The 68,829-nt window shown below is 56.3% G+C and overlaps 2 protein-coding genes and 1 pseudogene across 10 annotated transcripts in view; all 3 read right to left on the bottom strand.

Moving 5' to 3' along the window:
- LIMK1 (LIM domain kinase 1) overlaps positions 1-2,964 on the bottom strand; it is a 24,686-nt gene extending 21,722 nt beyond the window's left edge. The window contains exons 1-2 of the mRNA XM_067705921.1: positions 2,709-2,964; positions 909-1,005 (exon numbers count right to left, since the gene is read on the bottom strand). Of these exons, the coding sequence (XP_067562022.1) occupies positions 909-1,005; positions 2,709-2,763 (152 nt within the window). The 5' untranslated portion in view covers positions 2,764-2,964. The remainder of the gene's footprint in view (positions 1-908; positions 1,006-2,708) is intronic.
- Positions 2,965-14,989: 12,025 nt separating this feature from the next.
- On the bottom strand, positions 14,990-15,909 carry LOC137206529 (uncharacterized; annotated as a pseudogene).
- Positions 14,990-47,471, bottom strand: ELN (elastin). 9 transcript variants are annotated; one of them, XM_067705912.1, is made up of 35 exons: positions 47,285-47,470; positions 41,069-41,119; positions 40,073-40,099; positions 39,190-39,222; positions 35,136-35,231; positions 34,846-34,890; positions 34,700-34,756; positions 33,960-34,007; positions 32,894-32,965; positions 32,587-32,616; positions 32,042-32,113; positions 31,339-31,380; positions 30,870-30,929; positions 30,224-30,277; positions 28,764-28,844; positions 28,625-28,678; positions 27,826-28,056; positions 26,634-26,687; positions 25,937-26,047; positions 25,681-25,719; positions 25,197-25,280; positions 24,309-24,365; positions 23,239-23,334; positions 23,096-23,155; positions 22,441-22,545; positions 21,721-21,759; positions 20,249-20,317; positions 20,098-20,163; positions 19,718-19,801; positions 19,146-19,184; positions 18,660-18,713; positions 18,235-18,279; positions 17,820-17,849; positions 17,149-17,199; positions 14,990-16,016 (listed from the first exon to the last, which is right to left on the bottom strand). In XM_067705912.1, exons 1-35 carry the CDS (start codon positions 47,364-47,366, stop codon positions 15,973-15,975), a joined length of 2,262 nt encoding a protein of 753 aa, XP_067562013.1. In that variant the 5' UTR covers positions 47,367-47,470; the 3' UTR covers positions 14,990-15,972. The 9 variants fall into 9 exon arrangements, with proteins under 9 accessions (XP_067562013.1, XP_067562015.1, XP_067562016.1 ...); XM_067705914.1 differs by having other exon boundaries at positions 27,859-28,056; positions 47,285-47,469; XM_067705915.1 differs by lacking the exon at positions 31,339-31,380 and having other exon boundaries at positions 47,285-47,471.
- Between the last annotated feature and the right edge of the window lie 21,358 nt (positions 47,472-68,829).

Here is a 68,829-nt window from a genome sequence, read left to right as displayed (position 1 = left end):
CAAGAGAATTAACCTCTCCGTGTTCCGATTCACGGAGACAACACGTATCCAACTATAAAAAGTCCTTAAAACAGTGCCTGGCCCTTCCTAAATTGTAGAAAATGTTAAGACATTTTTATAAAAGAAAAATAAAATCCTTGTCAGAGCCTCCCACTGCCTAAATTAAACTCCTTCGGCCAGTGGTTGATGCCCTGACCCCAGCTGGGCCTCGCCACTTTACCTTCCCTCCTTTTGGGTGCTTTCCTGCCTGAACTCTGCCGTTTACTGACTGGGCCAGGCCCCGTCACCATTCTACCCTTTGCACCTGCTGGGCCCTCTGTCTGGAGCTGCTTCCTACCACACTTCTCCATGTGGGAAATCTCACATCCCCAGCTCTGGCCCTACAGAGCTATCTAAGGCTACCCCCTGCCCCTGCTTCTCAGGACGGTGCTCCTGAATTGCTGGGCCACCTCTGGGTCCCCATGTGCTCCACCACAGCTCTGGTCCTACTCTCCTACACTTGGGAGTTGGTGTCCGGAGGGAAGGGACTGGTCTTACTGGATATGCATCTTCCAAACTAGCCTGGGGCCCATGAAGGAGGCCCAGCTCCTCCCAAGGCCTCTCTCTGGAGCACCAGCACCCGGAAGGCAGGGGCACACTACCCTCCACTCCTCCCCCACCAAGGAGCCAACAGGCCTTGGTATTACGAGCATAAACGCAAGTCTCGCCTTTTCTCTCCTTTTCTGTCTAGAATGACAAAAAAGAAAGGCCTCCAGGGATCTTCTAGTCCAAATGCTTCATTTCACAGATGGGGAAAACTGAAGCCAAGGACTTGCTGGAAGTCACAACCAGAGATGGCACCAGGAGGGATGGCCACGTCTCTGGCAGGCCTTGCTTAGGGCACCCAAGCTCAGGTCAGCCTGCCCTACCTGAAGCAGTCTGCGTGCCAGTCAGCATTCAGGGCCTGGAGGTACTGGCCATCGTAGATCCTCTGGCCGCAGCTTGCACACACGGGCAACTCGCTTCCTGCAGGGGTGGAAAGGGCATTAGGAACCATTCTCAGGAGGCGCAGTTTGCTGCAGGCCTGCCCTGGCCTGCGCCAGCTCCACATGCACCTCCACGAATCCTCCTGTACACACGCAGCGCCCAGGCTGAGCAGTCGCTGTACAGAGCAGGAGAGAGAATGCAGGTCTGAGCGTCTTGCTGAGACCACAGCTGAACTACCAAGCTCCTCTGGGCCTCAGTTTCTCTCTCTGTAAACTGAAGAGGAGGAGCAGGTGTCCGCCAACCCCCAGCAATGGCATCCTTCAACTCAGGGTCTGGCACGGTAAATGCGGAGAAAGAAAGCAGCATGATTTGGAAATAAGGCAGTGGGTGACACTCTTGTCACAGCCCCCCTTCCTCTCCTGCCTGCCCAGTCCCTTCAAAGGGCAGGGACTGGACAGGGCTAGGTTGGTGCGTCCTGTACTGAAGCCCCCTGGAAGGCTTGGCTATGCCGTGGCCTAACATGGGGCCAGGGCCGTAGGACTGGGCTCCCAGACACCTGCTCCAGGGAGGCCCGACACCTCTTCAAGACGGCCACTAGGCATGCTTAGTCATCCCTGGGGCCTGACACCCTTGGAGCTGGGTGGGCCCTGGAAGATCTCCCAGCCTGCCCCTTCCCATTGTACAGTTGGGGAGACTGAGCCCTGGAGAAGGTAAGGCTTGCGGGGTCACCAGCCAAGCTCCAAGGCCACAGTCTGCCCCTCCATGAGGACCCAGGGACCTAGGAGCTACCATAAGGTGGGCCCCTGCTCCAAGTGGGCCTTCAGGGACCTGGGGGAGGGTTGGCAGTAGCCCCAGGGGAGGGCAGGGCTGGAGGAGCTGGCATAATAGGACTTTTGTTGAACCTGGTGGACCTATGAGATTGCTTGGATGAGGAAACCCAGGAAAGGAGACCCCAGGGAGAGAATCTGGGGGTCTTCATAACCCTAACTGTCCTGCAAACCCAAGCCTTGGGCCCCAGTAGGGGGAAGGGGCAGAAGAGGCGGCTAGGATGAGAGTCATCTTCCCAGCCAAGACTGATGGCAGGCACTGGGTTTGGTGCAGGGAGAGGGGGTGGGGGCCCCAGCATACATCCAAAAGTTCCCCAGAGGCGCATCTCTGCTCTGTCCATTCTGCCCCCAGGCTCCCAACACCAGCACCACGGGCCAACTATGTGGCCCTCAACTGTACAAACGAGGAAACTGAGGCCCAGCAGGCAGCACCTGGCTCAAGGTCACGGAGCCGGCCAAACGCTGGGCTGCGAGTCAGGGCTGAGGCTTTCCCAGCGACTCTTTCTTCCAAGGCCTGTTCCAAGGGATAAGGGCGAGCCCCGGGTGGACACAGCTCGCGGATGGAGGCCAAGACTGGGCGAGCTGTGCCTGGGATTCCTCCCGGGTGGTCGTCGGTCGGGGGATGGGAGAAGGCGGGGATGAAAGGGAGGAGGGGCCCTCCGACTGCGGGAGGGCAGCCCACCGGGGCCGAGGAGGGGGAAACAGGGTGGGAGCTTTTCAGGGAGGGGCCTGCGGGCTTCGGAAGGACGAGCTCATCCCGGAGGACACAGGGGCGCGGCCTCGCGGCAGACCCAGCCTCCGCGGCGGCCAGGCCCGGCCCCCACCCGTGCTCCCCGCTTCCCCTTCTCCCCCAGCGCGGTGCGCCCGCCCGCCCGGCCCCTTGGTCGGCGCCCCGCCGGCCCGCACCCCGCGCACCTTCCTCTCCCATACGTTCTTCCCTCCAGGTGCAACAAAGTAGCGTCAACCTCATGCACTCGGCGGGGGGCGGGGCCCGGCGGGGCTGGGGCTGGGGGCGGCCCGGGCCCCGCAAGCTCGCCCGCAGTCGCCGCCGCCGCCGCCGGCCCGGGAGGCGGGGGCGGAGAGCGCGGGCCGCGCAGGGATGGGCTCGGGGCTCGCGGTGCCGCCGCCGCCGCCGCCGCCTCTCAGACACCGGTTCCGGCACCGGCTCCGCGCCGCGGCGGCCTGGGGAGCAAGCGGAGGGGCGGGCCGGGGCGGGGCCTCGGAGCTGCGGCACGGGGGCGGGGCGGGGCGCGGGCGAGCGGCCGAACTGCCCTGCGCGGCCCCGCCCCGCGCGCTCGGCGGCGCCCCGCCCCGCTCAGCTCCTCCTTTCATTCATTCTTCCTGGAGTGACAACACTCTGCTCCGCGCCACTTGGCCAAGACGCCTAAGCCCAAAGCTGCGGCTTAGGTGGAATGCGTGCTCTGATGCGGCAACCTAGGGGGTGTAGAAGGGACAATTAGGGGCCTCGGTTTCCTTGCGGGGAGCCCCTAGACCCAAGCCTGCTGGATGGGGGCCAAGAACCGAGACCCGACCCGGAGGAGACTTTGTGGATGGACCCTGAGGACAATAGTGGTTGCCTTGGGCAGGGGCGCCGGCCAGGTCCTCTCCTTCTCTGAGGCCTGCAGAGAGGGCAGGCCCCAGCAGGGTTTGCGGGGGAAGGCGATGGCCCACGTCTCAGGCTCTCACCAGCTAGGCAGGGCGCTAAAGGAGCAGCCTCTGGGGGAGACTGTAGCAACCTTGCTCAGGGATTTGCTCCTCCCAGTGCTGGAGACCTGGAGCTGGCGCCGCCCTGCCCGGCGTTCCGGAGGAGGCAAGGCTGAATGGGGTTTTGGCTGAGGGAAGTGGCCAGAGGAATTGGGTGGTCCCCAACGCACAGGTGCTCAGTCCAGCACTGGAAGCGTGGAGCACCCTGCCAACAAGTGGAGAATCCTATCTCCGCGAGGCCCACCGCCCACTTCGTCGTCCTACTGCCTGGGAGCCTATTCGGGGAGAGGTTGAGCCACATGCTTAAGTTCACCCAGTGAACAAGGGACAGAACTGCCCACACTCCAGCTCCAGCCATCAAGTTTGTATAGATTTTTCTCTAGTCAGGGCTTGGGTCCAGTGGCCTACAAGGTGGGCATTCATCCCTGGGTGCAAAACAATTACCTGGGGGAGGGAACAAAATATAATTTTTCTTCCTCCCTCCCTCCCTCCCTCCCTCCCTCCCTCCCTCCCTCCCTCCTTCTTTCTTCCCTCCCTCCCTCCCTCCTTCTTTCTTCCCTCCCTCCCTCCCTCCTTCTTTCTTCCCTCCCTCCCTCCCTCCCTCCTTCTTTCTTCCCTCCCTCCCTCCCTCCCTCCTTCTTTCTTCCCTCCCTCCCTCCCTCCCTCCCTCCCTCCCTCCCTCCTTCCCTCCCTCCCTCCCTCCTTCTTTCTTCCCTCCCTCCCTCCCTTCCTTTTTTTTTTTTTTTTTTTTGCGGTACGCGGGCCTCTCACTGTTGTGGCCTCTCCCGTTGCGGAGCACAGGCTCCGGATGCGCAGGCTCAGCGGCCATGGCTCACGGGCCCAGCCGCTCCGTGGCATGTGGGATCTTCCCGGACCGGGGCACGAACCCGTGTCCCCTGCATCGGCAGGCGGACTCTCAACCACTGCGCCACCAGGGAAGCCCACTCCCTCCTTTCTTAATATTCAGATTGATGCTGGTGCCCTCATTCTGTCTGCTGGTCAGATGGCCCTAAAGCACTTATAGTAAAGTGTCCCAAGGAGGTGTGGAGGTCCTCGGAGGCTGGACAGCAACGTTTTTTGCTTGTTTGTTGCTTTCCTATAGGGTATATATCAGGCAGGGTCCTGGCAGGAAACAGAGAAGCACTCAGCAGGGATTACTGAGCAGAGTTTAATAAAGGGGATTTTACAACGGACTGGGCAGCATTAAGGGAAACCCATGAGGACACTCACGGCCTCAGGAGGTGGCAGCAGGTAGCACCCCTGGGTGAAGGGGCTTGGGAGAGGGCCCCAGTGCAGGGTGCGGGGGGATACTGAGTGGACCTAGAGGGGCAGTGGGCCTGTGCCTGTTAGGTAGAGGAAATCACCCAGGTTTTTTTTTGTTTTAAAATTTATTTATTTAAAAAAATTTATTCATTTATATATATATTTGCTTCATGTGGGCCCTCTCCAGTTGCAGTGAGCAGGGGCCACTCCTCGCCGTGGCGTGCGGGCCCCTCACCGCGGCAGCCTCTCCCACTGCGGAGCACGGGCTCCAGGTGCGCGGGCCTCAGCAGCCGTGGCACGCGGGCTCAGCAGTTGTGGCTCGCAGGCTCCAGAGCGCAGGCTCAGCAGCGGTGGTGCACGGGCTCCGTTGCTCCGCGGCACGCGGGATCCTCCCGGACCAGGGCTCGAACCTGTGTCCCCTGCATTGGCAGATGGAGTCCCAACCACTGCGCCACCAGGGAAGCCCCTCTCACCCACTTTTATAACACAACTAACCCTTACAGAGTAGACTTGTGGCTGCAAAAGAGTCTTGAAAAGAAAGCAGGTTGAAGATGATGCTGATACTGCAAGACGAGCGAAAAGACAGAGCTGGTACTTCCCTCTCTTGTCGGAGCTCCTTGTCAGACACGTTTCCCGTTTCCTGGTGAAACCAAAGACCAACTCATCAGATCTGACATATTCGGTCACATTGCTCATCCAAGTTATTAAGTCTTTTTTTAACTGAAAGCAAAAAAGCAATTTTGTACTTTTAATAAATAAAAGCATTCAACTGTTGTTCATTTCATCTTTCGAACATTCTTCTTAAACTCTGCTTTTGCATTGTTATGTGATGAACATTTTTTATTATTTGTATAGTCAATTATGTATGTAATTTATAAGTGAATGTGTCTATGTGTGTGTTGGGGAACAAATAATAATTTGGGTGTGGGCTTCCCTGGTGGCGCAGTGGTTGAGAGTCCGCCTGCCGATGCAGGGGACATGGGTTCGTGCCCTGGTCCGGGAAGATCCCACATGCCGCGGAGCGGCTGGGCCCGTGAGCCATGGCCGCTAAGCCTGCTCTTCCGGAGCCTGTACTCCACAACGGGAGAGGCCACAGCAGTGAGAGGCCCGCGCAACGCAAAAAAATAATAATAATAATTTGGGTGCAAATTAAGAGCTCTGGCTTGGATGCGTTGTTTTAGGTGCCTGTCTGCCATCCAAGTGGCAAATATATGTGATATTTGCTCAAAAATATTTTACTGATGGGGTTCGTGATACAGGTTTTCTAGATGAGGGGTCCAGAGCCCTTTGGGAAAGACTCAGTCCAGGTCAATGGTTAGGATTTGTCCAAATTGCCAAATTGATACCTGGCTGAACACAGGCTGGTGACAAGAGGCTCCGTGGGGATACTCACTGGATTAGCCCAAGACTGTGACCCAGGGCAGGGGCCAGAGCCTGAACTGTCCTAGCCTAGGGAGGAAAAGAGAGCTGGCATCACGGGATCCCTGCTGTCAGATGCAGCCTGCCCCCTCCTTGCCCACTCTGCGTGACATCACCCAGACACGTGGCTCGTTGACTCCCCTGCCCTCTCCTTGAGCTGCGGATGCAAGAACCCAAATATCTACTCGGCATCTCCACTTGGATGGCAAACGGGCACCCCAAACTTAATGCATCCGGATCAGAGCTCTTAATTTGTGCCTGGATCTGCTCCTCTCCCAGTGTTTCTCATCTCAGTAAATGACATCCCCGTCCTTTAGTGGCTCAGCCAAAATTTGAAGGCATCCTCGACTTTTCTCCTCTCTCCCTATTCCTTTTCCTTGCACTTGATCGATCAATCAGCAAATCCTACCGGCAGATCCTATTGGCTCCCTGTACAAAGCAGATCTAGAATTCTACCACTTCTCCCTCCACTCTTCTCTCCTCCCTGGTCTAGCTGGGTGTACAGTATGACAGCCCCTGAGTCATGCACCCCTGTGACCCTCCAGAGCCTCTGAAGGGTCAAAGTGTGACATTTCCTTGCTTTCAAACCCGAAGCCCTTACTGCAAACTTTATGGGACCTAGTCCCTCGCTACTTCTTTGCTTATATTTCTTCTCTCTTTTGCTCTTTCTAGTTAACTACGGTGCACCTCTCTGCTCTTCTAACTTCCCAAGCATGTGTTCATCACAGGGCCTTTGACCTGACATTAGATGTCCCCAACCATCCCAGCTAACTTAACATCCTGTCTCACTCTCCGTCTCCTTCCCTGGCTTTTAATCCTCATAGCACTGATTCACCTGACGTTAGAATTAATCATTTATTCACTGTATTCGTTTCCTGTGGCTGTGGTCACAAATTATTTTGCTCACAGTTTTGGAGGCCAGAAGTCCTAACCCAGTGGCTTTGGGCTAAAAACAACGGCTGCATTCATTCCGGAGTCTCTAGAGGAGAAATCAGTTCCTTCTCCCTTCCGGCTTCTTTTTTTTTTAAAACTGTGTCATCAAAACACATAATATAAATTTATCATCTTAACCATTTTTAAGTGTACGTTTCAATAGTGTTAAGTACAGTTGACCTTTGAATGATTCAGGGGTTAGGGGAACCAACACACGCTCCCCTCCCACCGCTGCCCTCAACACATACACACACACACACACACACACACACAGTGGAAAATCTGAACGCTGCTGTCTCTGCCTCAAAAACAAAGGAATTGATAAATGACTCACCCAAGACCAGGAAGCAGAAACCGTTTGGAGAGAATCAGGACTCAACCCCCCGTTCTTTTGATTCTACGTATTGTGATCTCTAATCACACACAAACTTTTCCCCACACTTAAAGACCTGTAAAATGAAAATACAAGTGTTATATTTATTGAAAAACAATCTGCATATAAGTGAACTCTCCCGGTTCAAACCAGAGTTGTTCAAGGGTAAACTGTATATTCACACTGTTGTGAAACAGATCTCCAAAACTTGTTTTTTAACCTTTTCTTTAGTTCTTTCTTTATATGGAATATAGTTGCCTTACAGTGTTGTGTTAGTTTCAGGCGTACAGCACAGTGAATCAGTTATACATATACATTATCCCCTTTTTTTTTTTGTGTGTGTGGTACGCGGGCCTCTCACTGTTGTGGCCTCTCGCGTTGTGGAGCACAGGCTCCGGACGCGCAGACTCAGTGGCCATGGCTCACGGGCCCAGCCGCTCCGTGGCATGTGGGATCTTCCTGGACCGGGGCACGAACCCGTGTCCCCTGCATCGGCAGGCGGACTCCCAACCACTGCGCCACCAGGGAAGCCCCATTATCCACTTTTTTAAAAGATTGTTTTCCCATACGGGTCATTACAGAGTCCCCAAATTTTTCATCTTGCAAATCTGAATCTCTGTACCCATTAAACAAACTCCCTTCTTCCCCTCCCCCAGGCCCTGGTGACCACCATTCTACTTTCTGTTTCCATGAATTCGACTACCTTAGATGCTTCATATAAGTGGGATCACACAGTATTTGTCTGTGACTTCCTTATTTCACTTAGCGTAACGTCCCCTGGGTTCATCCATGTTGTAGCATGTGGCAGGATTTCCTTCCTTCCTTCCTTCCTGTATTTATTTATTTATTTAGGATTTCCTTCCTTTATAAGGTTGAATAATATTCCACTGTAGATATACAACACATTTTCTTTATTCATTCATCTGTTGTTGGATATGTAGGTTGTTTCCACAGCTTGGCTATTGTGGATAATGCTGCAATAAACACGAGAGTACAAATATCTCTTCAAGAGAGTGATTTCATTTCCTTCGGTTATATACCAGAAGTGGAATTGCTGGATCATATGATAGCTCTATTTTAATATTTTTGAGGAACCTCCACACTGTTTTCCATGATGGTTGCTCCAACTTACATTCCCACTAGCAGTATACAAGGGTGCCCTTTTCTCCACATCCTCTCCAATGCTTATCTTTTTTTTTTTTTTTTTTTTTGATAATAGCCATTTAAACAGGTAGGGGGTGATATCTCATTGTGGTTTTTTTTTTTTTTTTTTTTTTTGCGGTACGCGGGCCTCTCACTGCTGTGGCCTCTCCCGTTGCGGAGCACAGGCTCCGGACGCACAGGCTCAGCGGCCATGGCTCACGGGTCCAGCCGCTCTGCGGCATGTGGGATCTTCCCGGACCGGGGCACGAACCCGTGTCCCCTGCATCGGCAGGCGGACTCTCAACCACTGCGCCACCAGGGAAGCCCTCATTGTGGTTTTGATTTGTATTTGCATGACCTGGTGACTGGTGATACTGAGCACCTTTTCATATACCTATTGGCCCTTCATATGTGTTCTCCTGAGAAATGTCTGCCTAAGTTCTTTGCTTATTTTAAAATTAGTTCTTTTTCTTTTTAAATGTTGAGTTTCTTGAGTTCCAGATATGTTTTGGATATTAACCTGTATCAAATGTATGGTCTGAAAAGATTTTCTCCCATTTCATAGGTGGTCTCTTCACTCTGTTGATGGTTTCCTTTGCTCTGTGGAAACTTTTTAGTTTTATGCTGTCCCACTTGTCCATTTTCACTTTTGTCATCTGTGCTCCTAGAGTCATATGCAAAAAATCATTGCCCAGACCAATGTCAAGAAGCTTTTTCCCTGTGCTTTCTTCTAGTAGTTTTATAGTTTCAGGTCTTATGTTTGTCTTTAATCCATTTTGAGTCGATTTTTGTGTTATGGTGTGAGACAAGGGTTTAGGTTCCTTCTTCTGCATCTGGATATTCAGTTTTTCCAGCACCATTTATTGAAGAGACTATCCTTACCCCATTGTGTGTTTTTGGTGCACTTGTTGAAAATCAGTTGATTGTAAATGCATGGATTTACTTCTGAGCTCTCTATTCTGTTCATTGGTCTCTCTCTCTCTTTATTACTGTAGCTTTGTAATATATTTTGAAATCAGGAAGTGTGATGCCTCCAGCTTTATTCTTCCTGTTCAAGATTGTTTTTGTTATTTTAGGTCTTTTGTGGTTCTACATGAAATTTAGGATTGTTTGTGGGAGGATATGGACTGAAGACCTCCTATTCTGCCATCTTACTAATGTCATTTCTTAGTTTTCTCTTTTTGTAGTGTCTTGATTTTTTTTCTTTAATTAATTTATTTTATTTTTGGCTGTGTTGGGTCTTCGCTGCTGCACACGGACTTTCTCTAGTTGCGGCGAGCAGGGGCTACATTCGTTGCAGTGCACAGGCTTCTCATTGCAGTGGCTTCTCTTGTTATGGAGCACAGGCTCTAGGTGTGCGGGCTTCAGTAGTTGTGGCTCGTGGGCTCTAGAGCGCAGGCTCAGTAGTTGCGGCGCACGGGCTTTGTTGCTCCGTGGCATGTGGGATCTTCCCGGACCAGGTCTCGAACCCGTGTCCCCTGCATTGGCAGGCGGATTCTTAACCACTCTACCACCAGGGAAGCCCTATTCTTGTAGTGTCTTTGTCTGGCTTTGGTATCAGGGTAATGCTGGCCTCTTGGAATGAACTTGGAACTGTTTCTCCTCCTCAATCTTTTGGAAGAGTTTCAGGAGAATTGGTATAAATTCTTCTTTAAATATTTGGTAGAATTCACCAGTGGAAACCATCTGGTCCTGACTTTTCTTTGTTGGGAGGATTGACTACTGATTCATTCTCTTTTCTTGTCATTGGTCTCTTCAGATTTTTCCATTTTTTCACAATTCAGTCTTGGCAGGTTGTGTATTTTTAGGAATTTATTCATTTCTTTAGGTTATTCAATTTGTTGGCATACAATTCTTCCAGCTTCTTTTAAGGATACTTGTGATAGCATTTAGGGCCCAGCAGGATAATCTCCCATCTCAAGATCCTTAACTTAACTACATCTGCAAAGACTCTTTCTCCATATAAGGTAACCATCAGGGGCTAAACTGCATCCCCCCTAAAATTGTACATCGAAGTCCCAGCCCCCAACACTTCAGAATGTCACTGTATTTGGAGATAGAATCTTTAAAGAGGCAATCAGGTTAAAACAAGTTCATCAGAATGGGCCCTAATCCACTATGACTGGCGTCCTTATAAGAAGAGGAGAGTAAGAGACTTATATGCACAGAGGAAAGACCATGTGAGGACACAGGGAGAAGACAGCCACCTACATGCCAAGGAGAGAGCCCTCAGGAGAAACCAACCCTGTGGACACCTTGATCTTGGACTTCCAGCCTCCAGAACTGAGAAAACAAATTTCTGCCACCCAGCCTGTGGCAATTTGCTATGACAGCCTGAGCAACTAATAACAGTAATATTTACAAGGTTTCAGGGATTAGGACCTGGATATCTTTGAAGCTATTATCAGCCTAGCACATTTGCTTGCCATTACCATCTTTCTACCAGGGTGTATAACTAATGAAAGCAGGGAGTTTAAACTTTTTATTTTTTTGCGGTACGCGGGCCTCTCACTGCTGCGGCCTCTCCCATTGCGGAGCACAGGCTCCGGACGCGCAGGCTCAGTGGCCATGGCTCACGGGCCCAGCCACTCCGTGGCATGTGGGATCCTCCCTGACCGGGGCACGAACCCGTGTCCCCTGCATCGGCAGGTGGACTCTCAACCACTGCGCCACCAGGGAAGCCCTCAACTATTTTGATCTCAAAACTATGTCCATCCTTAGGGAGTTGCATTCTGGTGGGGAAAGTCAGACAATAAACAAAGACGCAAAGTATACTGCGCTATGTGGTGACATGATGGGTACTGGTGATGCGTGCTCTGGAGAAAGAGAAGGCAGGGCCAAGTCATTGGTCTCCCAAGTTGGGGAGGAAGGTATAGTTTGTAATTTTATTTAATTATTATTTTTATTTTTGGCCGCACCGCATGGCTTGCAAGATCCTAATTCCCTGACCAGGGATTGAACCTGAGTCCTTTGCAGTGAAAGCTCGGAATCCTAAACACTGGACCTCCAGGGAACCCCAACCACTGGACCTCCAGGGAACCCCCTATAGTTTGCAGTTTTAGAAAAGGGGTCAGGGAAGGACTTTCTGAGAAGGTGACATTTGAATCAAGACCTGAAAGAGGTGAGGATGCCAAGCACGTTGATAACGGAGGGAAGAGCTCTCTGGGCAGGAGAGACAGCAGGTGTGGAGGCTGCGGAGGGGTGGCCTGCTGCCTGCAAGGAAGGGAAGAGGGCAGTGTAACCACACGGCCTGGCAGGGGGCCGAGTAGCAGGGTGCTGGTCAAACAGCTGGTCAGAAGAGCTGGGCCAACTCAGGTAGGGGCTCCTCGGCCATTGAAAGGCCTCTGGCTTGGGTCCCGAATGAGACGGGAGCCACAGCAGGATTTTGAGCAGATGTGTGACCTGAGCTGACTTATGTTTTAAAAGGATTGTTTCGGCTGCTGTGTGGAGAGAAGGCTGAAGGGGAGCCAGGGCAGAATCAGGGAGCCGAGCCTGGAAGCTGTGCCAGTCCCCCGGGCAAGAGCTGCTGGTGGACCAGGGCCTGGGGGTGGGAGGAGTGGGTGAACTCTGGTTATCTTCTGAAGGCAGTGTCCCAGGATTTGCTGGTGAATCTGGTGTGGGCAGTGGGGAGAGAAGAGGGCTCCAAATTTGCTGGCCTGAACCACTGGAGCTGCTGTTTACTGAGACGGGGAAGGTGGGGAGGAGAGCAGATTTTGGTAGGGGTGGGCGGACCCATGCTACGCAGGAGTATGAGACTTCCAGGTGGAGGTGTTAAGAACTGGCCTTGAACGTGCAAGTCCAGAGTTCAGGGGAGAGGTCTGCGCTGGACGTGTCAGTTTGGGAACTGCCAACGCATACGTGGTATTTAAAGCCATGAATTATGAGAAATAGAAGCAGGGAGGCGCCAGGGCTGAATCCTGGGGCTGGCCAACTTTCGGAGGCTGGAGAGCTGCAGAGGGATGAGCAAGGGATCTTTTGTTTTGTTTTGTTTTTTGATTTATCTTTTCTATTTTCAGGACTTTCTCCCATAGACCTGCATCATCCAATACTGTGGCTATTTACATTTAAAAATTTAAATTAAAAAACAAAATTAAAAATTCAATTCCTGGGCTTCCCTGGTGGCGCAGTGGTTGAGAGTCCGCCTGTCCATGCAGGGGACATGGATTCGTGCCCCGGTCCGGGAAGATCCCACATGCCGCGGAGCGGCTGGGCCCGTGAGCCATGGCCGCTGAGCCTGCGCATCCGGAGCCTGTGCTCCGCAGCGGGAGAGGCCACAACAGTGAGAAGCCCACGTACCGCAAAAAAAAAAAAAAAGAAATTCAATTCCTCAGTCTCACTAGTCATATTTTTAGAGCTCAAGAGCCCACGTAGCTAGTGGTTACACAACGGACACAGCAGATAGAGAACATTTCCGTCATCACAGAAAGTTCTGTGGACGGTGCTGCTATAGACCAACTCACACTGACATGTAGGAAAGATATGTACACACGAATGTCCAGGACAGCATTGGTCATAATAGCAAAGTGATTAAATACAACAGATATAGTTACTTGTATGTTAACTCCATGAGGAAAGGGATTTTTGCCCATTTCGTTTACTACTGTATATTCAGCTTCTAAAACAGTACCTAGTGCATGGTACATAACTCCATAAGTATTTGTTAAATGAATATACAGCTGATAAGGAATGATCTTTGAAACATAGTTTTGATTAAAATAACACCAAGATGCAACAATTAAAATAACACCAAGATGCAACTAATATGTGTATATGTTTGTGTATGATGAATAGATGTCTCTGGAAGGCAGGGCGACCAACTATCCCAATATGCCTGGGGCTGAGGGGTTTCCCAGGATGAGCAAGGGATCTTTTTGCTGAACAAGTGAATGAATGAATGAATCTGGTTTGCCACTACTCTTGGGCAGGCTGTCACTTCTCACTGACTGTCACAGCAGCCCCCCACCCCGTGGTCTCCTTTAACCTACCCCCGACCCGCTTCTGATCCATCCTTCGCCTTTCCTCGGCTCTGCTCCCTCCCACCAGGCACAAGGAACCTTCACAAGGCTGCCCTTCCTGCTGGAAAGGTCTGACCCTCCCTACTCTCTGCTCTATTCTCTGCCTGGTAGATTGCCTCCTGTGCTCTACTGTCCTCTGGGAAGCTGTCCCTGAGCATCGCCCCACCCCCTTGCCCTTTCCACAGGGTCCTTGTGCACAGGTGCACAGATATCCATACTGCCATCTGCTGCCGTCTGCGCGACAGACTCCACCCGCACTCCCAACAAACAGCTCCCTTGCCATCCTTCTGGCCTCCACGAGTGCCCACTGGCCATGGGGTTCGCTCTGATGCACACATGAGGCCATGTGGGCCCTGGAAGTGGACTTGGCGGTCTGGGGAGGAAATTCCAGAATCTGGTACCCAAGAGTGTGCTCTAGAAGGGAGCTGTGGGCTCTAGAAGGGACTTGTGGGCTCCGGGGGGGCATGTCCCCATACTCTGCGGATTTGTAGTCCTGAGGGGAGGGGGACAACCCTGGGGAATTGGGGCATCCAAGGGTAGTCCAGAGTCTCCTGTTGCCACCTGCAGAGTGTCATTTGCTTTGTTTTGTAAAGAAGTAAAGTGGTGCCCTGGTGGCCATGTGTGACAGTGAGTCTTCCTTAAAGGGGACGTTTAGAAGGAAACATCCATCTGTGTTTCTTAGGTCGGGCCATTTCTTTTCTCTCTGCAAGGCTGTTCACCAAGGCCAAGCGTTTGGTCTGGACAGAAGGGTCATTTTTGTTTCCTCCATCTGTCCAGCTGTACTCTCAGCATCTAGAGGCCAAGGATTTGGGCCTAAGGGGTGAGGGCTGGGGAAGGAGTGTCTGGGTGGGTGAACCCACATCCTCAGAGGAATGAGACCCACTATAGGTGGACGTGTGTAGGGCTGGCCGCTCTGCTTCCCCTACAAAGGGATTATCATTATGAAAGGACAGGCTGAACTAGGAGAAGGATTAATTCACCAGAAGCCAATGGCAGGTAATTGGCAGCCCCCTAAATACATCTTGAACAGGTTCCCAAGGCTGAGCCCTGTTCCCTACCCTGACCAGGAGCTGAAGGCAGATGAGGGATTACAAAGGAGGCCAAGACAGTTCCTTAAAAGGTTTTCATTTATTAGTCTTTTCTGAAGCAGTTAATTGTCTTTTCTTATTAAAAAAAAAAAAAATGTGTGTTTCACTCAGAGTTACACCAAAGCGATTAAAATGAATCTTCTACTGGGGGTGTAGCTCCCCAGATCAGAAAAAAAAAAAGAAAAGGTTTTTTTTCCCCATAAACCACAAAAATAAAACCAAAGGAGAACATCAACAGCCAAAAATAATCCCCAAACATCCAGGACAAAAAATAAAATATTTATTGATCTATCACAGCGAGACACAAAGAGATGGGCGGGGCAGGGGGGATATGCTCTGAAGTACAGGGGCTCCAGGGGGGGGGGACCGGGGATACAGTACTGCGTGGGGGGAGACCCAGTATGCGAGGGAGATTCCTGCTGCCCCAGTCGGGACAGCCCCTCACAACCTGGGCTCGGGGCCCCTACGTAGGGGTGTATGTGGTAGGGCAGAGGCAGGGCACAGGCTGCCATGACAGGTTAATCGAGCTGATGGTAGGGGCGCCCAGCCAGCTAGCGGTGCCGGGCAGCCAAATGGGGACCAGGACAGATGGACGGATGGGCATATGGGCGGATGAATTCCACAAGAGCAAGAGGGCTATTCCCAATGGGGGGAATCTTCCGACCTGAAGGTGCCCCAGACATGGGGAATAGCCATTGGCAGGGGAGAGGGGGCCAAGGGGGACAAGAGATGGTGTGACCGAATCCAGCTTGAGGGTTTCGATGCTTGGGTACCAACTGGACTGCAGCCAGAGGTGGGTCCTGGTGGGCAGGGGGAGGCGAGACTGCCCAGGAAGTGTCTGCACCATCTTCAGAGGAGCCCCAGGGAAGGGGTTCCCTGAGGGGCTGTCCTTCCCTCCTCCCTCCCCGCAGGGAGAATGAGAGCACCAGTACGTAGCACCAAGTTCCCCTGGAGATGGAGTGTGTGGAGGGAGAGCTCCTGGGTGGGAAGGGGGTGGGGGCAGGGGCCAAGGCCACCCACCCCTTGCCTCTGAAGGAGGGGGCTTCCAGGAGCTCACTTGGCCACCACTCTCTTGTTTGCTTGCCCTGTGGATTTCCAAGGCCACCCTGCCTGCCCTGTTCCCTCCTGGGGTGGGAACTTAGGAGGGGGCATGGGATGGGGGGGGTCACGAAGGGTTTACATTCTCCACCAAGCAGTAGCACCAACGTTGATGAGGTCGTGAGTCAGGGGTCCCGGGAAGCTCATTTTCTCTTCCGGCCACAGGGTTTCCCCAGGCAGGCCCCAGCTGGGTGCGGGGAGGCACACGCAAGGGTCAGTCTTGGTTGCTTCTCAAGCCCTTGCCCACTCCCCCCAACTCCAAGCTGTTCTTAACACCCACATCATCACAGCGGGGAACAGAGGCTCCAAGAAGCCACGGGAAGCCTGGACACGACCCCAGGCCACTCTCTGAGCTCTTCGGCTGTACAAACTCCCACTGAGCAGGTGGGTGGTAGCAGGACTCCTGCCCTCTCGGGCGGAGGGTCTGATTGGTTAACCTTATTTCAAATCATCAAGGCACAGAAGTCTGGTAGTAGGGCCTGGGGTAGCGCCTACCCCTGGGGGAGCTAGATGTGGCTCATTACTGCCACCTGGTGGCAGTGAGCACCATCTTTCTCTCTCTCTGTGAAGCTCATCCAGGGTGTTTGCTGGGAAAGAAAGCCAACAAAAAGAGCTTGTGTGACAGGGCCACAGGCACCAGCTGGTGCCTGACTGAGAGCTGGGCGCCGTGGACGAGGTCAGGCTGCTCTTGTCTCTGCCTCTCCCTGCCCTGGCCTGGGCTGTCTCATCTGCTCAGTGGGAAGCAGGTTGGGGGCGTGGAAAGGGGATCCGCAGCCTGAGCTGGGTACAGGTGCAGAGCTCGGGCTTCTCTGGGTCTCTTTTGGGCATCATTGGGAAATGCCTGGGGGGTGGTGATCAGACCCCACCCCACACACTGCCAGAGACACATCTGCATCTTGGAGCAAGGGTGTGGCTCTGGGCCGCCTCTGCCCACCCTGCCGGGTCCACCCCTCTGATCCCCTGACTCCGGGGCTCGCTTTTTTGTCGCCTCCATCCTCTCTCTCCTTCTCTGCCCCCCCTCCCAGCCCCTCGCTCCTCCCGCAGGGGCGGGTGTGGGTACCAGGGAGGGAGGGGCGGCCAGGCCTGGCCTGGATGAACCTGGAGGGTCCTGGGCCCACTCTTAGCTCTGCGTGTCTGTGTCGCAGGTAGAAGAAGGGGTGGGTAAGGTGTTCAGCTCTGCCCCAGCCTCCCCACTCCCTGCCAGGCCTCGTCTGACGTGCTGCCCTCTCTCCCAGGCTGATGGACCCCATCACTCTGCCTCTGCCCAACACCCACCCCCTCACCCCCCGCCCACTTCCAGGGGCTGAGTCTTTACTCACCTTGGTATCCCAGGGCTCCCAGGGCCCCTCCGTAGGGCTTGGGAGGTTTGCCTGTGGAGGGAAGGCCGGGATTGGGGAGGAGGCCAGGCCTTCCCTCCTCTCCCAGACAACCCCTCCCCGGCCCCTCCACACGCCTCCATCTTGTAGCAGCGGGTTCCAAAGGCCTCTCTGACCCCGGCCCGACCCTCCTGTCCAACCTCGCCCCTTGCAGATGGCCTGCTGCCTATGGAGGACTGAGCAGCTCTGCGGCACCTTCTCCCACCACAGTCAGACCCTGGCCACGCTTCCCAGGGGCAGCCTTACGCCCACTGACAGGCTCCAGCTCAGCCTCCCTGACCACCTGCTTGAACATGGCTTGTGCTTCCCTACAGTTTCTTTCCTTTTCTATGGGACCTTGTCAACCTCTCTGGTTAGACCCTGAGACCCGGGCTGACCCAGGTCCCTGTCTCACTCCTGGTGCCCAGTCGAGTGCCTGGCTGGGAGCCCCAGGAATCGGGGTCCCCATATCCCCACGTCCCAGGGCTGACTTCAGCTTCTGTGATTCCCCGTGGGGCTCCCTCGGGTCCCCATGCCCAGGGCCAGCCCAGGGCTGTGGCTGCACTAGCCGCTCCCTCAGCAGGATCTCAGGGCCCTGCTTGAAATGGGGCCCCTCGTTCTTATGATAGACTCACCGCCAACTCCCAGGCCCCCGGCTCCGCCACCTACAAGGCAAGGAGAGGGGTCGTGAGTGTGCCCACCTCTGGGGTGCCCGCCAAGCCCTGCCGGGCAGCCTGGGCCTCGTCTGAGGGGGGCCAAGTTCTGGGCTTGGCTGTTGGAAGCCCTTGGCTCTGCCTCTACCAGTGACTGTGTGACCCTGAGCGTGTCCCTGGCACTCTCTGAACCTCAGTTTGCCTCATATGGACGTGGTGTGTTGGAAGAGCTGATGCTCCCTGGCCTGGCACAGGAGGGAGAGGAGAAGGGGAAACCCAACTCTGTGCAATCTGAGGGCGCGGGGTACCCTTCGGGTCCTGGCTCAGCCCTTCTGAGCAGGAGATGAACCAGGGAAGGAGGAAGGATGGGGCCCAGGGCGGGGGAGCCTGGTCATACCTGGGAAAATAGGAGACAGTCCGAAGCCAGGCCTTGCTGCGACACCTGCAGGAGGGGTTTGGGGTTGGTGGGGGGCAGGGCCCACCCCAGCCTTGCCACCTATTGCCTCTCCGACTAGAACCACCTCCTCCCACTGCCCCCTACCCGCTGCCGCGGCAGCTTTCTTAACACAGCTGGTCCCCTGCTGGCATCCGGGGGTGCAGCTCCGTGGCCTCAGCTCGCCGGCCCGGTGTCTGAGTCACACGTGTCCACCTGACCCTGAGGCCTGCCCCTCTGCCCAGGATGCCTCCTTTCCTGGACTGTCCCCTCCTCCCTCTCTCTGTGTCCCTGTGCCAGATGCAGCTTCAGGGCCCCAGCTGCTAGGCAGCCAGGCCTCCTCCAGGGCCGGCCAGAGCTGAGGATTTCACAGCAGAGGTGGTCCCTACCTCCAGCTGGGAATGGCCTGGCGGCGCCTAGGAAACCTCCAAGGCCAGCGGCACCTGAGAGGAGGGCAGATGTGGGTGAGGACGAGCCACAGTTTAAGGGACACTGAGCATCCCATCTGGGGTCTGGGGTCAGGGATCTCCTGGATGGGCCTTCAGGGGTATTGTGAGCAGGACGGAGGCCTGCGCCGGGGCGGGGACAGGGCAGTGGGGGCGGGGTCTAAGCAGCCCGCAGGCCTGGGCAGGGGGCGGGGACAGGGCAGTGGGGGCGGGGTCTAAGCAGCCTGCAGGCCTGGGCAGGGGGCGGGGACAGGGCAGTGGGGGTGGGGTCTAAGCAGCCTGCAGGCCTGGGCAGGGGGCGGGGACAGGGCAGTGGGGGCGGGGTCTAAGCAACCTGCAGGCCTGGGCAGGGGGCGGGGACAGGGCAGTGGGGGCGGGGTCTAAGCAGCCTGCAGGCCTGGGCAGGGGGCGGCATCGGGAGCAACTCACCAAATTTGGCTGCTTTAGCAGCTGCAGCTGGGGGCACTCCTGGGGAGATGGCGCGCGTGAGGGCCCAGGAATATCTCCTCCCTCCCCAAGTCATGTCCCCCTCCTGACCTGCTCACCGATCTGCCATCAGCCTACTGACTCATCCTTCCACCATCCCTCCACCCCACCTTCATCCGTCCATCTTCCCAGAAGTCTTTATTAAGCTCCTACTGTGTGGCCAGTCTTGTGGCGTACACGGGGTAAGAGACTTCAGGCCAGGTCAGGTAGGGAGACACAATGATGACCCAAGAGAGAGAGAAATGTTAACATAAGGTCCACCATGATGGCAGAGACTTTGGGAAAGTAATTTCCCTCCAAGCTTTGCTTTTTCTTCTCTGGAAAATGGGCATAATCATCACTATCCTAATGAATTCCCCCTTGAGGTGGTTGGGTGAATTGAAAGAGAGGGAGAGTACTGGGACATCCAACTGCAAGGGGCAGCCCTCGCTAAGCCTGCTCAGGCCCCTGTAAATGCTGCAGGAGCCCAGAGAAGGGGGCGGCCATGCACTCACCGATTCCAGAGTACCCCTTACCTCCAAGGCCCACGGCCCCTGGGACAACTCCAAGCCCTCCAACTCCAAGTCCTCCAACTCCGAGCCCACCGACTCCCCCCAACCCTGAGGAGAGAGCTGTGCATTAATCCCCGCAAGTGAGAGCAGCTGGTCTGTCTGCGGTGGGGTGTGGGAGGAGGTGGGGGCTGTGGGGACATCATCCCAGGACCCAGGTGGAGCCTGAGCCCCCAGGGCCTTGGAGGGTTAGTGGGGCCAGGAGGTGGGCCGGGGCCCTGGGAGACGATGCCCCTGAGGGCCTCAGGGACAGGTCAGGGAATATGCGCTCCATGGTGCGTGGTCAGAACCCCTCCCCTCCCGTCAAATCCTAGCAGCCTGGCGGCAGCCCCGCCTCCTGTACTCACCAAATTGGGCGGCTTTGGCAGCAGCTTTGGCGGCCGCAGCCGCAGCCGCAGCATCAAGTCCGGCTCCTGGGGACACAGAGGGGGCTCAGGGAGGGACTCTCCATGGGTCAGTCTCTCTCCATGCCCAGCCTGTCCTGGGGTTTCAACTCACCTGCCACACCACCTGGGACACCGGCTCCACCAAGATCTCCAAGCTCTCCAAGGGCCCCAACCCCTGCTCCTGTGCAGAGAGGACAAAAGGTCAATCATCCCCTTTCTGAAGGACGGGGTCTCCCGGCCCCAGGGCTACTAGGCAAGTAGATAGGTGGCTGAGGCCACATGACCTAGTGGAAGGAGTATTGGACAGAAATCCATAACCAGACACCCAGGTCTGAGGTCCGGTTCTGCCCTGACGCATCGGGCAAGGGCACACCCCTTGAGCCTCAGCCTGCCTGTCTCCTCTCCTTCCTCCCGGGCTGGTGCTGGGACCTGCAGGTGGTCACAGTGGTGGCTGTGGCCACAGGCTGCCAAGGGTGGAAGACTAGTCTCAGGTCCTGACAGCCCTGGGTTTGAATCTGTTTTCTCCACTCATCATAGCTGTCACCTCTCTGAGCCGCAGAGTTGCATCTCTATAAAGGAGATGATGATCCTTACTCCTGCTCACCTGTAGGTGTTTGGATAGTGAAAGGACCTCTGAGTGTGAACCACTGTCCAGTACAGAGCTGCCAGCAGCAGCAGCAGCAGGAGTTATAGCTAGCGCTTTAGGGGGACACTCGTGGTCCGTGTGTCACACATATCAGACTGCTCCGGGCAGTGGGAAACGTAGGCACTATTAGCCCCATTTCGCAGATGAGAAAACTGAGGCACAGCAGTGGTTAAGCAATGTGTTCACGGTTTCATGGGCAGGAAATGACTTCGGAGCCAGAGGCCTTAACTGCTCTGTTTCCCTGGCAATGGCTGACGAACTCAGGCCGGCAGAGCCGCCAGCGAGGAACAGGAGAGGGGCCTGTGGGTCATCAGGCCCGCCGTGGGCGGGGTCTGAGGAAGCTGGGATTTTCCGAGGTGGAAACTAGCCCCACGTGGACCAGCCAGGCCTGGTTGGCAGTTCCCTGGCGGAGGCCCCAGCCCAGATCCCAGGAGGCCGGGAATGCAGGGGGACATAGACAGTGTGGATCTGGCCAGGCGGGGCTGCCCGAATGCCAAATGTGGGGGGAGGGCAGGTCTGCCACGTCCTCGTGGCTCGTGGCGGGCGCGGTCATGCTGACAGGGAGGCAGGGGCCCAGATGAGGAGTCCTGGCTTTGCTGGGACAGCAGCCCTGGCCCCTCCCTGGCCTTGGGCCCCATGAAATGGTCAGGGCCTGAGGGGTCTTAGCGACCATGGTCCTCACCAAAGTGAAACTGCCCCCAGGGGGGCTGGAACTGTGAAGGGCGGTTTGGGTTGTCCTAGGGCTGGAGGCACGCTAGGCATTTAGTGGGCAGGAGCCAGAGTCTGCTGAACCATCATTGATACTTCCTAGAAACTGCCTTTTTCCATCCTGACCATCCCAGCCCTGCGCTGTAGGCTCCAGGCATTGGGCCCTGGCCCAGGGAGAGGGGAGCTGGGTGACCAGGTGCTGTCAGGGATGGTGTGTGGGGTGCACTCACCAAACTTGGCAGCTTTAGCTGCGGGCAGGGCTCCGGGTACTGCGGAAAAGGGCAAAAGGAAAAGTGGGGTGGTCAGCAGCTGAGCTCTGTGCCTGGGGATTCTGCTTCCTCCAGGGAGCCCTCCTTGACTTCCTCAGCCTTCTTTGCTTCTCTCAAAGCCCTGAAGCTGTGGCTCTGCAGCCAGGAGCTCACCCAGCCAAGTACAGAGCTTCAGTGTCTAACTGTGCCTCTACCAGTCTGGTCTGTGGGTGCTTGAGGGCTGAACTGTGCCTCCTCCTTCCATCTGTCCCCTCCCGTCTCCTCTAGGCCCGGCATGGTCTGCCTGAGGCTGGACATAGAGCAGGCTCAGTAACTAGCAGACGAAGAGTTAGAGTTCCTAGTGGCCCTCTTGCCACAGCACACTGCCGAAGGGGAGCCAGGCTAGCCCACACACACCACTGGCCCCAGGGCCCTCCAGCCTCCTTCCTTGGGTGGTGGGCTTCTTCTCAGTTTGGAGCCCTGGCACCCGTCCACTGAGGAGACAGAAACTCTGATATCTGGCAGCAGAGGACCTTTTGCCTGGCCTGCCTGCGTCTGTTACCCCGGTTGTCTCTAACTGCTCCGGAGAACATAACGGGGAATTTATTGCACATCTCTGAGTGGAGGGGACATGCTGGGAGGAGAGGTCTCCCTCCTCTGAGGTCAGGGGTCTTTCTGTTCAGCCCCTAGAAGGCCCCTCACCTGCACCTGCCCCAAATCCAGGAACACCAACACCAACTCCAAGTCCAGGAACTCCAACACCGGCTCCAAATCCGGGAACGCCGGCAGGAAGCCCAGCAGCAGCCCCTGGGGGAGATGGGGAGTGGGGTGACGGCAGCAGGCAGGGAACAGGCCCTTTTGGGGGTGTCCGGCTCAGGGAGCTGAGTCAGACCCCAAGGAAGGGGCCCAGACCCCCTTAATCTGCCCTCTACGCTGCCACAAGAATGGTCTTCCTAAAACTCTCACTGACCACCAAGTCCAGCCCTTCCCCAGGCTGGCATTCAGGGATACACACTCTGGACACCACTGCCCTTTTCAGCCTAACCTCCGGTTCCTCCCTTTTGGATGAACTCATTTGATTCTCCTAACAAGCCTCTGTGACAGGTGCCATCGGTACCCACACGGGAGGGCAGGAAACTCAGAGGCCACTCAGCCAGTGTGTGGCTCACAACTCGAACCCAGGTCTCCCTCAGGCCACATCTGCACTTCCAATCCCTCTGTCTGCCGCCTCGGGAGCCTCACGAGGCCGCAGGGCAGGCCTGAGCTATGGCATGTCCCGGGGTCCAGTTTAGGCTCGGATCACGCCGGGCCAGGCCTGGGCCTGTGGGGTGAGGGGAGAAGCAGGCGGGGCACTCACGGAACTGGGCTTTGGCGGCCGCCTTAGCCGCGGCTTTGGCTGCAGCTGGGGCCCCTGCTCCTGGGAGGAGAGAGAGGGGGTTCGAGGACGGCACCCATGGAGCACTCAGAGGCCCCTCAGGCCCGCTTGCTCACACTGCTTACCTATGACACCACCGGGGCCAATGCCAACACCGGGACCCACGCCGACTCCGGGAACCAGACCGACACCGGGACCCACGCCGACACCCGGGACTACCCCTGCAAGACAGAGAAGAGCTCATCCTTAACCAAGTACTGATCAAGGAGGGCAGAAGTTAATGGAAAGAGCAGCGGGCTGGAGGTCAGGAGCCCTGGGTTCTTAGCTGGGCGCGGACTTGCTGTGTGACCTTGGACAAGTTACTTTCCCTTGATGGGCCTCAACTTCTTCATCCCTAATATGAGGTCTGGGCAGGATCAGGAGTTCTTAAACTTTGGAGTTACAAGGGCCCCTTTGAGACTCCTGAGGGTGATGGAGGCAGACTTATGTAGTAAAGGGAGCTCTGCAAGACAGGCAGGACTGGCTTCCAAACTCAGCTCGGCCACCATTTAGCTGTGTGACTATGGGCAAGTCTCTTAGGCTCTTGGAGCCTCAGTTTCCACAGCTGTGAAATGGGCATAAGAGTACCAATTTCATAAGGCTGGTGTAATGATTACCTCAGCAAATGATAGTTTTACAAAAAAGAGTTGTTTGTCATATGTGAGTTTGGGGGTCAGCAGACCTGAAGTTAAGGTTTCTCTGGCTCTAAAGTGAGCTGTTTTGCTATGCCATATTCAGGAAGGTATGGGAACCTGGGGCTGCCAGGGTGGCCCTCAGATGAAGCAGGACATGGAGAACCTTGTCAGGGAGCAAGAACATGGCTGTCCCTTGGGGTGGGTGGGAGCCCAGAGGAGCCCAGCATTTGTTGCAGAAGCAGGGCAAGGCCCCAGCTGGACTGGGAGGCAGCAGTGGCTTTGGGAAGGGTAGGGGGTGTGTGCTGGAGGGCTCGCCAACACCTGTTCTCACTTTGCCTTCCTAATCAGAAACTTCATCCACACCCCTCAAAGTGGGCGGATGGGCCAAAAGCTGTGAGGAAGGCCCACGCCCAGAACATGACAGCCTGAGGAGGGGGGTCTGCCAAACCCCAAAGCGGGGACACAAGAGAGCAGTGCTCTAGGCTGAGGGCCGAAGGCAGGACCGGCGGGGGCTCACTTACCGAACGGGGCTGCTTTAGCGGCTGCTTTGGCGGCTGCCGCTGCCTGGATCCCTGCCCCTGGAGATGTGAAGAGTGAGGAGTGGTCCCCAGCATCCCTTCCCCCTCTTACCCACCCTCCACCGTGGAAAGGCTTCTCAGAGACCACCTCTAGGGAACTGTCCCCTCACCCAGGAAACCCAGCGTGAGGCAGGCCCGCTCTCAGATGGCCCACCGGCCGCCCTGGACACGCCCCTTCCCTGAGAAGCAGCTCTGAGGCTGTGGCCTTCTAGCTCTGCCCGTGGTGGAGGGCAGCCCGAAGCTGTCTCTCCCAAACCTCAGTCTAAAAGATTTCTGGAGCTTTCTGTTGAAGGTGATGTTAGTTTTTAAAAATCCTAATCACGCCTGTATCCAAAACTACTAGAGGAAGCGCCACATTTCTTGGGGGGAAACTCAAAAGGGGAATTTCCTCCCAGAAAGAAGAGGAAGCGCAGAAGAGAAATCTTCTGGTGGGAAAAAAACAATCAAGGAAGGCTGTAAATTAATCTCATTGTAATTCTTAATCTCTTCCCCTTGGAGAAAGAGCTCTGGGGAAACAAAGGCTGACACAGGCCCTCCCACCTGATCAGAAACCAGAAAGGCCCCCCAACCCTGGTAAAGCAGAGTTCCACTGCCTATTGGGCTGACATCCTGAGCGTCCCCGGGGCAGGTAGGGGAATTGCCGGGTTCACTCAGCAATCTGGAATCCCATGGGGGCTCTTCCCTCCAAACTAAGGGAAATTGCTTTGTCTCTACCCTTGTCTCTGGGCTCAGTCTTGTCATCTGTAAAATGGTACACTGGACATAGGCCACCTCCAGGGTCCCTTCCATGAGATAAGCCAAACCCATGTCTGGGTTGGGGACACAGCCCACCTGGTACCCCTTCAGCGCCTGGCACACCTGGTATTTTTCCGGCACCGGGCACCAGCCCTCCCAGGGCTCCTGCTCCTGCAGCACCTGGAGGGGTGAAGAGCATCCAGCTCTGCCCTTGAAGTCCCCCCTTCTTGGGGGAGCAGAGGGTGGAGGTAGGGGTTGCGTAACGGCACCGTGGCTGTGTATGGACGGGCGTCTTTAACGCGCTGGTCTGGGGGTGATAAGCCAGGTACCAATGATCCTAATGGTGCGCAATTGAAAAGCGCAGAAAACTTCACTGTGGCTTTGGAGGATGGGCCCAGGGGCTTCCGACCTTGACCCAGGCCATTTCAGCCCTGGAGGCCCTAGTGTGACGTTGCTCTGCCCTCGTGTTGGAGAATTGCTCTGAGCTTTGAGCCTGGGCCCTGCAGGAGAGCAGGGCTGCGGTGGGGAGGAGGGAGGGCATGGCCCTGGGCGTGAGGACAGGCAGGGCTGGGGCACTTACCGATCTTGGCTGCCTTGGCGGCCGCTGCCTGGGCTGCAGCTAAGAGGAGCCGAGAAAGAAAGAGACTCAGAAACCTTGCTGGCTCTCAGCCAGACTGTGCTGACAGCACTCCTGCCCCCAAGGCACTGGAGACCCTCCCTGCGCTCTCCCCCAACTCGTCCCTGAGCTCGGTGGCGAAGCCCAGTCTACCCTCCCCCACCCCATCCCCCAAGCCCCTGCCCCATCCCTGTTTCCCCTGCATGGAACTAAGGCTCACGGGAAATGCCAGCCCCAGGAACACCTCCAACTCCGACACCGAAGCCAGGAAAGCCCCCAGCACCAACGCCGTAAGTGGGAATACCTCCAACTCCCACTCCGCCTCTGGCCCCTGCAGAGAGAAGAGATGCAAGTGGAAAATGATCTCAATGAGAGAGGCTGGGAAGGGCTCTGAGGGACACGCTGGACTGGAGAAGAGGATGCGAGCTTCCCCCAAGTCTGGTCCATGAAGGACAGGAAACCATGGGATACCTGGGTCCCCCACCAACTTCCTCCCTACTGACACCCCACAGTGTGTCTCCAGCCCCTCTCTTCTCTGAGCGCTTGGGGAAGGGCCTCTTTGTTGAAGACGGAAAGACTGCGCACAGGTCCCCTATCCCCAGCCAGGCTTGGGCTCCTCTGAGAGGGTCCTGGCCAGAGCAGGGAGGGTCAGGGACACTGTCTCCACTGGGAATGCCGTACTGGGACTCTCCTATCACCCAGTCCCTTGGCCTCATGGTGGGAGACAACTGGGGGAGACATGGTCCTGGGGCCCAACAGGGCCAAGTCCCAGCTCTGCCAGTGACTTGCTGTGTGACCCTGGGCAAGTCACTCCCCTTCTCTGGGCTGTACAACGGGAACTAGAAGAGGACGGTCCTTTAGTTCTGGCAAGTAAAGGCCAGAATAGGGTGGGGCGGAGCTGTCAGCACAGGACTCACCGAATTTGGCCGCTTTGGCTGCTGCTTTAGCAGCTGCAGCTGGTGACACAGCCCCTGGAGAGATCAAGGGAAACACAAATGCTCAGGAGAGAATGGAGCAGAGATGCGCTATATATATCCCTCTGTCCACCCATCTGTCTTTCAGTCCATCTTCTTTCTATCTGTTGAGCCAACACAGAGTTGTCCATCCGTTTACCCATACATATCTCCATCAAGCCATCTGTCCATCTGTCTAACCAGCCACCCATTCTTCTATCTGCTGACCTTCCCGTATGGCTGCCCATTTGTCTATCTTTGGACCTCAATCTACCCACTCAACCACTCATCTCTCTGTCCACACACACATGCATTTATCCATCCATCTGTCTATCTATCCACTCATCTAAATATCTAACCAACCAACCATTTTGATTTTCTTTTTTTCGCGGCGCCCCGCGGCACGTGGGATCTTCGTTCCCCGACCAGGGATCAAACCCTCACCCCCTGCATTGGGAGCGTACAGTCTTAACCACTGGACTGCCAGGGAAGTTCCCCATCCATTTTGTGTTTGCCTTCTACCCACCCGTTCATCTGCTCATTTACACACGTGCTTATCCATCCATCCATCCATCCATCCATCCATCCTTCTAACAACTTATCTTGTCCCCCACCTGCCTATTCATCTCTCTTTCCATTTACCCATTTATCTCACCATCCACCATTTTACCTATATCTATTTATCCATCCATGTAACCACCCATCCTTGTATCTGTCCCTTCATCCACCCACCACCCACTCTCTCATCCATCAATTTGCCTACTCATCCACATGGCCATTCACCTACCTCTCTAGCTGTCCCTCTGCCCATCCACGCCCCCATCCATCTATCCACCCATCTACCTACCCACCCATCTATCCACCATTTACTGAGCACATATTCAGCTAAGGGCTGGGAACACAGAGATGAAAAAGACATGGTTCCTGCCCCCAGGAGCACACTGACAGCCAAAAGGTGAATTCAAGATGATGCTGGCCGTAGTTAATTAGGAGGTGGTTATATCCCAAGGGAGACAAGATGACCAACGGTGTGGAGAGAAGAGGATAGAGTGGGGAGGTGTCAGGGAGAATACAAAAGTCTTGGCAATAATTTCAACATCTCTCTCTTACACACACACACACACACACACACACACACACACAGAGCCAAGCTCACCTGGTCTACCCATGATGCCCGGGCCCCCAATACCTGGGACTCCAACACCTGGGACCCCAACACCTGGGACTCCAACACCTGGGACTCCAACACCAGGGACTCCAACACCTGGGACTCCAACACCAGGGACTCCAACACCTGGGACCCCAACACCTGGGACTCCAACTCCTGGGATGCCGACTGCTCCTGGGACAAAGCCTGGCGCACCAGGCACTAAGCCTCCAGCAGCTCCTGTGGCAGGAAAGGATTGTTCCCCTGGCCTGGACCCTGTGGGAACCTCAGAGGGCCTCCAGGGGCACGACTCTGGGGAACTACGGGAGTGGCAGGTCCTGAGTGCAAGATCCCAGGTGAGCGGGCATTGCATCTGCATGGATCCAAGTCATCCGAGAGAAGGGGAGGGAAGTGAGGGAACCCCGACAGAGCTCTAAGGGTTTGGATCTATGCTTGGGAAGAGCGCGATCTAGCTCTAAAGCAGAGTCAGAACGCTCCACTGGGCACCCAGGCAGTTGGCGCAGCAGCTCTGGCTGGCCCTGGGGGTAAAGTGGGAGGAGACAGATGCTCCACAGGGTCCCCACCCTCTGCTGAGTCAGTCAGTGGAGAGCACTGGAGAGAGTCTCCCAGGCAGAGTGGCCAGAATGGGCAGAAGCAAGGAGGCATGACGGTGATGCCTGGCGAGGGCCGGTGCCCCAGATGGACAAAGGCCAAGTCCATCCAGCCTTATAGGACGAGGGTCTCCATGGCCCGTGCAGAGGCCAGGGCTGGCCGGAGCCCTGGTCCTGCCCCCCAGGGGGACACTCACCATATTTGGCTGCCTTAGCGGCAGCTGCAGCCGCAGCATCTGGAGCCCCGACCCCTGGAGAAAGAGCCACAGAAGGTGAGGCCCTTCCCCTACAGCGTTCTCAAGGACACCCTCCACCCCCTGCTGGAATGGACACGACCTGCGATGCCTCCGATGCCAGGAATCACGCCGGGCCCGCCAGGAATGCCAGCACCTGGGAGAACTCCGGCTCCTCCGGCACCTGTTAGGAGGGAGATAGTGCAAATGTGGCTCCCAGGGGCCCCTCCCGAAGCCAGGCAGGAGGCTACTTGGATGCGGGTGTTTTTCACAGCACAATCTCCTCTGGGAATGAGGCCCAGGCGTCTCCAGCTGGGCCGGCTTGGGAAGGCCCCCACCCCACTGTTCCTTGACTCACCCCCAAAGTGTCCATTTCAACACCCTCATTAAGGGACTTGTATGTTTTCAGACAAATCCCATTCTAATCACTGCCACATACTGAGAAACCACAAGCGGCCGCTCCCCGGGCCAGGGGGGCCCCTGCAAGAATGTTCAAGACTTCCTCTCCCTGTGTTCCGAAGACGCGGCCAAGTTTGTAATCCAAGCGCCTGGCTGCCTAGCTCTGGCAGCCCCTTGCCGTCCCACTCTCCTGCTCCCACATTCCAGCCACCCCCTCCAGCCTTGGGGGCTTGGAGGGAGGGCTTGTGGGGCCTCCGTGGGGCAGGCCTCCAGCTCGGTGCTACAGGCTACAGGAAGGGCTCCCCTGGGATTGGGGTAGAGGTGAAGACTTCACCACCCATGATCTGTCTCTGAACTGGGGAATCACCCGGGACAGGGGGACAGATGCCCACTTTGCTCCCCACGTGGGCATAGAGAAGGCCATGCCACATCTACTAACCAAGGGATCATGGGCTTGAGGAGCTAGTTAAAAGTTTTATAGTACATATTAAATTGATACTAAACTATTAAATTGTTTAAATGCTCATATAGGTACCACCTAAAATTATCATTCTAACCACACTTTTACCCATTCCCTCCTATTTTAACCACATGGCAAACTCCACCTATATTTTAAGGCCTGAATCAAATATTCTCTCTGAGAACGCTTCCTGATTATCCCCAGGTAGAAACAACGTCTCCCTCTTGACTCCCGCAGCAGTGCCAACATTCTCCAGCAGAGCTCTTATCTGTCCCTGGTCTCTGAAATGGATGGATGGAGGGAGGGAGGGACAGACGGAGGGAGGGATGGATGAATGGATAGACGGGTAGATGGATGGATGGAGAGATAAATAGGTGGATAGATGGATGGAAGGATGGATGGATGGAGGGAGGGATGGATTCATGGATGGATGGAGGGATGGGTGGATGGATGGAGAGATGGATGGAGGGATGGAGGAATGGAGGATTGGAGGGTGGAGTGAATGGATGGATGGAAAAAAGAATGAATGAATGGATGCATGGAAGAAGACAGGAACGGGTGGCGCTGCAAAAGTTGGATAAATAGGGGTGGAGTGGGGAGGGGCCACCTTAGTTAGTTATCTGTGAGGAAGGCTCTCCGTGGTAATAGGGATGGAGAGGCTGGGGGGCTGGCAGCTAGCAGGCAGGGACTGCAGGCGTACTCACCAAGCTTTGCTGCTGCTTTAGCTGCTGCTGCTGCTGCAGCCTGTGCGCCAACCCCTGTGGGAGAGGAAGGAGAGAGACTCTGGAAAATGTGCCCCTGCATCTCCAGAGCCCACCTATTCCAGCCCCAAGAAAACCAACTGGTTCGGGGCTTCCCTGGTGGCGCAGTGGTTAAGAATCCGCCTGCCAATGCAGGAGACACGGGTTCAAGCCCTGGTCCAGGAGGATCCCACATGCCGCAGAGCAGCTAAGCCCATGCACCACAGCCCATGCTGAGGCTACGTGCCACAACTACTGAAGCCCGCCCACCTAGAGCCTGTGCTCCACAACAAGAGAAGCCACTGCAATGAGAAGCCCTCGCACTGCAATGAAGAGTAGCCCCCGCTCGCTGCAATCAGAGAAAGCCGCGTACAGCAACAGAGACCCGACACAGCCAAAAATAAATAAATAAATAGATTTATAAAAAAAAAAAAAAGAAAACCAACTGGTTCCCATCTGGGTGTGGATGCGGGGTTTCATAGCATGCAGAGGTTGAGGATCCTTCTCCAGGCTCAGACCGGGGTCTGGATGTAGGGTGGGCTGGCCTGCTTTATGGAGGCTCGGTAATTAGTGCCCCCTTTGGCTGGCAGTGGGGTGAGGCTCTCCTTACCTGTCCCCGTCGGGTACCCGGCCTTGCCCGCGGCACCAGCTACTCCTCCAGGACCATAGCCTGCGAAACGCGAGGCTCTGGGCATCCACGTGGACCTCACTGTGGCTGCCCCCTCCCCTGCCCTTCAAGGGCCAGGCCACCCAGAGTCTCCACCTGTCTCCCACCCAGCCAGAGTTAAATACAAATGTGTATGGGATGGTTATTCCCATTTTACAGACAAAGACACTGAGGCTCAGAGAAGAAACTGGTTCTCCCAAGACCTGGTGATAAGTGCGAGGGCCAGGATTGAGAGCGAGGCTCTCTGAGTCCAAGTTCCATGTCCCCTCCTTCGGGGACTCCCATTCCAAGACTCCGCACACCCCCTCCCTCCAGCTGGTGTTCTCTTAGCCCTGAGCTGGGGCCACAGCTCCCTTGCCAGAACCCTGCATCTGGAGAGAGGCAGAAGCCCGCCAGTCTAAGAGGGTCTTACCAAAGGGCAGTTTCCCAGTGCTGTAGGGCAGTCCGTAGCCACCTGAGGAGATGGAGTGTGGGATCAGGGGCTGCCCCATGGCGGCCCCATGCCTCACTGGGCCCCCACTACCTGGGTAGACAGACCTATTCCCACAGGTACTGAAGCCCAAGACTGCGCCGCCTCCACCAGGGCTGTGAGCTGCTCTCAGAGGCTCTCGGGAGAGCAGAGGCCTTGGTGGAGGAGGGAGAGGACACCCCTGCCCCAGGGCATGATGGGACACCCGTTCTTCTACCAACTCAGGCCCTGCCATGGCCCCAGAGTCTGCGTATCTTCCTTACTCTCCTCCCCATCAGGAAACAGCTCATCATGTGAGCTGATCGCTGGGGTGGAGGTGGGTTGGCATCAGAGGAGTCTTTCCAGTGAATGGTGTTTCTTACCATCAACACAAGCGGTTTCCCATCAGGGCTATGGGTCTCTGTGCATGTGTGTGCATGTGTGTGCACACTTGTGCATGTGTGTGCATGGGAGTGAGACCAACACTTGCAGGATGGCTTCCCCCTGCTTCCCTCTGCTGGCGACCAGAAATGGGCTTTAATACCAGGTTTCCTGGCTACCCTCGTCCACCCCAAGACACAGGTGGCCAAACAAGTCCCCTCTCAAGCTGGCTTCCCAGTAGGGAGGCCCAGCGAGTGGTGTCTCTCGAATCCTCCTTCTGCCTTACCTGGCAGCTTGGGTGCCTTGATGGGGTACCCCAGAGGGACTCCAGGCTGCAGACCTCCAAAGGGTCCAACTCCTGTGGGAACAAGGAGAGCAAAATGAGGTCCCAGTCACTCGAGCCAGCGGCCCCTGCGAAGCGCCCAGCCTCACGCTCCACCTTCTGCTCAGACAGAATGAGCTCCCGTGGCATCCGGAATCCGGAAACCATCCTAGTGCCTAGAGGGCCTTCCTGCCTCTTTCTCATCGGCCAGCAGAGCAGCCCCCAGTGATGGGCCACTTCCTTCTGGAAGCTGCCGGACACTCTCCCTCCTGGGGCTTGGGCCACACTCAGGGCCTGTAGCCCTTGTGGCATTTGGCACAGACTGCTGGGCTTTCTGGGCTCATCTGGGCTCCCAGACAGAGGGTTGGGACAGGGGAAGCAGGCCTGTGATTGATGTCACTTTGCGCTGAAGCCAGTCCGAGGCCTGGAGCAGTAGGTACGCCCAGCCCCTCCCAGGGGAGGATCTCCTGCCCACCCTCACTGGCATGGGGGACCCGGCCTTGCCTTACCTGGGATTCCAGCAAAAGCTCCGCCTCCACCTGCAGTGACAAGGAGCCCTCACTGCAGCCCTGCCACCACGGGCACAGGGCCTACGCACCAGTGGCAGTGCTGAGGGGCAGGCTGACCCGAGCCGTGGCCACTTCTGCCCAGACCTCCCAGCTCATGCTGCCTCGCACACACTTGGGGATTTCTGAGAGATGTGCCGCCCATCTCAGCCAGCTGAGCCCAGGGTCCCCGCCCCTCACCCCAGGACGGAGGGGACTGAGGGTGAATGGAGATTCCCACCATGGGTCCCCAGCCCAGCTGGCAACATACCTGGGGCCTTGGGCTTGACGCCTGCTCCAGTGGGAACCCCAGGGAGCACCCCTACACCCGGGAACCGAGCTCCTGAAGGGGCAAAGAGGGGGCTCACAGTGGGCATGGGAAGGCCGGCCTGTAAGGTCCAGCCCAGCACCATACCCGTCAGTGACACAGCTGGCCTCCTTCTGCACTGACTGTCAGCTACTGGCATGGCTCACAGGGTGCGGGGAGGGCCTCTTTGGTAGTGACTTTTCTTCCCCATCTGACCCAAGGTCGGAAGTTTTAATGCTATTTCCTAGCCATGTGCTTCTGTGTTTCTGTTGGCCTGTCTCTAAACTGGAGCTAATTTCCCGCCGCCCTGCTCACCCTCATCAGAGAAGGCAGACGGTAGAAGCCTGCCAGAAGTGGGGAGAGCCTGCAGGTCGGGGAGGCCTGTGACCTTGGGGGGCTCTCACTGGATGTGATTGACAAGCAAACACAAAGCAGTCATCTGCTCTGGCTGGGTGACACTCCATTTGCCAGTGTCCAGTGCTGTCACCTCTCCTGTCTCCCCTGGGGCTGGGCCACCGTGGCAGGGAGGGGCCGAGGGAGGGACACTCTGCCAGCCAATCCCACAGAGCAGCCCGAGTCTGGGCTTTTGGGGGAATTCAAGAGGTCACGTGTTGGGTGGGGTGGCCGGGCCCTGGTGGGGAAAGGAGGTTGAGAGGGCAGCTCCGAGGGCCTCCTGCAGGGCGGATGCACTGGGTGGGGCCCCTGGTGACTTATGGCTTTTGGGAAACAGCTGGCCACACTGGGGACTTGGTCTGTCCTTGGGGGCCCACTGCAGGCTGTGATGACGTCTGGGTCTGGGCCTGGGCTCAGGGCGCCGGGGGGCCAGGGGAAGCTTGTGGATCCTCGTAGGGAAAAGACAACCAGAGATCTGACGCCTGTAGCCTGAGCTTTGATGCTTAGGGAGAAAATGCCGGTCAGGACCCAAGGTCTCTGGTGGCCTCGGCTTCGGGGGGGGGGGGGGGGGCCACCGGGGAGGCTGCCAGGGTCTGCTCTCCTTGCTACAGGGTCCCCTTCTCCTGCTTGCTCTCACCTGCGCCTGGGAGCACTCCACCTGGGTATACACCTGGGAGCCCCACACCTGTGGCCAAAGAAGGAGAGTGAGTGGCAGCCTGGCCTCCAGGGGCCCCTCCAGGCCCTTCCCGCCGTGGCAGCTCTGGGGCTCCCGAGCCAGCCACCTGGGTGCCCGGCGGGAACGGCGAGGGACACATGCAGTGGCTGCAGCCCTCTTCCCGTAAGTTCCGGAAGTCATCTGCAAACCCTTCTGTGCGTGGATTTGTCCCATCTCCTGGAGCCTGTTTACATGGCCGGCCCAGCCCACCTCTGGGTTAACAGCTTCCAGATGTTCCCTCCCTGCTGTGTGGACTCAGGCAGCCTTTTGTTTAACCTGAAGTCACTTCCTCAAGGGCTTGGTGCAGAGGAACAAACACCGGATGGGGAGTCGGCCCACCTCGGGCTCCCCCTGCTCCGCAGTGACGGGCGGGCCCTTCTGCGCCAACTCCCTATCTTGAAGCTCAGCGTCCCCATCTGTCGCCTGAATGTGGGTGCCACAGAGTCTGTCTCTGAGGTCTGCTCCAAGGTCCTGGAAGAAGGGCCCGGGAGGTAGACCAGGGCCCCTCGCCCCTATCTGGGACACGGCACCATGCTCTGGGTCTGGCTATGCCCCCTGCCCTGCTGCAGCCAGGCCCTGTCCTTCCTGCCCCGTGGGCCTTAGAAGCTCTCGCTCCTCCCTGACCTCTGCCCTCCACCCCCAGGGACTCCATCCACACTGACCTGGCACCTTCCCGGGCTTCACTCCAACTCCTGCTCCGAGCTGAGGTACCACCGCACCTGGTAGGGAAGGGGCCACCACAGAGTGGGCTCCACCACCCCCCACCCCCACGGCCTTCGCCGGGGCCACCCAGGTCTCGCCTCCATACCTGCAGACACTCCTAAGCCGCCGATGCCACCAAGCCCCGCAGCACCTACAGAGCCAGGAGTGGGAGAGGAGAGAGGTCACACCAGGAACAGTCACAGGCGGGAGGGCCCGGGGCTGAGGTCTGGGTCTGCCACCACCTCTGAGACTCGGGCACAGCTGGCTGCCTCCCCGCACCCCCAGGAGATGGAGCTGAGGCTCCCGTCTGCTTGCCCTTCAGGAAAGGTTCTTTGCCAGGTGGAGAGCCTGCGGAGGCCAGAGGGCTTATGGCACGTCCCAAAGGGTGACACTCACCGGCCTTGGCAGCGGCTTTATAGGCTGCAGCAGCGCCAGCCGGGCCGCCGGGCACCAGAGCTCCTGGGAAGGCCCCTCCAGGAAAGGCCCCAAGCCCTGCAGAGAGGAGGACGGAGTGAGGTCCTGCCCGCAGCCCTTCCCCGGCCCGCGCTGCCCACGAGGTACATTTGAGGCTCTTCTGCTCCACGCAAAGCTGCGACTGCTGCTCCCGGGACGGGGTGCGGTGTCAGCGGGCACTTTGGGGCAGGCCTGACAAACCGCAGGCATCTTTCGGGGTCTACCTTCCACACCTCCCTCCTCCAGAAAGCCTTCCTGAAGCCCCGCCGAGGTGGGCGGCTCCTTTGGGCTCCTGGGGCTGCTCCCCTCCAGCTCTGGTTACTAGGTTATAACAGCACCCAGGCCCCAGCTGTGATTCCCTTGTGCCCTGGACAGCGGTCACAGCACCACCCCTTACACCAGTGCCCAGGACAGGCCCGGTCTGCATCCTCGTACCCCCAGCTGCCCTTCTTACTGGGCAGATGCTCTGGCCCCCAGAGGGGCACCTTGCCTGGTGTCCACACTAACCTGCCCCAAGGCCGGCGCCTACGAGCCCTCCTGCACCCGGGGAGAAGAAGACAGAGCCAGGTGAGGGGCTGGTGTGGGGCATCGCTCCTGGGCCCAGGGTGGAAAGGGTCTCGTGGAGTAGGGGCGGGACCCTGGCAATGCTGTGGTCGGCGTGTGGCCGCTCAGGGCCCTAAGCTGGACTCAAACCTTTGGTGCTCAGGGGCCGATCTGATGAAGTAGCAGCCGCTGTTTAGCAACCAGCAGCTATGTGCCATGTGGACTGACTGTGCTGACTCCGTACAACACGCCTTGACCAGACCTCACTTCCCTTAGAAGGCCCGCCACCTAACGAGGGACCCAGAGGGGCTTTCTGTGAGGGCTGGGGCTGAGCACGAGCTGCCGGCAAGATCTCACCCAGGCCGGGCCCTGCTCTGCTCCCACGTTAGCTGCCCCACCCTGGGCCTCTCACTGGCTTCCTCGCAGGGGTCCCCTGCCTCAGGCCACGCCCTCTCCCCTGTATCTGGAGCCCCTTTTGTCCATCCGTCTAGCCTGCCCTGCAGTCCGGGAGCCTCCCTGCCTGCAGACAGATGCTAAAATGTTTATGAACAGCCGAATGGGTCCCTCTGGCTCTCTCCTTCCCACATCTGGGCTCAATCTCTCCTTTTCCCCCTCCAGGAGACATTCCACGGCTTTGGCCAGGACCGATGGGCAATCAGGTTGGAGTTCACAACCGTGCTGGGTTTGTTTCCAATTATGCTAGAATCTCTCCCACAAGCACCAGTCCCGGCCACCAGGGTTCCAAGCTCAGGGCCGGCCCCTCTGGGGACCGACCTCAAACATGCAGGGCTGCTGAGCCCTGGAGAGTCCACCTAGCTTCCACTGGGTGTGGTCCCCCAACCCCATTTCCTACTTCTGTGAGCTGGCCTGTCTGAAACCCAGCTAGCCCCTCTGTAAGATGGGCCTCTGACTCCGGCCAGTCTCCCTTCCGGGCAGGTGTGGTGTGGTCTAGCTGGGCGTGGGGTGTGTCTGGGTCCACTTCCCAGGGCTGCGGGCCCTGCCCCTCCCCAGCTCTGGCAGGGGTTTCTCTCCAGCCAGGCCTGTGTCCTGAGCTCCAACAGGGCAGCGGACACGCTCGGGCCTTTCCTTACCGCAGAGGGGCTGGGAGGAGAGGATGGGGACCGAACAGGAAGTGAGAAGAGGCTGGGTGCGTGGGGTGGGACATGCAGCCCCTGTGCGGCCATCTGCCCTCGTCCCGTGCTCCCCCAGAGTTGTCTGGTCCCAGGGCCACCCTGTAGCATGACCAGCTACATGCCCTCCTTCCTGTGGACTCACGTGGCCCAAATGCCCCAAGGAGTCCAGCCCCTAGAATGGAGGAGAGAGGGTGAAGGAGAGAGGGGCTGGACTCCCTGGTTGCCCGGGGACCTGGCTTACCCAACCGTCTCTCTCCCCTGGAGTCGGAGAGCCCTGGATTCAAATCCCGCTGTCCCAAGCTACTCCTTGCATGAAAGAGCAAGTCACTTCACCTCTCTGAGACTCAAGTTTCCCCACTTACAAAACGGCCAGCATGTTCCCCACCTTCCTGGGACCAGAGGGCTCGTGGGCAGGGGGTGCGGAGCGTCTGCAGCCTGCCAGGGTGACCGGTGGGTGGCCCCTCTGCTCCCCCCTGTTCTCTCACGTGGGTGACTGGCCTCCAGCCGGTGCTGGGGGTGTAGGTGGGGCTGGCTCCCAGCTGCCTGGTCCCCCACTGAGAGCCCAGGCGGGGCCACCGGCCGAGGCCCAGGTGGAGCAGCTGCCAGGCCACCCACCCTCCACTCGCCAATGGATTAGTTGTTCCCAAGCATGACCTGCATTGTCTGTGCCCAGTTCCATCCCATCTGGGCAGGCCCAGGCGTCCCTGCTGCCCGGATGTGGGGAGCTGCCCTTTGTGTGTGTGTCGGGGGGGCACTGTGGCCCTGTCCAGGCCTTTGTAGCTCAGAGTCCTAAGGCTGAAAGATGACCTCAGGGAGGTCATGGAGTCCAGCCCCTTTTCATGAGCAGATGCTCTGACTTTCCTCTCGGTCTACGCCTTCACCCTGAGCCAGAAGTTCTTTTGGAAGTCTAAACTAAATCTTTCATCAATAAAAGCTTCACTTTATCAACTGCAACTGAATGCAGTTTTCACAGTCTTCTCTTCGGTGTTTCATCACAACCCGCCGTGTGTCCCCTGCTGCCAATGGGATCAATGAATCCCTGTTCTAGCTCTGCAGTCACGACCGCTACCATTTGGGTCTTCACAGCTAAGCACGATCCTAATTCCACACCTTTGTTTATCTAGCCTTTCCCTGTTCTCTCTCTGCCGTCAAAGACCCTGCTAAGATCACCCACCCCTCCGAGAAGATAGGAAACAGGTTCAGGCGGGATAAGCAGTGAATCCCGAGGGCTCCAGCCTTGCAGACCCCAACAGACCCCAGCAAACCCCTTGCCCAGACCTCCTGCCCTCCTGCATCTCTCTCGGCTGGCCCCAGCCCTGTAGTTTCATAACGCAGATGGGCTTGCAGGGAAGGGGAAGCTGGGTCTTGTAGATTCACTTGCACTTGAATCATCGAATATCTGGATTTCGTAAGAGCTGTTGGACATGCAAACTGTCCTGCAGTCCCAGGCTTCAGAGCCAGGGAGACACAGATCAGGGTGGGGGGTGCCAGGGCTGCATGTGAAGCGTCTCATGCTCTTAGGGCCATAAATCCGGACAGAGACGCCCCTTCCCCCACCTGATCCTTATCCACCAGGGCCTCCTGGAGGAGGAAGCCGCCCTCCCTCTTTCCTGGGGGTGTGTTCTCTGGAGCTGATGGTGGACCCTAGTGGCAGATCCAAGCCCCATGGGCAAGGCCGGGATAGATCTGGCCACATCCTCATACTGGAAAACTCCTTGGTCTGGACACAGCCGGAAGGGGCCTGGGAAGGAAGCTCATCTGGGGCCAGGGTCAGGGTGAGGCCTAGGGTTAGGTTCAGGGCTTGGTCTGGGGTCAAGATTCAGCCTGGGGTCAGGATAAGGGCTCAGATTGTCATTAAGGACAGGGACATCTAGGATCTTGGCCTGGAGTAAGAGAGGGCTTGGTTTGTGGTCAGAGACCATTCAGGCAGAGTATGGGGCCCACCATCTGTGTCTGAGCCCACAGGCTTGGTGGCCACTGGAACATCAATTCCTACCTTTGACTCCAGCACCAGGGCTGTTTCTGGGACTCTGTGCACAGGGGACAGTCAGGGCAGCTGGGCACATAGGCACCGGCAGGGTAGGTGCCAGACACTCCTCGCACATGGAGGACAGCAAGCTGCCTCCAGCCTCCTGACCCTGGATGCCCCAGAGCCTGGCCCTAGCCAGGTCATAGGTGGGGTTGACTAGGGGGCAGAGGGGCTGTTGCTGCCCACCGCTTCCCTCCCGCCTCTGTCCATAGGCTGGGTTCACAGCTCTGCGGACCCTTCCCTCCCCTACCCCGTCGGCACTCACTCAGTGCTCTGAGGCCACGGGTCTTACCTGGCTTGGGTGGTTTGCCTCCAGGGCCCAGTGCTGCAGAGGGAAGAGATGGTGGTAAATGGGGAGTCCCAGCCCACCTGACCTACCACGATCCCCCAGGGTACTGCGGGGTCTCACTGTGAGGTGAGGAATGATCCTCCCCTCTGCACAGGGAGCTGCTGGGAGCCCAGTGTCCACATGCCTGTGTGGGAAGCCCAGCTCTGGCCCTGATTTGGCGTTACCCTCTCTCACACTGTTTCCCAGCCTCTGAAGGGGATGATGCTTCCCGCGCAGTTGGCTTTGCAGGGATATTACTGAGGATCAAAAGAAATGTGAAAGAGGGACTTCCCTGGTGGCGCAGTGGTTAAGAATCTGCCTGCCAGTGCAGGGGACATGGGTGCGAGCCCTGGTCCGGGAAGATCCCATGTGCCGCAGAGCAACTAAGCCTGTGCGCCACAACTACTGAGCCTGCGCTCTACAGCCCGCGAGCCACAACTACTGAGCCCGTGCACCTAGAGCCCGTGCTCCACAACAAGAGAAGCCACCGCGATGAGAAGCCCACGCACCTCAATGAAGAGTAGCCCCCGCCCGCAGCAACTAGAGAAAGCCCGCACACAGCAACGAAGACCCAACGCAGCCAAAAATAAATTAATTAATTTGAAAAAAAAAGAAAGAAATATGAAAGAAGGCAGGGCCCCCAGGGAAAGAGGCCAGGGGGAGAGGCTTAGGGGACTCGTGAGTTCTAGTTCTTAGACAAATCCCTCCCCAGTGGATGCTCGGTCTGTGAAATGAGGGGTCCCTTAATGTCTGGGCCTTCTGAGGTTCTCAGATCTGAGCACGTATGTGGACTAGAGTGAGACCCAGACCCCATCGCTGAGGAACCAAGTTTGGTGTCTGAGCTCACCTCCTCCCAGGCCTCCGAGACCAGCGCCTGTGTTGAGGGGAGAGAGAGGAGAGAGAGAGAAAGAGAGAGAGAGGACCATCAGGGTCCCTGCCAGGAAGCCATCCATTGACCCTGGCAAATCCACCGCTGCCTAGCCATATGACCTCAGGCAAGCCTTGACCTCTGTGAGCCTCTGTTTCCTCATCCATCTCATCGGGGAAACAGCTGTGTGCCTGTGTGTACCTGGGGGTGTGCTGGTAGCTGCCCTCACTTCCACGTTGGTTCTGAACACTCAGACACATTGTAAGTATTGAAAATATTAGGTTTGACGTTTCAATCTACTTTAAGACATTATGCTTTTTTCTAAATTAAAAGAAAAATTGTAAAGCAATTATAGTCCAATAAAGATGTTAAAAAAAGAAAATACGCCCCCCGCCACCCCCCACCATGCCATTGAGTTAATATTCTGCCCATTTTCTTTTTTTGGAGGGGGCCCAATCTCCATCCGCACCTAGTCCTTGCTTTTATATTGTTTTTACTTGAGAATCACTTTACCATGTTACCCGACAGACAGCATATTCATAATTTTTAGTAGTTGCATCATATAAGTTTATTTAATCACACCCTCCAGTCAGGTGGGTTTCTTGTTTGCATTTTTGCAAGGAACATTCCTACGAACCTTGGGGCAGATGGTTCTTTTTCTCTTCTTCTCAATTATTTCCTTTGAATGGGTTTCCAAGAGTGAGGTGAATGGTTCGAAGACTAAAACAGCAGGGATCGGTGAGGCGGTCACTTTCCGACAGTCTCACAAGCATTGCGTTTCATCTTTCAGAAACTTTGTGCTCTTAATAGTTGTAAAATAGCATCATGTAACTGCTTTTTAAAATAGGAGTGACTTATGGGTCCTCTGGGGTAGGTGTGCCAATGTTCCTCCCTTCTGCAGTGTCACAATGTGCATCTCTCACAAATGTAATCACCATGTCTTACCTGGGAGTGTGACAATTTCATGTACATTACCTGGGAAGAAGACGCCTCCAGGCACTGCACCAGGAACAGCCCCTGGGACCCCTGGAATGAAGTAGGTAGAGTCCTCCATTAGCCAGAATGAATAAAAGCATGCTAACGATAAAGATAATGATGATGATAATAATACTGCGTGTCTGCAAAGCAATTTAGGTTGACGAAGCAAATAATGTTTACAAAGCATTTTCTCATTCATGCTCCTCAAAATGGCCTGGTGAGGCTGGAAGGGCAGAGGTTATTATCTTCATGTTAACAGATGTGAAGTCAGGCTCAGAGAGGTTAAGGGATGTGCGGGGCGGGGGGGGGGGGTGGTCACACAGGTGGAAAGAGATCGAGCCTGGATTCAAAGCCAGGCTACTCCTCTGAGCATAACGGTTTGCACTGCGTTACCTGGAGAGAGCCTGGCATGGGGCTGGGTCTGAGCACCTTTTGCTGGGCAGCCAAGCCTCTCTAGCCCTGAGCGGCACGGGAGGGGCCAGAGCTGTGTGAGGGCAGGCCGGACCGTGACAGTGAGCGGTAAGGAATCGTGGCTGCTGCCGACAAAAGTGCGGCCATTCCCACGCTGCGAGGACGGCGTGAGGTCCGCCTCCTCAGCCACCAGGCAGCAGTGGTTGGGTGGTGCTCTGGCCGTCTGACACAGAGCTGTCTAAGGAGGCGCCGGGGCCCAGAGGGGGACACCATGAATGAGCAAAGTGAATAGTTTCCGAAGGAAAAGCTAATTCACTGGCCAGTCCAGGGGCTGTCTGCCCAGCCCAGATCACGAGTTCAGTCCCCACGGACCAGTGAAGCTCTCACCGGGGAACGCTGTGATGCAGGGCTCCAGACCCAGCCTGCACGTAGTCATGGCAACAGACAATCCTGGAGCACACCAGGCCCCGACTGCACCGCCACAGAACGGCCCCAGCCTTGACAAGCCGCCTTGCCGGTGCCCCAGCCCGGGCCCCAGCACCACCCTGCCGAATGGGGCGCGGACTGGGCTGTGGGACAGTGTCGGGCAGCTCCGCAGTGTGCCCAGCAGACGTCTGGCCTGCTGGCCCCAGGGCTCTGTCAGCCTAAGCCATGACCCAGCAGGGTGGAGGATGCCAAGCTCTCATGGCCACCCCGTGCCAAAGCCCCGGCGCCACCCCCTTACCTCCCCCCCCGGGCCTGAGGCCCCCCAGGCACTGCAATCCAGGCCTGGAGTGTCTAAGCAGTCTGCTCAGAGCCTCAGGGGCTCAGGGCAGTGGCCCCAGGAGGCTGGGCCTGCTGGGAATGAGCGCCTGGGTCCTGTCGTCGTCTGCCAAGTGCACACATGGTCCGCCCCAGGCCTTTGATGCCTTCTCTGGCTCTGGCCTCCGGCTCCGAGCTCTGTCTCTTATGTGCCTTTCCCTGTTGTGCTCCAGGCCTTTCTCTGCCTCAGCCTCTCTCCTCCTCCCCTTTCTCTCTCTCTAACCCTCTGCTCCAGGGCAGACTGCAGGAACGACATGGTGGGTGGAGGGAGCAAGGGGCTCAGGGTAGACCCATCTGGCCTCTAATCTTGGCTGTGCCACTTCTTACCATCTGTGTGACCTCAGGCAAGTCACTTAACCTCTCTGAACCTCAGTTTCCTTTGTAGCAACGTGGGGCTGATAACTGCTGCCTTGCCAGGTTGTTGCGAGTTGTCAAAGAGTTCAAGAAACCTGTCCTACCCTGGGCCTGGCACTCGGTAACGCTTAAAAAAAAAGGTGACACTTTGTTTCTACTTCACTGCACAGCACATGGCCTAAGGCCAGGTATACAGTAGGTGTTCAATAAAGGATGGGTGGGGGCTTCCCTGGTGGCGCAGTGGCTAGGAGTCCGCCTGCCGATGCAGGGGATGCGGGTTCGTGCCCTGGTCCGGGAGGATCCCGCATGCTGTGGAGCGGCTGGGCCCGTGAGCTGTGGCCGCTGGGCCTGCACGTCCGGGGCCTGTGCTCCGCAATGGGAGAGGCCGCGGAAGTGAGAGGCCCGCGTACCGCCAAAAAAAAAATAAATAAAAAAAATAAATAAATAAAGGATGGGTGAGTTAGGTGGAGGGGAGGCAAGGAGGTTGCCTGTGGGTCTGGTCTGACCTGTTCCATCCCCAACCAGCCTAAGGGTCTCCCCACCTCGGAGTCCCCCCACCTCGGGCTGGCCTGGCTGAAGCCCCACTTCCTCTCCTGGGGTTCTGTTCCCTGACCAGTGGCCAGGCCCCTCCTGGGCCTGCCAGCTCCTTCTGCTTCTTCCGTCCCAAGCTCTTTCTTCTCCCTACTCTCCACCCCTATGATTCAGATCCCAACAGTGTTTGCCAAACTCCGTGCCTGAACCATGACGGCCTGGGGGGCCAGGGGTTCTGATCCCCATTTTGCACTGAGGAAATAGGGAAGGCTTAGTGGGTGTAAAGGATCTACGCCTGGCCTCTCTTCAAGCGCAGGAGAGGTGACAATAGAATAAGACAGGAGTTGATCAAAGGCCTTCGAAAGGCAGCAGCCTCCTCTCCTGCCCCATCATGGGAAGGGGCATCCTCCTTCCCACCTCCCCTCCTTGGCCTGAGAAGTTCCTCCTGCCAGGAATGCCCTCTCCTCTATCCAAGTCCTACCCTTCCACCAAGACTGGGCTCAGCTTCTCCCCCCTGCCGTCTCTGAGCCTGTGGTTCTCACTGCTCATCGGCCCAAAGCAGTTGGCCTGGAGCATACTTGTCTTGTTTTATGTGGGTTTGGCTTGTTTCACCGGCTAGCCCAGGGTGGAACTTGTCTCTTGCATCTTAGAATCATGATCCTATACTCTCAGGGATCGTAACTGTCTTCTGGCCTGGGCTGAAATTCCTTCTGCAAACATCCCATTGTGTTCCTGCTTGCACGCCTCCAGTGACAGGCAAATTCCCACCTCCCGATGCTGTCTGCTCTACCTGCGGAGAGATCTTCCTCCTACTGAGATAGAATCTGCCCCTCTGTCTCTCTAGGTCTGCCTCCCAGAGCCCCAAAGACTGAGGCCCACCTCTCATCCACAGAAGTTCCTCGAACATTTACCTTTTTTCAAGGTCTAACGCAAATGTCACTTCTTCCAGGAAGCCTTTCTGGATTTCCTGGGACTCCTCTAGGCCACCCCCTCTCCCAGTCTTGTCAGCTTCCTCCATTACTGCATCTCTGTTACACACTGGACAAAACGTGGCATGAGTAGCAAGAGGGAAAACTAAACCTCATAAACGCGCATGAATTACAAGGGTTGATCAGTCCAAGATAGCAAATTCTGAATAAGAGAATATACAGCTTTTAAAATTTGCATTCCCACAGTCCTCTTACTTGATGCTTTATTTGTTTATTTTTTTTGCAATGTTCATTGCTGGAGCCTCCCACTGGCCCTAGGCAGTAAGTAGGGCAGGGATGTTTCTCCCCATTTTTCAGCCAGGGAAACCAAGAGTCAGAGAAATGAAGTGCTTGGCCCAGGAACCGCATCTGACCCCAATCACACGCAGGGCATTCTGCGTTCCAGATCCTTTGATCTAGGTTCAAAGATCTGGGAGATGGCTGTTTGGGAGCAAGCAGCAGGCCAGCAGGCCTTGGCAGGGGGCTTTGCCAGTTCCAAGTCCAGGGGGCCGGCCTGGGGCGCAGATAAGACCACACGAAGCTGTTTGTCGTTTGCACGGAGAAAGGCCGCCAAACGTTTTTCAAAAACAATCCTCCAGTGACTGACTCTGTCCCCTCCCTCCCCCGGACACGTCTGCCCTCCTGCCTTGGCCCCAGCAAACTTGGAGCAGGATCACCCCCTAACCCCAAGGTCCAGGGTCCCAGAGGCGCCTCAGTCACCTGGGCAGCTTCTTACAAGACCTACAGGTCTGGGTCCCTCCCCAGACCAAATAAAGCAAGAATTCTTGGGTGAGACCCCACATCAGAATTGTTTCAAGTTCCCGGGAAACTCCAATTATGCAGCCAGGGCTGAAAATCCCTGTTGCAAACTGTCTTCAGTTCCGAAATAAGAAAACAAACAAACACCCAAAACCGAAATGACAAAATTTCTGGGGGTTTGGGGCAGCTGGTCCCGATTATAACTGATGTAATTTCTCTCTCTCTTGTGGCAGCTGATCAAAGCTACTTTTGACCCATCTTAAATGGGTCTAAACAACTTTTACCATCACAGAGGTTCCCGGGATGCCCCTTCCTTGTCTCCCCTGGCAACACGGTTCTTTGGAACTGGGGAACGCATGAGGGGTGGGGGGAAGCTGGGTTCCCTCAGGACAGCCAGGCAGGTGTGTGCGCATATGTGTTTGGGTGGGGGGCCCCTCCCACGTCCCATCTCTCTAGACTTCCTTTGGGAGGCTCTGGGCACCAACCCCAGAAGACATCATCAGTTCACACACCCCTTCTTTGGACCCAGCTACTCTACCACCTGGGACAGAGCTGAGAGTTATGTTTGCAAAGGAAGAACAGGACCAACGGAGCATTTAGCCCAGTCATTGAGGATGCATTCTTCTTAGGGCAGGCTCACCCCAGAGTACTTGGCCCCCAGCCTGCCCCTCCCCAAATGCTGCTCAGAACCTGGACCTTGGCCACCTCATCTTTGGCCCAGGGCAGAGAGCTGGCTGGTACTAATCCCCCTGGGGCTGCCTTAGCCTGTCTGAGCCTCAGTCTCCCCATTAGAAAAGCGTCGATAAAAATCCTCTACTCCCAGGGCTCCAGTGGGGACTAACCATCATGCTCTAGGTGGGAGCTCTCTCTGGGAAGGCAGATGTTCGGGGACCAAACTCCAGGGAGGAGGATCAGACAGGACCAGCGCTGCTACTCTCGGGCACAGGGGCGGCTGCTCCTCTGGGATTGTCTCGCTGCCCCCCACGGGCCCCATCTGAGGGTGCACACCATCCCTTGGCCTCGCCCAGACCCAGGAGTTGACCTCTGCAGGAAGCCCCTGCTCCCAGCGGTCCTGCCCAGCTGGTCAATCTCATGGAGGGAGCCCTTGCTGCTGACCAGCCCCCTGCTCCAGCCCTCCGGCCTGGCCCTGCTGCAACCGGTGCACCTCCCCACGCTGGCCGCCACTGAAGGGCCGGTTCTCATGGCGAGGAAGACTCTCCCGGAAACCAGACCGCACCCAGGCTACCCCACCAAAGGCTCGTGAGGCTGCCTGCACCTCTCTTTTCCTGTGGCCAGGAGCACCGTCAGGGACCCCTGGTAGGCCACTCCCAGGGTCCCCCCAGGTGCTAGCAGCTCCGGGGGGGGCACCCTCGGGACCCAAGGCCAGGTGGCCCAGGAGTGCCCCGAGGTCCACTCAAGCCCCTGCCGCTCACCACTCTCCCTCTGCCAGGAGACGGATACCTTCCCCAGCTTCCTTGTGCTCGCTTGTGTCCCATACCACACATATACACACACACTCACACGCACAGTGACAAACCACACCCAGTGACACACCTGCACACCAGCTCTCCCACGTATACATGCCTGTCGGGTGGCAGACTTTTACACATGCTAATAGGCACTTTCACGTACCTACAGCACCCCTCCTCCCAAACACACACACACACACACACACCCCTGTCCAAGGATGAACCTGTGAACATTCATCCCCTCACAGAAACCTCCTCCTCTATTTGGTGACACGTCTGGGCATATACACAACATGCACACCTGTGCAAGAGCATGTAACACACTCACATGCCTGCATGCATGCTCCCAGCCCTCCTCACCAGGGACAGACCACAGCGGCAGCTTTCCAACTCGCAACCCTATAATCAACTTAACCCTGACTTTGCTCCGAGCGCGTCCTGACTTCCCAGGGGACAAGGAACCTGTGGTCAGAGAGCTCACTGCCGCTGAGCTGGCCTCCAGCCCAGGTCCCCTGCCCCCAGGGCACACGCGCACACCCGGCAGGTCCACAGGTGTGCAAACTGCTGGTGCCCACAGACCCGACGGGACCTCGTCAGCCCTTCCCCAGCATGCTCGCGACCCCCATACCGGGAGACCCCCCAGGACAGAGCAGGGCCCATCAGCCCTCTTGGGGCAGCAGAAGCCGGTGCTGGTTTGGGGCCACCCTGAGTTATGGGGAGATCGTGTGACAGGTTTCTGCTCAGCACGGCTGGCTCCCGGGAGGGGCAGTTCCAAGGATCCAGTGGCTGAGGGGCTCCTGCCTGGGACCCCCTGGAGGATGCTGGGGGTGAAGAGCTTCCTCTCGTCCGTCCGTCGGTCCAGCCACCTGAGCGGTAGGCCCGAGGGCTGCAGGCACGTCAGGGAACAGGGTGAGGCCTACCTCCAGGCTGCGAGGGGTGGAGGATACACAGCAGAAGCAGGAGGGCTCCGGGCCACAGGGCTGCAGCTGTCGGACCCGCCATCTCGGGGAGAAATGCCCCAGCCCGCTCTCTGCGCCTCGTTTTATCCCCAAAGCGTAATTGCTGCCTTGTCGGTCTGCGAGGGAAAGAGGGAGGGAGAGAGGGCGGGCGGGAGGGCGGGAGAAGGGGGAGGCCTCGGGGAGGGGGCCGCGGGGAGGGGGCAATTACGAAAGGCCGGCTCACAGCCTCCCAGGCTGGGTCTGACTGGACTGGACTGTGGGCTTTTTTCCTTAAAACACACGTGCGTGCGCACACACACACACACACACACACTCACACACACACACACACACACACAGAGTTTCCCCCATCTCTCTCCTGCTTTCCCTCTGTGGCTGTTCTTTCACTGCTGGCCCCGTTCCCCGCCAGAAAGTGCGAGGGGGGCCCCTGCCAGGACAGCCCTCGGGAGAGGAAACGGGAGGGAGGGCCCTGCAGGCCGGCCAAAGATCCGGCCCCAGCCAAGGCCTGAGTGGCCAGGCCCCCGCCCCTGCGGCTGGGCCCCGGGCCCAGTGTGGGGAGACAGGCCAGCTGTCCCGTGCCTCTGCCCTTACCCCAGCCTCCAGACTCCCTCAGCACTCCCAGACCTGGCAAGAGACAGCCCTGCCCAAAGCTGGGGACAGGGGTGTCGGTGGATCTGGGGTCCAGGGCCCAGGCCAGTATCCGTAGAGGTCGAGGGCCTGTGGGCAGAATGGCCGGGAAAGTGAGATCATGTTGGCACTGCCCCGTGGGGCACCTGGGGAAAGGAAGGGGGACCCTGAGGCGCTGCAGGGCTCCATTCTTTGTGGGCTAAGGTCACAGCCTCCTGCCTGAAGCTGGGGAGGGTGTGATGGGTCAGTCTGGGATCCACGGCTGCAGAGGCCAAGGGGCTGTGGGCAGAATAGCCTGGGGGTTAAGACTCTGTTGGTGTCATTCCCCAGGGCATCTGGGGCCATGTGGGAGACTCTGACACATCACAGGGGCTCCATCTGTCAGGGATCGAAGTGCAGCCCCATGCAGGCCTGTGGAGGCCACAGTGTGTGCTGAAGGTCAGGCTGGACCCCAGGTGCCCTGCAGAGAACCGGGGGGCTGGGGAGCCCATCCAGACTGATAGGTGGCCCAGCCCCCCTCTATCACTTGGCCCCCACCTGTCCCAATGCTGAGCATCCCTAGCACCCAGACCAGACTCAGGAGCCCCCAGACTGCCGGTTCTCTTCCTGCCCCAGAACTCCCCGGGCTGACATTCCTTTGGTGGCCAGGAGGGGGCGGCCCTGAGCTAAAACAACAGGGACCAGCATTTCCAGAAGGACTCGGGCTGTTCCCGCCTGACTGTGCGGTATGGGGACCCTAGGGATTTGGGGGATGGGGTGGGGTGGGAAACGAGGGGGTCACGCCACCTCACCCAAGTGGGGAAGAAATTTGGGAGCCAGAGGATAGGAGAGGGAAACTGGTACCTGCCCTCATCACAGCCTGTGAGGGCGAAAAGTCGAGGCCATGAGTTCTGAGAGCTTTTCCCTGCACCCAGATGGAGAATGAGAGGAGGACACAGCCGCAAGTCAGAGGAAAGGGGTTAAAGGACCCCTCTTCCAGCCAGGAGCGCTGAAGCAGTCTGCAGGGCCTGCAGGTCCTGCAGGGGCAGCCAGGAGTGCAGACGCCAAAGGCCAGGCACTGGACTCGGTAGGACCTAGGACTAAATTCTTGTTCTAGCACTTTCTAGCAGGTTAACCTCTCCAGAGAACTGCAGCTTCCTCATCTGTCAAATGGTGATAAATATTCCCGCCTAGGAGGTTATTGCAAAGATGGATAAGATGTGGTCATGGATTTCCGTACTGTGTCTGCAGATCCAAACGCTCTGTGCGCTAGTCCTGGTCCTGTAGCGCTACCGTAACTACATCAGTTCTGCAAGAACCGCTCCTGTGTAGGTATTAGGCTTGGCTCTATGCTGGGTCACCTTGGGACCCTGGACCATCCCTTCCTCTCCCTGGTCTCAGGCGGCAGCTGCTCCAAGAGTTTGGAAGGGCATGCATGCTAGCAGAGCTGTCTTGAAGCTGTGCGTGCACAGCAAGTGTGCAGCTCTTACTTCCTATGTGTGTTATTTGGTGGTGATCTGGGGGTGGTTCGTGGAGATTATGAGCCCCAGCCAGCCCTTGTTGGTGCGGGTAGCGGTGCTCAGGGTTAGGGTCTGAGGCTCAGGGCCTGGCTTGTGCCTGCTGGGGGAAGGGAGGGGAGGCGGAGGGGTGGGGTGCATCTGCGTGCCTGCCCCCTCCCGGGGAGGGGGGAGGAAGGGGGTTCTGGGGAGAAGCTGGGCCCCATTTCTCTCGGAGCAGTGACGTGGGCAGGAACCGGCTTTCAGACTTTCAAACCGCAGTCTGCTCAGTCTTTATTAATTCCAGGACTGGGAGAGAGGCTGGTGCCAGCGGGAGAGGGCTTGCTGTGGGGATCAGGAGAGGTGTGGAGGGGCGCTTGCAGGGATAGACTTGAGGCTGCTGGGCCAGGTCGCTCCCCACAGGGCCAGGGCCCCGTGTCCTGTCCCCCAGCTGCATGCCCCCTTCTCCTTAGCATCCTGTCTTACAGGAGCTCCATGAGCTCATATCCGACAAGGCTTCTGTACACCTCAAGAGGGGGCCTCAACTCAGAATCAAACCCAGCAGACTGATTATTCAGTGCAATTTAGCCCAATGCAGTCAATGCACAATGTAAGGACCAGGGGTTAGAATTTACACCAACATTCATTCATTCAAGAAACGCACCAGTCCTCAACTGCTCAGTGCTCACCTTCCTGCATAGCCGTACAGATTAAATGAGGTCACAAATGTCGAAATGCCTGGGGCACCAAGTGCTGGAGGAGCTTGGCTTGACTGCTGTCACTGACAAGCATTACCCACGCACTTGCTCCTGGGCGTCCAGGTGAGTCACTGACAGGCTCTCCCTGTCCACCAGCATCTCCAGGTGTAGCCGTTTAGAAAAAAAAGGAGCCCCAGCCTCCACTCGGCTCTCAGCATGTCATTGCTTTGCTCAGAAACCCTCAGTTGCCTCTCAGATAAAGTCCAGTCTTCTGAGTACGGCCTTCAAGGCCTTGCCTGACCCGACTCCACTGCTCTGCTGCCCTCCTTCCTTCTGGCTGGTGGAGCTGCTCCCCAGCAGCCTGGACTTGTCCTGGAGGGCTAGGTGCTAGACCTTTGTTGCTGAGGTTCCCCTGGTCTCAGCTTCCTCCAGGTCTGTGCCCCTCAGCATCGCTGCCCCTGGAACCTCTCTGATGGTTCTTGAGTTGAACTTCGTGCTTTATCTTATCCCCCACTGACCGGCCTGGCCATCACTGAAGGCAGTTTGAGGACAGACCCATTTCCGTCTCCCTCGTTGTCCAAGAGTATGGGATGACAAACACAGATGTGCACGCCAGGAGATGTGGGCAGAGTTCTGGTGGTATGGACAGAGCTCCAGAATCCCAGGAGGTATTGTTTCTGTTTTCTTCCTTGTCTTCACATGGTCCTTTTATCCGTTGAATGCAGGATGAGCTGTGTGCATGGGACCTTGGACCAGAGAGAGTAAGCGTGTGCTGCTGGGCTAGGCTGGGAAGAGCTGGGTGTCATCCAGACCTGGGACCCCTCCTGGGGTCCCTCCCAGTGAGGGGGCCACTGTTGTCAGTCATTTACACCTCTGTGTGGGTGAGTGTCCCTCCAGGTGGTCCCACAGGAAATAAGGTCCAGGTTATACCAATAGGGGAAAAACATGAATTTCTCATATGGACCCAAGTGAGATTTGGGAAGGAAATACATGCTGGTTGGGTAGCGTAGGTTCCGGTTTAGACGCTCCAAGAGAGAATTAGCAGGAAGGCAGAGTGAAGGACCTCTGGCCCGTCCCCTCTCATCCATGAGACACAGCTGTGGACATTAAGTCTGAGCTTTCCCCTCTGATTTTAAACTTTCTAGTAGCCACATAAAATGAAAGAAAACATAAGTAAAACTAATGTGAATAATAAGCTATGTTTAACCCAATATATCTAAAAGATTATCACTTGAACAGGTAACAGATATAAAAAATTATTCATGATGTATTTTGCATTCTTTTTTGTATTAAGTCTTAAAACTGGAGCGTAGCTTCCACTCAGAGCACATCTCGAGTTGGATTAGTCACATTTCAAGTGCTCAGTAAGCACATGTGGCCAGTGGCTGCAGGGTGGATGGTGCAGGGCGAGACCACAAGGGGTCTGGTGGGGATGAGCCCGACTTGGGACAAGCGAGGAGGGAATATCGAGGGTGGTTCCTGCTACTAAAAGGTTACAGGTGGGATGGGGCATGAGGGTGAGGGACAGAGGGAGGAAGGGAAGTCCTTGAGGGCCCGCAGGGGGAGGCCTGAGGCGCACACACCACAGGGGAGAGGCCACCATGCTGATGACCGAGCCAGAGGGGGCGGCCTCCTACTGAGGGGTACCAGGCAGCCTCGGCCCAGAGCCAACATTTCAGGCAGGAGAGGAGAAAGGCCTTAGCATCTCGGCCTCCCCAAAGGCGACTGGGCCCTCCTCAGCAGACCTCACTGCAGGTAAATATGCTGCAGATCTGGGCGACTCACAGAATCCCATTTCATCACACGGGATCAGCCCAAGGGAAGTACAAGCTGTGCTCAGAGCGGGGTTTGGGAGTTGGGGAGGCGGGCTAGAATTTCTGCAACCCCCAGGCTGGGGTGCCGGGAGCAGGCTGGGGGTGCAAAGGGGCCAGTGGTCATCATTGTGACATGGATGAACGCTGATTAGTGTGTGAGCTTGGATGGATCACCTTGTAATTCATACCTGATAATGGTGACATTAATAGTAATTAACCCTCAGCAGCCCTCACTTTCTCTTACGGAGACAGGGGTCTTCAAAGCCTTTAAGATCGATGACTCATGTCCGTAAGAGTCTGGTATACAGCAAGTGCTCAAAAGTGGGACGGGGTCCGTGACACCATTTCAGGCAGCTGAAGCAGATGTTTGAGGCTGGGGGAGCCAGAGGCCCAGGGGGAAGGCCCCTCCCCAAGAGCGCCAGCTCCACCGCTGGCCCAGGGTGTCCCAGCTCCCGAGGCACGCATCTCTGATCCAGACACCTCTGCCCAGGCCTGGGTGTTTGTGTGTCTGAGTCATTTGTCAGTCTGGGTCCTTGACCCGTGCGAGCTGGGGGGGGGGGGGTGGGTGTCCCAGACAGGCCGTTCTGCCCCGTGCTGTTCCCACATTGCCTCACGGGCTGTCTGCTGCGGTCTGGGGAGAACATTGTGAGCCAGGTGCTTTCTGCACCCCTCCCCAGGGGACCCAGGACAGAGGAGTGCAGAACACGCCTCTCATTGCTTTCACACTTGACAGTTTACAAAGCACATCTCCATTTTCAATCGGAGATATTGTTAGCCAAGTTTATAAACACAGGGTTTAGGAGCCCTGTCTACGAACTCGGGCCGCCAGAAAGAGCACTCCTATCTCCTTTAGATCTATTTAATTTTAACTCAGAGCCCCTGTCACGTGGGCGGGGGCAGTAAATTCCATCCCAGTTACTGGGTCTCTCGGCCTCCACCATCCGTCCCCAACCAAAATCCAGGAGTCTCTTCTAAGCCCTGGCCTCAATCACTCCCTTGCGGGAGCCTGTGTGCCTTTGTGCACCCTGACACTGTGCTGAAGCTGGGGAGCCTGGGGCCTGGGCCGCCTCTGAGGATGCTTGCAAGGGGTGATCCACTCATGGGACTCACAGGGGACTGTCCCAATCCCAGAGCAGGACACCTTTCCTCTGGGTCTCCTGCTCCTCTGGGATTCTGACTCAGAGAGAAGATGACATCAGTCTGCTTTGGCAGCAGCCTGGTGAGCTGCAGGAAGGGAGGGATACAGGACTGACACACACAGGTATCCACGACCGAACAAATTATCCTGCTCCCCAGATAGGGAAACTGAGGCTAGAGGAAGCACACCCCTGGCCCAAGGTCACCCCAAGGCATTGTGGCCTGGGGCTGAGGCCTTCGGGGTATTTCACTCCACCAGCCACACCATTCGCTGATGGGGTGATGGCCACAGCTTTGGGGTACACTCAGCAACTGGAGAGCAGGGCCTTCTCTTCCCTGGGCTGGGCACAGAGTAGGGCCTGGGGCCGAGCTCCCTGCCCCAGGGGGTCCCACGGGGCTCTGGGAGCTGGTGCGCAGAGCTGTCCGGGCACCCCCTGCCCTCCTCCGTGCTGCCTCTGCCTGTCTCACAGTAGTGCTCGCTCCTGCATGCGCCCTTATCGCCCTTATTGCCTCACCTCCCCCAGCCCGCCATGCCCAGAAGTCCTTCCAAGAGCCTGACCCAGGAACACTGCCAGGCGGGGAGTTCTCTTCCTCCTGGGCTCTGCCAGTAGCCACCCCCTGCCCTAGGCAGACCCCTCCACCCATGCCCGGAGCCCTCAGCTGGCCTGATCCCTGTGGCTCCGGGCGGGTCCCACGGGGCGGCCAGGGCAGCTGCCAGGATGCAGGGTAGGAGGCAGGCAAGACCAGGCCAGGGGCTCCTGCCGGGCCTGGGTTATCTACTCCCTCGTTCGTTCTGTCCTCCACATTCCTGAGCTGCCTGCTCTGGCTGAGCATCAGGCCTCGGGAGTGGGGGACACACAGGACACCGGCACCAGCAATCCTGGGAAAGAGGAGCGATCTGGAGGCTGGAAGTCCAGGAAAGACTTCCTGGAGGAGATAACGCCAGAGCTGCATCCTGTACCCTTCTCTCAAAGGGAGATGCGCTCTGGTGGCACCTGCAAAAGCAGGAAGGCTGAAAGCCCTGACCCAGGCCTGTTCCCTCCAGCGCACCCACAGGCCGCCTGCCTGCCTGCCTGCCTGCAGTGGGGGCACGGGGAGGGGGCTTCCGAAAGCACAGATTTCAGCTGGCCCTGCCCTGCTTCTAGCCACCAGTAACTGACTCCGTGAGGACGCTGGCCCTTCCTGCTCAGCCTTTCATGCTCTACCAGCACTTTTCAAATTGCAGGCTGTGACCCGTTGGTGGGGTATAAAATTGATTTAGTGGGTCAGGAACAGCATTTAAAAAGGAGAGAACAGAAGAGATGCAAGTGTAATACATGTGACCAAATCGACCTTGTGTACTAAATCTTTTGTCTGAGTTTCATGTGTTTGCATGGGAGTACTAGATGAAGATGAACTTTTTTCTTGCACGTCACAGTCAGAAAGTCTGAGAGACACTGTTACCATGAGTGTTTACAAATTGTCCTCACGTTCTGCGCTGGGGGCCGTTCTCCTGCTCGTGGGAAGGAGGCACCCACAATGTGGCTGAGTGATGTCCGGGTGGACAGGTGAACGGTGGGGAGGAAGACCCCCATTCCTACACACCTCCCTGACCCCCTTGTCTGGCCACAGGATAGGCTCCTGCTAAGCTCATAAGAACTGAGGTCTTGGGACTTCCCTGGTGGCACAGTGGTTAAGAATCCGCCTGCCAGTGCAGGGGACACGGGTTCGATCCTTGGTCTGGGAAGATCCCACATGCCGCGGAGCAACTAAGCCCGTGCGCCACAGCTACTGAGCCTGCGCTCTAGAGCCCCGTGCTCCCCAACAAGAGAAGCCACCGTAATGAAGAAGCCTGCACACCGCAACGAAGAGTAACCCCCGCTCGCCGCAACTAGAGAAAGCCCGTGCGCAGCAACGAAGACCCAGTGCAGCCAAAAATTAATTAATTGATTAATTAAATTTTTAAAAAAGAACTGAGGTCTTAGCCTCCAAGCTTGGGTCACCATTGTTCTCAGGGGGGCGCTATGCTGGCTTCTGGTTCCAAAGCCCTCCAGACTCCCCAGAGGCCCCCAAGAGGATATCTTGGAACGCTCAGCGATCTTAGGGTGTGTTCTTCAGAACCTTGAGGACAGAGGTGGGGCTGCTGGGGGTTGGGGGTGGCAGGGCTCCAGGCCCCACCCAGCTGGTTCCAACCAAGACAGACCTAGTTGTGTTTGGTTTATATACTAAGGTTCTGAGTAACATTTCATTTGAAGAAAGCCTTCTGGGGCTTGAAAAATCATGAAAGCCACCACTCTGGTGGGAAGGCAGGGTCCCCAGGAGACTGGCGTTCCACTCTCTGACCTGCCCCAATCGCTGTGTGATCCTGGGTGACTTCTCCCCGCTCTGGGCGTGAGGGCGCAGGGGGTGCAGAGCAGTGGGCGTGTAGACTGGAGCAGGGCTCTCAACCCTGGCCGCACATTAGAATCCTGGGAGTTTCTAAATTCCACTGCCCAAGCTGTACCCCAAACTGGAATCTCTGGGGGAGGGTGCAGGTGTTGGTATTTTTAAAACCTCTCAGGTGTTTCCAATGCACAGCAGACTTAGAGAAACATTGGGCTAAATGGCCCGTCTCTAAAAGTGACCCTCCTGCAGGGGCCTCCTGCTGTCAGGCCAGTGGTTCTCAGAGTTTAATGGGCATCATAATCATTGGTTCTCAAAGTGTGGTCCCTGGGACTTCCCTGGTGGTCCAGTGGATAAGACTCCATGCTCCCAAGGCAGGGGCCCGGGTTCAATCGCTGGTCAGGGAACTAGATCCCACATGCCGCAACTAGGAGTTCGCATGCCGCAACTAAGACACGGCCGGATAGATAGATAGATAGATAGATAGATAAATTAAAAAACAAAACCAAAGTGTGGTCCCTGAACCAGCAGCACCACATGAGAACAAACTTGTTAGAAATGCAGATTCTCAGGCCCCGCCCCAGATCTATCGACTCAGAAACTCTGTGGGTGGGACCAGTGATCTGAGCTTTACCAAGCCCACAAGGTGATGCTGATGCACATTCAAGTGTGAGAACCACTGGCCTAACCTTGACCATGAGAGTCCTCTGCAAAAAGGGTCACCTGTCTCCCAACCACAGCTTCTGCTTCTGGAAAGAAGGCAGAGCCACCAGCGGTTTCTAGAGGGTGTGTGGGTTTTCTCAGGCTACCCTGACAAAGTACCACAGGCCAGATGACTTCAACAAAAGGGATTTATTTTCTCACATTTCTGGAGGCTGGAAGTCCATGATCAAGGTGTGGGCAGAGTTGGGTTTTCCTCTTTCCTTGGTTTGTAGGCCGTCTTCTCCCCGTGTCCTCCCGTGGTCTTTCCTCTGTGTGTCTGTGTCCTAATCTCCTCTTCATATAAGGACACCAGTCATACTGGATTAGGGCCCACCCTAATGACCTCATTTTAGCTTAATTACCTCATTAAAGACCCTGTCTCCAAATACAGTCACCTTCTGAGGTTCTGGGGATCAGAGATTCATCAGAAGACTTTGGGGTTGGGGACACAAATCAGTTCATAACAAAGGACTTGTGGGAGCCGGCGAGGGGGCCACCTTCTTCCTCCCAGGCCCCAAGTACAGTGAAGGAACATTCTGGAACTAAGCCCTCCAGATGCTCACTGCATCAACATGTTCATTGCACCCTCTCCTGAGAGCAGAACTTCTGGTTCTGATTCTTGCCTGGGTTTGAGGAAGTGTGTGTACGTCCTGACACAACATTCAAAATGTCCCATGTAGGAGGGAAGTCCCCTCTCCTGTACTGACTTCTCCAAAGGGTCTTTCCTGGTCACACTGTGTTACCAGATGGTCGAGGATCCAGGCGGGTGTATGATTCTTCTCATCCATTTCTTTTAAAATATCCTTGGACTCAGGCTGAGCTACCCACTCTTTCCCCATCAACCCAGACTGGTGAGAACCCTGGTCCCCCAGAACCATGTGTGTGTAGAATTCACTGGTATAGAAAAAAAAATCTGGTGGCACTAATGGGGAACTGGGGGCCATCAATAGAAGAGATGCCAGGTGTGGTCAGCTCGGGAAGGCTTCTCAGAGGAGGAGGGATGTGGCTTTGGATTCCAGCCTGTACTGTGTTCCTGTCACCCGTCAGGCACTATGCTGGGAGCTCCAACAACAGTAACTCGTTTAATCTCCAAATGAATGAGGAGCTGCTGTGATTCCCCTGTATTAATCACATCTTTTTATTCTGTATTTTTGATGCTTTGCCATCTCGGGACCTTGCTGACTCTGGAGGGACCACCCCTCCCAAGGTTAGCCAACTTCTAGAGGTGATAAACAAGTTGCCTGGGAGAGGGCCTTTCATATATAAACCAACCAGTCGAGAGTTCACACCTCGACCACCTCCCTTACGGAGCTCTCACACTCAGGGCTACTGCCCACCGACCCTCATTACCCCACGCCAGGTATCAGACAACCAGGGACAGCCCTAGGCCCCAGAGCCTGCTGAAATTATTCAAAGTAGCCAACCCTAACCCTGCTCACCCTGCCTCCCATCTTTCTTCCCACAAAAACCACAACAAAGGCTATTGCTCATGCGTCTCCCTCCCTCTGCCCCCTGACTGGCCCTGGTGCTTCCCTGTGTGGCCCTGAATGGCATGCTTATTCTCTTGGGATCTCTGAGTATTACAAACTACCTTTTCTTTCTTTTTTTTTTTAATATCTTTATTGGAGTATAATTGCTTTACAGTGTTGTGTTAGTGTCTGCTGTACAACAAAGTGAATCAGCTATACGTATACATATATCCCCATATCCCCTCCCTCTTGAGCCTCCCTCCCACCCTCCCTATCCCACCCCTCTAGGCGGTCACAAAGCATCGAGCTGATCTCCCGGTGCCATGCAGCAGCTTCCCACTAGCCATCCATTTCAAACTACCTCTTCAATGGCAGTGGTCTCCTGATCTGTTGGCCTCACCATATCTGAATAATAACAAAACTTATATTTTAAAGCATTCTCTTCCCATTTTTCAAATGACTAAACTGAAGCCCAGAGAAATTAAGTGACTCACCCAAGGTCCCAAAGCCGATAATAGCAGTTGGGCTTTGAACCTTATTTCAAGCCGGGCATCTGTCCTTGGCCCCTGTCCTTAGACAGAGCAGGCCTGGGAGGAAGTGGGGAGGAAGAAGAGTGGGGATGCAGCGCGGGTTGAGACACATCTCCCGGAGCTGGCCCTTTGCCGTGGGGGTCTGTCCCTGCTGAGTCTGTGGCCCTCTCCAGGCTGGCCCATCACTTCCACTGCTCTGTGGGCTCCGTCCCCTCTCTGGACTCTTGAAGAAGGGGTGGAGGGAGGGGGATGGGACACAAACTCCCTTGGGAAAAGAGGGAGGCTGACCTGCCCTAAAGCCTTCCCCACTCCCTCTGGTCAGCTGGAGTCTCTATTTCACAGCCAGGAGCTCCTTGTTGGTAGTGCTATGTCTTGCCCTCTGTGTCCCCAGCACCCATCATGGCCTGGCCCAGAACACATGCTGGGGGTGGCTGGGTGGGAAAGAAGTGAATGAATGAATGTCCCCTTCTCTCCATCCCGCTCCTTCTATGTCTCTGTCTCACGCTCTCTGTGTGTCTCCGCCTCTTTCTCCGTGTGTCTCTCTTTCTCCTGCTGGTTTCTACATGTTCCTGTCTGCATCTTTCTCTGCCTCTCAGGGGTTTACTCCTACGGGACCTGAGGCTCTCAGGTCCCTGGGTTTGCATTAAGTTGTTTATCCTGAGCAGACCTGGCTGCCTGAACTCACCTTCCAGGCCCCAGAATGATGCCGGGTGGGGTGCTCTCCATGACCCCCAGAATGGGTTTTGGCTTTCAGCTCTGGGGGAGAAGCACCCCCTCCGCCTTGGGCTCCACACTCCTGCCAACCCGTGCTGATGACAGACGAGGAGACTGAGGCCTTGGGGGAGGTATCAGTGAGGATGAGTGGGTCTGTATGTGTGTCTCTGTGTCTGCCTGTCTGTGGTTGTGTAGCATTGTGTGTGCGTGCGTGTGTGTGTGTGTGTTGTCTAACCTACATAATGACATCTGCTCACTCACCCAACAGTTAATTCAGCTCCACAAAGGCATTTTATTTTTTATTTTTTAATTTTATTTATTTATTTTTGTTGCGGTACGCAGGCCTCTCACTGTTGTGGCCTCTCCCGTTGCAGAGCACAGGCTCCGGACGTGCAGGCTCAGCGGCCATGGCTCACGGGCCCAGCCGCTCCGCGGCATGTGGGATCTTCCCAGACCAAGGCACGAACCCGTGTCCCCTGCATTGGCAGGCGGACTCTCAACCACTGCGCCACCAGGGAAGCCCCCACAAAGGCATTTTAAAGTGAGAATAACGCGTACAGACTCAAGTGCACAGAGGGTAGGTGGGTAGCTTGGGTACCTACCCGTGTCACCACCACCCACATCAACATGTAGAACACTTCCAGCCCAGCAGCTTCCTCTGTGGCCCTTCCCAGTCACTACCCACCAGAGATCACCACTTGGCTGATGCCTCTCGCCACAGATTAGTTCTGCCTGTTTTTGAACTTTGCAGTGGGCTGAAGTGTGTCCCCCAAAAGATATGTTCAAGCCCTAATCCCTGGTACCTGTGAGCATGACCTTATTTGGTAAAAGAGTCTTTGCAGATATAATCAAATTAAGATGAAGTCCTATTGGATTAGGGTGGGTCCTACATCCAATGACTAGTGCCTTCATAAGAAGGTCACGTGAAGATGCAGGGACACAGAGACCCACAGGGAGAAGATGGCCATGTGAAGACGGAGGCAGAGATCGCAATGAATCACCTACAAGCCAAGGAACTCCAAGGATGGCTGTCAACCATCAGAAACTAGAAAGAGGCATGGAAGCATTCTTCCCTTCCCTAGAGCCTTCAGAAGGAGCATGGCCCTTTCAACACCTTGAGTTTGGACTCTCGCCTCCAGAATTGTGAGAGAATAAATTTCTGTTGTTTTCATACCAAGTGTGTGGTAATTTATTACGTCAGTCTCAGGAAGCTGATACAAACTTCATATAAATGGAATCCCACAGTGGGTACTTTTTTGCATTTGGTTTCTTTTGCTCATATTGTGACTATGAGATTTATCCTTGTTGTTGTGTATAGCTAGGGCTCATTCTTTTTCATTGCTATGTAGTATTCCATTTGAGAAATATACCACAGTGTATTCACCTATTGTAATGTTAATGTACTTTCGGGCTGCTTCCATTTTTTTGGTATTATGAATAGTGCTGCTAGGAACATCCCCATCTTTTGTAGAAATATGTGCCCATTTCTCATGGGTGTAGAGCCAGGAGTGGAATTGCTGGTTTCTCTGGTAAGTATATGTTTAATTATTTGAAGAACTTCTGGACCATTTTGTAAAGTAGTACCATTTTACATTCCTACCAGCAGTCTAGGAGAATTCCAGTTGCTCCTCATCCTGTCAACACTTAGAATTGTCAGTCTTTAAGTTTTAGCCATTCTGGTGGGTGTATAGGGGTATCTCATTATGGTTTTAACTTTCATCTCCCTGATGAGTAATGATGGTGAGCACTTTATCATATGACTTTTGGGCCTTTGAATATCCTTGTTTGTGAAGTGCCTATTCAAGACTTCTGTTCACTTTTTAAGATTGAGTTGTTTGATATTTTCCTATTGATTTGTGGGAATTCTTTATATATGCTGATACAGTTCTGTGGTTAGTTATACGTATTAGAAAGATCTTCTCCCACTCTGTGGCTTGCCTTTCTTTTAATGTTGTCTTTTGATGAACAGAAGTCCTTGATTTTAGTGAAAGCACATTTATCAATCTTTTCTCTAGTGGTCAGTGCTTTTGCTGTCCTGTTTAAGAAATCTTTGCCTACTCAAAAGTCTTAAAGATATTCTCCTATGTTTTCTCTTAGAAACTTTATACTTTTACCTTTCACTTTTAGGTCTCTGATCTACTTTGACCTAGAGCATTTTAAGTCTCAGCAGGGCCAGGCCTCAGCCTGCCCACCTAATCCCTCCCCAAGCTTGGTGGCCCCAGCATTTGGGAGAACTCCTTCCCTCCTGAGTTGCTGGCTGCACTGCCTTTTTCACTAGCCCCTGACCTTCCCCCAGCCCCTGGATTTAATAAAAGCTCTGAGCTGCCTGTGGTTTTCAGGCTGAAGGCTGCTTCCAACCTCTGTCAGGATTCAGGCAGCAAGTGGGGTCCCCCATCCCCTCTCCATGTGCATGTCTATTTCTACCTGGTGTGTGATAAGCTCACCAGTTTCTACAACTCTGGGAGTCCCTCGACTGGGATAAGTAATCTCCAGGGAGGAGCCTCCTTACCTGATCCTTCCTTACTCTTCCCTAAACCCACCCCACAGCCTGGGCTTTCCCAGAAGCTTCTTTCCACTTGTTCATAGATTTATGGGCTGGAGGAGCTTGTCCTGTCCCAGGACAGCAAATAGGTTCCATCGCCAACTGCATTTGACAGGCAATGGCTGCCTGAAATGGTGTTAAAAAGGATTCTGAGGATATCCAGTTTCAGCAGGTGAGAATCATACATTTGCTTGGTAACGTATGCCTGAGAGCGAGAGAAGGGTGCTGTGCCCTACACGTTGTGTCTTTAATGCCTCTGTTCTAATCTAAGGCTCTAACTAGGATTGGTCAAAAGTAGAGTTTAAATGACTCATTCAGGGACACTGAACTCTTAATTAATAAAGATGGTTTGGAAGCTCAGGTATTATCCATTCAGCAAAGAGGCCTTTTCTCATTTATTTAGCAAATATTGATTGAGCATCTACTATATTTCAGGTCCTGTACTGGGCATTGAGGATATAATGATGAATAAGTCCTACTCTGGTATATCCCTAGTTCCATGACTTCCTTGATGCCAATATTCAACATACAGAATTAATGAATCAGGGGTCTCATGTGATGGTCATCTGCCATCCAGCGAGCCCACAATTGCTCACTCTTTCACCCTCCAGCCCCCAGTCCCCAGGGTGGGATTACAGTACAATTTTTTTTTAAATGGAACTTGGCGAATACCTGGGGTTCCACGGTTGAAGTGCTTCTCTCCAGATAACTTTCAGGAAAGTGATCCACAGTCGAGACCTGTAACAAAAGGATGTGAAATTGCTAACAAAATGGACCAGGGGGACTTTGGGGTTTCTAAAACGGTCCTCAGGGACTGCCTGGGCACCATTCTATGACAAATCCCCTAGTCCTGCCCTGTTGGACCACCTTTCTCCCTCTGAGCCAGCCTCAGGGCTCTCCACTCTTCCCCGATGTACACACACACGCCTAGACATGTACGCAGACACACACAAAACACAAGGACACACACACACAGAGGGACACACAGACACACACGGGGACATATGTATAAATGTACACATAGACACACATTCTCTGCCCCACAAGGTTCTGGCCTCCCATATCTCAGGTTCAAGTTCCCATTATCCCACTTTGAACTATTTGACCTTGGGCAAGTTAGCCTCCGGAGCCTGAGAGTCCCCATCTATTAGAGAGGGGAGTGGTGAGATGTCAAGGAGCGCATTGCACATGTCAGGCATTGGGTAGCTGTTCAGCAAATGTTCGCTGGAGCGCCGCCCCAAGCTCCGCTCAGATCCCTGGCTCAGGGCTATTCCGAGAAACTGCGGCAGTGAGGAGGGGCGTGGTCCTGCCCTCGGGGTTCTGTAGCAAATTCATCCCTGTGCCCCCACGCAGAGTTTGGCAGTGAGCTGGGAACGTGGTAGAGATGCAGTCAAGGCCAGTTACAGGAGGGAGGAAGGGGAGATCAGGGTTTTGCTCTCCATCTTCTGGTTCTTTCCCTCTGGGGAAGCTCTAATTTGTTTCAGAGGCAAGAAGGGGCAGGGTCTGTCTGTCTTCTGTACCAGGTAAGCTGGGAAATGACCACTGCAGCCTCCACCGGACGACAGGGGTCCCAGGAGGTGAGACCCACCCCTGCGGCGGAGCTGCTGACCAGAGCCCAGCTGGGCCCCTGCCGTCCGCCCGGGCCCCATGTTCTGTGCTTTCATCATGTCCACCGCCCTGGCTGGGCCCCCGCCAAGCCCTCACTCGCTGGTGAGGGCCAAGCCGGGGCCGTGCCAGGCTCAGCAGAGGCTCTTGGCCAAGAACAGCAGAGCTGTTCTCAGGAAAGCTGGGGGATTAAGCTGCAGGCCAGCGGGGACTCAGGTATCCGCCTCTTGTCCCGGCTTGGAGATGAGGGGCAGGTTGACCTCACAGCTGCCACCCTCCCAGGGACGTGGGGACAGAATTCCCTCTCGACCGGCTTGCTCAGGAACCGCCTTCAAAGAGGTGCCAAGGCCTGCTGTCTCCGGCCCCTCTGCCCCCGACGGGCCCGCGTCTCACAGCCTGGAGCCCCTCTCCTCCAGCCCAGGCTGAGGCCTGACCCCGCGCCAGGCTGGACCCTGAATGACAGCGGCCTAGCTCCCGTCCCCGATCCCAGGCTGAACCCTCCCCCGGACTTGGGATCTCACCTCTTCTAAGTCTCCTGGGGTTGGGGCCCAGCTGCAGGAAGGTGTAGGAGGATGTGGGCGGCTCAGGGCAGATAGTCCCTTCTGCTGGGACCGCCTTTGTGCTCGGCCAGGGTAGTGTGGGATCGACGGCCCTGCCGTGCCTGCCGGGTCATGGTGTGAGGGGCACATTCTGGTTAGAGGGCCGGGCAGGGGTTGTCTTGGGGTATCTGCGTCTGCCTGCTGAGGGGTGGAGGTACCCCACTTGCTCTGGGATGAGTCCCCCAGTGCCCGGGGCTTCTGCTCATTTTACCCCCCTGTATGCAGTGTGTTTCCCCCTCTTCTGTCCTGTCCAGATCCAACTCATCCCTCAGGGCTTGCTTGCCTCCGGGAGCCTTCTCTGACCCTAGGCTGGGTTGAGGGCTCCCCTCTGTTTCCTCAGCCCCCTACTTCTCCCTCTTCTGGGGCCGTGACCACACTGGACTGCCATCCTCTGCAGATACTCTGTCTCCCTCAGACAGGAGCCCCAGGGCAGGGCCCTGTCTCCCTTCTACTCCCCAGCCTCTCCCTCTTGACGCTAATGGTCTTGCTGCCCTCTAGGCTGTGCCTCTCACTGGCTGGGTCCCCACTGGAGCAGGTGGCCGCTTGACCTGGCCCAGTCCCCTGTCTGGGCCGCCTCCCTGTGGGCCCAGGTGGGTGGGGGCGTCTGCAGGGACGCTGACTCAGATGTTATTTTGGGCTCCCCTTGGGCCCGGCGGGCTCTGGGGCCTCAGGCCTGTTTAGACGGCTGGACCGGATGTGACCGAACTCCAGGCACTTGGGCCTCCCTGGGGCTGGTGAGAGGCATGCCAAGGCAAACGGCAGCCGGGCAGGGGGCAGGCAGGGAGGACAGGCCTGGCAGGTAAAGGGATCCAAAGGTTGACCTAGGCCTGGTTCTCAGTTCCAGGGGTCCCAGCTGAGGCCCTGAGCTGCAGGGTTGGTCACTCGGCCCGGAAAGGTCATTTTACACACCCAGAATCCCCCAAATCAGAACGCCAGTCAGAGAGGGCCAGGCCTCCTAGGGCATAGCCTTGACACCCCTCACGTGGACATACACCTGTACCCCCCACGCAAGGGCCTGAGGCCCAGTTCAGATGGAGAGGCCCTTCCCACCTGGGTCTCTGGGTCCCAGCAGACACACCTCAGAGGCCGCTCAGCCCAAGGCTGAGGGGGCAGAGACCCCGGGCTCCGTGCCTGTGCCCTGCGGGCCTCAGCCTCCTCGTCCATCACCCATGGGACCCCAGTGCCCTGTGAGCCTGTAGGCCAGGGCAGCGTCAGGTCTGCGGTGCTGATGTGGGCTTCCGGGAGGGGCAGGTAGTGGCTACCGCTTCTCCCTGAAGTCTCCGTCCTCAGTCCCTGCCCTGGGCCCCAGCTCAGAAATGTTCAAGGAAACGTGCAAATCCTTAAGCTCTGTCCACCACATCCGAATTGAAAGCAGAAGGGCCTGGAGCGCTGCTGTTAACTCCAGCAGAGCCGGTGACGGGCCTGGGGCTGTGGGCTGGGGCCCAGGTGCACATCTCTGCTGCAGGCCCCATCACTGGCACATTCAGGACTCGCTGGCAGGTGGCCGCTCCGTGCCAGCCAACCTCGCGCTCTGGGCCCAGTGACCCCTGGACCCACTGCCTCAGTGGGAGGCCTTTCCGAGGGAAGGCGGGGGTGAGGGAGGGAAAGGCTGGCTGCTGGAGGACTTCTGGGTCCCTGACACTTTCTCCTGCCACCCTGGGTTCCCCAGGGTAGTGTACCTACCCCAGGGATGTTTCAGAGTCACCTGAGGGCTGGGGCTGGGTTCTCCATTCGAGAGGGGAGGAAGACAGACAGCACGCCCCCCGTCACCCCTGCTTTGCTTTGTCACTCGCAGCACAAGGGCAGGGACCAGTGTGAGACTACAGGACCCTGTGGCTGGCTGGCCTCTGCGCTCAAAGCAGGAAGAGGGAGGGATGCTTTTGCAGGTAGGATGTCCGCAGGACCAAAGGCTGGTATGTCCCTGCTGTCGTGGGGTGTGGGGATTCTAGTGAGCCCCTTTCTATCCTCTTGGTGTGAGCTGTCCAGGCCAAGACCCAGGTTCTAACTTCAGACCCCTCAGAGTTGAGAGGGCCTTGAGGGAGCCCACTGTCTGGAGGGTAAGACTGAGGCTCAGAGAGGGGTGTGGCTTGCCCAAAGTCACATGGTTGTGGCAGTAAGGCAACTGGCACCCATGTTTCTGTCTCCCAGACTCAAAGACAGTGCTTGGCCAGCAGGGCCCAGGGCCTGGGTGGGGGGCAGTAGACCTCCGTTCCCTGCCAACTCCCCTTCCTCCCCCGACGCAGATCCCAGCCCCAAGGGTATTCCCACCTGGTCTCCAGGCAGGTGCGGGGTAGGGGTGGCCTCTCAGGGGCCCATCCTCTCGGGACTGAGGACAGAGCTGGCCCCGGGCAGCCCAGCTTTCCGACAGCTGCCCAAGTATGTGGACGGCAGTGTGGACAGCCATTCTTGCCACGTTCCCAGAGCACACACCAAGGAAAACACGGAATGTTTCTTGGATGACATAGTCTCCATTCAAAGTCACGCATTCCTGTGGGAGGGCTGTGAGGAGGGGTCTCGGCTGGCGGCAGGAGTGGGGCCTCTGCTGAGGCACGCAGTCCTGTCTGCAGACGTGGGTCCCAGGGCCATGCCCACAGCCAAGGGAGCCTGCCGGCGGGTGGCTGAGCCGTGGGCCGGCAGCTGTGGCCCTGCTCGTGCAGGCAGCCAGAGGACACCAGCCGTGTCACGCAGCTCACTCCCTGTTCTGTGTCCTGCCCCCGGCACTCAGCTGGTACATCTCCCTGCCCCACGTGGGTGACCCATATGACCCTGCCCGCGTGAGTCCTCAGCCCTGAGCCGGCAGCCGGGGCACCCACTGGCCTTTCCCCATCTGTGTGGTCCTGCCCGAGTACCAGCTGTGTGTCCCCTGCCCTGTACCTGGAGTGGGTGTGTCTTCAACCTGCTCTGGACAAACCGGCCATTTCAGTCAACCTGCTTGGGCTGGTTCAAGTGCAGCTTGGATAAGGACGTGCCCCCAGCCCCTAGCCTCAGTTTCCTCCTCTTTAAGGGGATCTCATCATTCCCTTCATATGACTGCAGTGATCAGGGTAAGGGGAAATGACCAGAACACTCTTGGTGTCTGGCCCAGGACTGGGATGAGGGGAACAACAGAGAGAGTGTGGGTGGGTATGAGGGGGGATTATGCTGGGGCCTCATCCTTTTGGCCTCTTTACAAAGGGAGGGAGCCTCTAGCCTTGAACTTGGAGATTCTGAGTCCTCAACAGCCCAAGATGGAGCTCAGGGACCCAGAGAGGACATGCCTGAGGCCTCTGCCTTAGAGAGAGCCCCATCGAAGGAAGAGCAGGTTGGCAAGGGTACTGAGTACTGTGACCAAGACGGATGGGATGGGGTTGGGGGCTGTGGAAGCTGAGAGCAGCCCCTATCCTGCCTTAGGGAGGCAAGAGTGACTCTGAAGAAGGGGATCTATGGGATTGGTTTTGAAGGTTGAGTAGGATTTGCCAGCAGATCAGCATGGAGGACTTTATAGTCAAGGCATCATGTGTGCAAAGGTGCCGAGGTGGCAAGAAGTGTGAGGCACACCCAGGAAGTGCAGGAAGTCGGGAAGGCTGAGTTTGAAAAGGACCATGATGAGCCGTGAAGGAGGAGAGACTGACCTGACCAGGGGACAGTGATGAAAGAAAGCCTGGAGAAGTCAGGGAAAATTCTGGAGCAGGTTTGCTTTGAGAGGGAATAAAGTGATGTGTGGAGCCACGAAGAATGAGAGGCTCGTGGGGAAATGTGGGCCCAGCCCTGGAAGGGCTGGAAGGTCCTGATGCCTCCTTCCATCCAAGATGTTCTTGACCTGCCCCAGTCTCGGTGTCTCCAGCTGGTACGGGGGAGCTGGGGTGCCCGCAACCCACTGTCTACCTTGCTCACATACTTCTGGGCTCTTATCTCCAAGGGCCTGTCGTGCATGCCCACCTCGCCAAGTGGTTCCACCGCTGCTTGTCTCATAAACCAGGCCTGCTTCTCCCCAACACCTCCCTGCCCCTGCCACACCCTCCCCTGCTGCCTGCCCTGCCCTGAGTCCCACCCAGCAGGGGAGGCAGAGGAGGACCTGCCCAGAGCTCCCAGCTCTGCAGAACAGATGTCCTGGTGACCTGGTTCTCAGTACACATCCCCAAATGTCTCCAAAGACTGCTCCAAGGGACCCTCGTTTTCCTGGCTCCTGGAGGGCTGGTCAAGCCTGCTGCTCTCTGCAGGGGACTGATCTGGGGTGGGACGGGGAGCAGGCAGATGCTAGAGGCTGGAAACCGGCCCACAACCTCCTAGAAACTCAGAGGCCGGGACTTCCCTGGTGGTCCAGTGGATAAGACTCTGCGCTCCCAATACAGGGGGCCTGGGTTCGACCCCTGGTTGGGGAACTAGCTCCCACATGCCACAACTAAAATATCCCACATGCCTCAACGAAGATCCTGCGTGCTGCAACTAAGACCCAGCGCAGCCTAAATAAATAATAACTTAATTAAAAAAAAAAGAAAAGAAACTCAGAGGCCTGTGTCTGCATGCCACAATGCATCAGAGGCCCTGTCACTGCTCTACCAGGCTTCAAGCCCCTTGTCTATAAAATGGGTGCATTCACTCCTTCATTCAACAAACATTTACTGCATGCCAGGCCCCAGGCATGGAGTTGCACCAAGCAGCGCCTTGGTCCCAAGGCTACAGTCTAGAGGGACGACAGACAAATACAGAGGAGTTCCCCAAAGTGCCTCAAGGTCTAGAACAGATGGTATGGGGGGGCGCAGGGAGAAAAAGGCAGAGTGGTCAGTCCTCTCTGGAAAGAACAGAATACATTTATAGAATACCTGGGGCCAGGAGGGGGTGTGGAAAGAGTGCTCCGGGCAGAGGCAGTGTGCTGGGCAAAGGCTTAGTGGAAGAGTTGGGCACCTGCCCGTGGTCTTGCTGATGGACTGAAGAGCTGGGGATGATGTGTGGGCGACAGACCATGGGAATCAGGCCTAGACTTTCCCCTAAGGCACTGGGGAGCCATGGAGGGTTTGAGACATGGAACATCATGATCAGATCTGGATGTGGGCAGGTGCCCTTTGGCTGCCATGTGGAGAACTAGCTGGGGCAGGTGGAGAGTCCTGTTAGGGGACTGTGGGATCCTGGGGGGGCAATTGGGGGGGTCACAAGAGGCCTAAATCAGAGGTGCTGCCCAAGACTGGCTTCCGTGACCAAAGGGTCACGCCTCCTTCTCTGCTGCCGGGCCACCTCGGAGGAGAGGCCGGCTCAT

This window comes from Pseudorca crassidens, chromosome 15 (assembly GCF_039906515.1).
Source record: "Pseudorca crassidens isolate mPseCra1 chromosome 15, mPseCra1.hap1, whole genome shotgun sequence".
Classification (NCBI taxonomy): Eukaryota; Metazoa; Chordata; class Mammalia; order Artiodactyla; family Delphinidae; genus Pseudorca; species Pseudorca crassidens.
Note: the sequence above shows the minus strand (reverse complement) of the source record. Positions and strands in the feature narration are given on the sequence as shown.

What these genes read in the sequence shown, in the direction of transcription:
- ELN (XM_067705912.1), bottom strand. Translation starts at nt 47,366, where the DNA reads ATGGCGGGTCCGACAGCTGCAGCCCTGTGGCCCGGAGCCCTCCTGCTT. An exon ending in CAGGCCATTCCCAGCTGGAG is followed by an intron (nt 18,280 to 18,659) that starts GTAGGGACCACC and finishes CCCCTCCTGCAG; the next exon opens with GTGTCGCAGCAAGGCCTGGC. An exon ending in CGGGGGCCTGGGAGTTGGCG is followed by an intron (nt 17,200 to 17,819) that starts GTGAGTCTATCA and finishes TTCCCTCCACAG; the next exon opens with GCAAACCTCCCAAGCCCTAC.